Raw genomic sequence first — 72089 nt, forward strand, 5'->3', positions numbered from 1 at the left:
CTTGATTCCCTATAGCCCTAACTCTTGTGAGTGTGCTCCATTTGTGTGTCTTAAGCTTTGAAGAAGGATTTTTGGTGATAAAAGCTTGGGGAATCATCAACTAGAAGCAAGGAACGCATGGGAATTAGAGATCTACCTCAGTTGGCATCCTTTGGGAGGTATTAAGCTATTTGCTTGGCCTCATTTCATTCTAGATCTCTTTTGGGTGGATTTTAAGAAGCTTTTCTTGTGTTTGAGCTAAGATTTGAAGTTGCAACTTTAGATCTGAACTCTCTTGGGTCTCTAAGTCCATAAAATTGTCAACTTTGGCAAGTATGAACCTCCCCTCAAGTGTAAGACTTCTTTGCAAGCTTAGTTTTGTCATTTTAAGACATTAGAGCTTTGCATGTATGTAAAGTTTGCAACTTTACATGATAAGCATGCCTTGAATTTGACCAAGGGTTGGGTACTCGATGAGTTGAGGTCAACATGGATTGTTGACCTTGACAGTTGACTTGGACTTTGACCAAGTGTTGATTAGTTGACTTATGGGGACATTTTGGGAGATTGGAAATTGACAACATGGTTCTATGGTGATTATAGGTGGTGGAGTTGTCGGTGATCCGAGAGTTTGAGTTTATCCTTCGAGTCGGCAATTGCGAGGTGAGTTATTCTCACTGTACTCAAGGGTCTAAGGCACCATGGCCGACCCTTTTCAGATTGTTATCCTGATATGGTATGTGCTTATGATCTGTTAGATTGGTATCCTAGTAGATAGGATATTATATTCTGTTATGATATGTTAGATCGGTATCCTGGTAGATAGGATGATATATGCTGTTATGATCTGTTAGATTAGTATCCTGGTAGATAAGATGATATATGGTGTTATGACACGTTAGATTAGTATCCTGGTAGATGGGATGTTATATGCTGTTATAATCCAGTAGATCAATATCCTGGTAGATAGGATCTTTTTATGTTGTGATGATATGTTAGATCGGTTTGTCTGTCTATAAACTGATATGTAACTACCTGTTATATGAGTACATTATTGATTGGTAATTGAGGGTATTCCATCCCAAGGATGATAGTACCCTAGTTTGTTGTCTTGTTAGACTGTTATATGATTATCTGATATAGGTGCACATGTTTGATTGGTTATGTTGGCATTCCAACCCGATGGTTGAGGGCCTGGGGTATTCCAACCCGATGGTTGATTGGACCCATAGTATGTTGGCATTCCAACCCGATGGTTGAGGGCTGGGTGTATTCCATCCCAATGGATGATTGGACCCATAGTGTCTGTTATATATGTATTGTGTGTGGGCATTCCAACCCGATGGTTGTGGGCCGAGAGTATTCCATCCCGAGGATGATCAGACTTGTAGTATGTTGGCATTACAACCCAATGGTTAAGGGCCTGGGGTATTCCATCCCGATAGATGATTGGAACCATAGTATGTTGTTTATCATTATATGTGTATCGTTGTGTGTATGGGTGTTTTGGGGGTAACTCGCTAAGCTTTCGGGCTTACAATTCTGGTTCAACAGATAGTCGCGGAAAGGCGATGGCGTGACCATACACTTCCTCGATTGATGATTATGATTTCTGGGAACTCTGATGTTTTAACTATTTTGAAAACAAATTGTAACGACTGAATGGTTTTAAATGATTTAAAAAGTTTTAAATTGGATCGAGTTTTATGGATGTTACACATGAAGTTACCAAGGACAACTCTTCCCCCCTGCCCCCAATTTTTTTCCATATGGGTTATTGTGGACAGATTGACTCCGATCTCCGAGAGCATCTAAGAAATTAGCAGATATTTATGTGCGAGAGGTGGTGACTAGACACGGGGTGCCAATGTCAGTGATCTCTGACAGAGATGTTCGATTTACATATTGATTTTGGAAGAAGTTCCACGAGGAACTGGGCACTCAGTTACATTTCATCACGATGTACCACCTGCAGACCGATGGTCAGAGTGAGAGGATGATCCAGACACTTGAGGATATGCTACGGGCATGCATGTTGGATTTTGGAGGGAGTTGGGATACATACCTCCCACTAGCATAGTTTTCGTATAACAATAGTTATCATGCTAGTATCGACCGACCACCATTCGAGATGTTGTATGGACGGAGGTGTAGGACCCTTGTTTGTTGGGGTGAGGTAGGGAACCGAGTCATAGGGAGCACTGAAGTGGTGCTCAGGACTACCAAATTAATTCAGAAGGTACGTCACAGGCTGCAAGTTGCTCAAAGCCGTTAGAAAAGCTATGCTAACCAACACCGATCGTATCTCGAGTTCCAGGTGGGGGACTTCGTCTTACTAAAAGTATCACCATGGAAGGGTGTTATTCGGTTCTAAAGACGGGAAATTTAGAGCCCCGATATATTGGCCTGTTTAGGATTTCAGCCCGGGTAGGCAAGGTGGCTTACCGTTTGGATCTGTCGGGCGATCTTAGCCAGATACACAACACCTTCCAATGTCCCATCTTCGGTAGTGTGTCAGTGATAAGTCTGCAATTGTTTCTCTAGACGATGTTCAGGTGGATGAGAGCCTGAACTACATTGAGAGGACCATTGCGATTATGGATAGGAAGACCAAGGTTCTTCAGAACAAGGAGGTGGAGTTAGTGAAGGTGCAATGGCAGCACCGAAGAGGCTCAGAATGGACGTGGGAGCCGGAAGAGGAGATGCGAGATCACTACCCGGACTTATTTGCGTCAACAGACTTCAAGGACGAAGTCTAGTTCAAGTGGGGGAGATTTGTAATGCCTATTCCAGGTATCATTTGATTTTCTAAGTAATTTAGTGTTTTAGACTGGAACTCGACAAGTTGGGGAGCTCCGAATCATCGAGTGGAAATCGTTTTTATAGACGCGGGACTTTGGATCTTCTCGACGAGTTGGAAGGACAAACTCGATGAATAGACTTTGTAAAGAGAAACCCTAATTTTCAGGGATTTGTACCCTATTTAAAGAACTTATGGTTCATTTGTAGCCTCTTTCATTGTTCTTACAGCCCAGAGAAACCATAGTTCGAGCCTTATACCTTCTTGAGTGAGAGAGAGAGAGATTTTGAGAGTGATTTTGGTGTGGTGGTGAATGATTTTGAAGCTTGAATAAGAATTAGTAAAGAGAGAAGCAGTAGATCCGACGTCTACTCTGTATTGGCGACCATCTTGAGGTATAAAGTCGCTATCTTGACCTTTAGTTGCTTGGATCTCATTTTATTGAAGTAAATGGTCACTTTTGGTGCATAATGGTGTCATTTTTGGATTGAATCTTATTATGAGGATATGGTATTAGATCTAGACATCCCTAGACCTCTAAGGACATAAAGTTGCTCCCTTTATCTAGCCTTAGCCTTTCTTCATGCCCTAAACTTTGCGTAAACGTTAGTTTTGAGTGTTTTAGCCTCTTAAGGCCTTGCATGCACGTAAAGTTGGCAACTTTACGGGGAAACTACACCCTAGAGGGATGGATCTGTAGTTTGGAGTTTTGAATTCCACTGGAAAGGACTGAACATGAAAATGACTGAAGGGACTCGACGAGTTGCTTAGCCAACTTGACGAGTCGGGCGAGGTTCACCCGTTTACGGGATCCGGAGTGATCTCGGTGAGCTGATTAGGAATTTCGGACTAGAGATTTCGGCTTAGAGTTTTCGGCCAATGGACACTGAAGAACTCAACAAATTACTTGGGTAACTCGACAAGTTGACTCGGATTTCAGTTTTATGGACCGTGAAGGAACATGAAGAGTTGCTAGATGCACTCGATGAGTTGGGTCAACATGGACTGTTGACCTTGACTTTGACCAAGGGTTGACCAAGTTCAACTATGAGGGAATTTATGGTATTCTAGGATTTAACAAGTTAATCGCATGATGGTTATAGGTAGTTGAGTTGGAGTTGCGCGTTGGGACTTATCCGATCTTAGCAGTTCATCATTCATGAGAAGCGAGTCTCCTCACCATACCAATGGGTCAGGCACCAAGGCCGTCCCATTTTGTGATATGTGGTACACTTGTTGTTGTAGTGATACGTGGTATGATAGTTAGTTATGCTAAGTGTCATGCTAGTTATATATGTGATACTTTCAGGGAAGACCATGATGGGGAGCCCATGGTACTTGGATGTAAGACCATGTGGGGGAGCCCATGGATTTTCAAGTAAAGACCACAGGGGGGGCTGGCACCTGGATGTAAGACCATGTGAGGGAGCCCATGACTTTCCAGCTAAAGACCATGGGGGGAGCCCATAGCACTTAGATGTAAGACCATGTGGAGGAGCCTGTGGCATCCTGGAGTAAGACCTTGGGAGGAGCCCACGACATCCTTATATGTTTGTATGCATGACTTATATGGTTAATGTAAATTTTATAACTAATATGGATTATATGATTATGTGGATTGTGTGGGGTATGCTCTGGGGATCTTACTAAGCATTAACTTACAATTTTGGTTATTTTGTTTCAGGTACTTCTGAGCCTAAGAGCAAGGGCAAGGCTTGATGGCGCGGCATGCACTCTCCGACATTTGATTTGATGGGACCCTATGATAATTGAAATAAAAAATGTTGATGTTATGAATTTGAAAACTACTGTTCATGAGATTTGAGGTTTATTGGAAATGTTTTGACTATTTAAAAATGATTTTTCTTTTGAAAATTGGGTCATTACAAGTTGGTATCAGATCCTTTGTTTGAAGGATTCAGACACACTCTCGGGTGTGTCAGGACTCAAACTAAGGAAATGGTTTATTGGAAATGTTTTGGTTGAAGCATGGCTAAAATCTCATGTGTCTTGGATGCTTTCTAGCGAGTTTTTCCATGGGGATTTCAGTTAGCATAAAGGGATAAGAAGCTGACTTTATGATTAGAAACTTCACCCTTTTCCCATTTAATATTATACCTACCAATATCCTAATTATTATCCAGAAGTTAACCAAGCAAGCATCACATTATTTTCCTTCCTTATCTTTGGATGAAACCACTTCTCGAACCCTCACCCATTTCATTTATCTAAGTATTACTTCATTCACTCTCTAGAAAAATAAACTCCAAGCTTCTAAGATCAAAAATCTCCAAGCTCATCCGTAGAGTTTTGGTAAGATTTTCTTGTTGGTCTAGTGTTTTATTACACTTTCATGTTAGTTTCATATTATTTAAACATATTATTATTTGTTAAAACTCATAGGGCAATATCACCTTCAAAGAGTTCATCAACCCCCATTCAAGAGTTTAGGTTTGGAAATTTTCACACCATCTCCTCAAACAACCCACAAATCCACTCAAGGTGAGTTCATGCCCCCACATTTTCAAGTTTTTCATATTTATAGGGGGGGGGGGGGGGGAATACAAGTAAAGTTATTTTTTACACAAAAATTTGCATATTTCATCTCTATGATAAATAATATATTATTTGCATGAGTTATGATTATTACTAGTTTTTATACAAATATTTGTGATATATTAGTTTTCTAATGCAAACTAGTAAAAACAAAATGTCAACCATGTCACAAAATCACAAGAAAATTTTGATTTGTAAACAATAAGGTTTTTGGAAACTTCTTACCAAAAAAATAGCTTTTCTATAAAAGGAGTACATTCTAGTGCTTTCACTATTTTGTGGGTTACCACCCAAAAATATGATTTTTAACCTTACATATTGAAACTAGGCAACAAAATTACTACATATATTTATATAAACGATTATATAAATGTTCTTGACAAACAAACATGATAAACTATAATTGTTATAGTTTGGGAATCACAAAACTACACTATCATTTCAGAAGAAATATATAATTATTTATAGGTATAATTGATAGGTCATAATTTAGTGGTTTGGGCTAGGCATTCATTTTGTATAGGTCTTGGTAGGGTCTTGAGGTTTGTCATGGTGGTTGTAATCTTTGTGTGGCTGTGTACGGATGGACATGTGTGTACGGCCGTACACCCTATGTACGGCTGTACACGCGTGTGCGGCTGTACACTCGTGTACTGCTAGGGTGCTATAAATAGTAGGTGTCAGTGTCAGTCAGAGAGTGACGCAAGTGTGTGTTTTCCAAGGTGTATTTAACGTTTGTGTGATATAAATGTGTGCATGCTTGGCTTAATTATTCTTCTACTCTTTCTACACTCTGAATTGATTACAATATCATTTGATCACTGATTCGGATCTTAGAGATTGGGACCTTAGAATTGGTATCAGAGCAAAATCAGTGTCAATTTGGATCCTTGTGAGTGTACGGCCAGAGTAACTTCACCATTTTTGAAGGTAATTCGAAATTACTCATAGAAGTATTTGTTCTGAAACATCATTTAAAGGCTTTGGATTGAAAATCAAGTATTTTTGAAGGTGTACGGTTGTAAGTGTGCAGTTGAGTGTACGACTGGAGTGTACGGTTGGGAGTGTACGGCCGTAAACTCCTTAGTTGTTTGAACTTTTTATTTTTTAAGCTAAAAACAAAAAAAAATGGACTCTTAAATCCAAGCAATTCATCATGAATTGGATTCAATCATGGGAACAACTACTCGCATTCCACGTCTGTTATCTGTAGAAGGGTTCCCGAAATGGAAATACGGAATCGAGAAATACATCAAAATTAAAGATTTTAAGGTTTGGCGAAGCATTCTCAAAGGACCAGTCAGAATCACTACTAATCTTCCGAATGGACAAATAATTGAAAATTTTTACGCTGATTACACTGATGAAGATTTCAAAAAGGTTGAAGAACAGGAAAAGGCACTGGCTACTTTGACTATGACTTTATCTCCCGATATTGCTCAAGGCTTCAGAGAATACACTTCAACCAAAGCACTGTGGGAAGCTTTAATTTAAGTCTACAAGGGAAATGGAGATATGAAAGAGAGCCGTAATGATATGTTAGGACAAAATTTCAATATGTTCAATTATATCCTTGAAGAAATCCTGGAAGGTCAGTTGCAGCGATTTACTACACTCACTACTAAGATGAGTACAAATGGGATTTATTTGACTAAGTCTGAGATAAACAAAAAGTTGCTGAATTCACTTCCAAAGTCGTGGGATATGAATGTGGCTGTCATCAAGAAGACAAATGATCTCAATCGTCTCAGTCTTGCTGAAACAATGGCAATCATCAAATCCTGTGATCTTGATGATAAACAACGAGAGATTAATCATGTGAATTCCTACTCGACTGCAAATCTTGGGATTTCTTCAAATAATGCCTTTTCATATTTTACCACCTCTCTAAGTCAAACTTTTGTTGTTCAACAACCTTAGAATCAAACCTTTAATACTCCATTAGTTGCACCATTTGTTGCTTCATCATCTATGTCTCATCCACAAAGTCAGTCTTTCATTGTTCCACAAGCTGTTTCCTCCTCCAATGCACCAGTTATGGTTCTTGCTCCCAATTCCAGAGAAAACGATGAAAACTTAGCTCTTGCCACTGGACTTGTCAATTGCTACAATGCTTTTGTAGCTGGAGAGCTTCCACCTCAACTCTTATTTGCTGATCTGGATCAAATTCATCCATAGGATGTGGAAGAAATGGATATTCCTTGGCAGATAGCAATGGCAGTGTTCAGGGCAAAGCAATTTGCTAAGAAGACAGGAAAGAATAATTGGGGAATGAATGCAGATAAGAAGGTAGGGTTTAACAAAGGAAAGTTGCGTTGCTACAACTGTCACGAGCCGGTTCATTTTTCTCGTGAGTGTCCTAAACCAGACAGAAGGGTAAGTAGTGATCGAACAATGGTTCTAGTGGGAAATAGTCGAGGAAGTGGTGCTGTCAACAGTGAGACTGCTAATCTGGCAGTGGTTGGTCAGTCCTTTGACTGGGAGGACCAGATTCAGGCACTAAATATTTCAAGACCTGAAAATGCTCACTTGGCTCAAATCAATGATACTCCTGTGGAAGAAGCTGAAGTTGATCCCGAAGAAGAGATGATGGAGTTGCAATTTGCCTTTATGGTATCTTCTACTTCAGAACCTGAAAGAAAGAGGTAAGTCAGTCTTCTTGTTCTCAAACATGCATTAATAATGTTAAAAATCTTCTCGAGCATATAAAATTATTACGTAGAGAGAACGAGGACTTGAAATATGAAAGGTATCATCATAGGAAAGGACAAAAACCCCTGAAGGCTGAATTAGAAGCAAAAAGCAAATACTTTAGAAAACTTTAGGAAGAGTATAGCAATAAGAGTGCGAATTATAGATATGTGACTGAACAACTTGCTGAGGTAACTGCTGAGCTTGACACATTGAAAAACAAATTAGAAAATGCAGATTTTAATTTTATAAAATTTGATGTGTCAAGTGAAGTAGTTGCATCCATGATAGAACATAATTTGCAATTCAAATAGAATCAGCAAAATCGTTAGGATATGACAAAGTGGCTCCTCCTTATAATCATAATTATCAGTTTAAGCCATTGACTGAAGAGGAGATGGATAGAGAGCCATTTCTTAAATATGGATTTGTGTCAAGAGGTAGTATTAATGTTGAAAATACTAATGTTTCTACTTCCCATGCAGATCAATTCTTAAGTCAATCAAAGCAAGAAGCTGAAGGATGTGTTTCTAAAAATAAAAAAGTTTCTGAATTCGTTGTTTCTGTTTCAAATGATAACTCTTTTGTTTCTGATGTTAAAATTAATGATACATCTTGTGATACTTCTACATCGGATCATGTTGATATAATTTTTTTTGACATATTTGATGATTTGTTTGATAATCCGGATGTTCCTGTTTCAAGCACATCCACTCCACCAATCACACAACCGGATTCACCCTCACCTTTCACACAATCTGATTCTTGCACATGTTCTTGTGGAAAAAGTATGGGTGTCAGTAAAGAAAGTAAATCAGACAAAGGCAGTACCAGTTACAATAATAATAAGCATATTTGTTTTAACTGTGGTACTGCCGGTCACATCACTAGGAATTGTCCTAATAGGTCATTTATGCATTTTTTGTCTCAAAGAGGAGAGAACGAGTCTCGAGGAAGGTCTTTAACTAGAAAGTCCTCGAGATCTCGTCCTCGATATGATGATTGGAAGGCTAATCAAATCAAGAAAAGGGAAGTTTTTCAAAAGAACAAACAAGTTTTCAATAACAAAGTCGCAAACAGTTTGCCAAAATCGAGCAAGGCTAATCCAAGGTCGGTTTCGTCAAAGACTGGATCTGGATCTTCAACCACTTTTGGTAGAAAATCCAAATGCTCAAAGCAAACTGAAAAGAAAAATGCTTTAAAATCACCCATGATTTTAAGAAACCTAAATACAAGTGGGTGCCCAATTTAACTTCCAATCAATCATCGTCATCCTATGAAAGTGTTTTACATGATGATTTAAAATCCAAAAGTTCAAAGGATAAATCTAAGATCGTAAAGGGTCAACCCAGGAAAGTAATGACCTAGGTCCCTAAATCTAAATGATCCCGCTCATCTCACAGGGACAAATGCGGAGGAATGTCGTCAGACCTTGGTATGTCGACAATGGCTGCTCCTGGCATATGACATGAGACATCTCCCAATTGAACGACATTCAAACTTTTAATGGGGGATACGTTCCCTTTGCGGGCGGAGAAGGTGGAAAGATCACTCAGAAAGGAACTGTGTCAAATGGAGTGCTGAGTTTCGAGAACGTAAACTATGCTCCCGAGTTAAAGCATAGCCTGTTGAGCATCTCCCAGATTTGTGACAAAGGTTATTCAACGCATTTTACTGATAAATAGTGTTTAATCCTGAAGCCAGGTATTGTCATCCCAGATTAATGGATTCTTGTTAAATCAAAGCAATATGGAAATGCATATATCATCGACATGAATAGCAACATTCCTGAACAAGTCACCTGCCTCTTTTCAAAAGTCTCAGAACAAAATGTTATGATGTGACATCGACGACTCGGTCATGCGAACGTTAAGAATCTGAATCGTCTTGCTAAAAATGAGATGGTATGTGGACTACCTGTCAGAGACTTCGTAACATTTGAAAAGTGTGTGTCATGTGCCCAAGGAAAACATCATAGAAAACCACACCTGCCAAAGCAGGTCAATTCAATCAGCTAGGTGCTCCAATTGTTGCACATGGACTTATTTGGTTCGGTCAATGTCCTAAGCATCAACATAAATTCATATAGTCTGGTTGTGATTGATGAGATCTCGCGTTTCACGTGGGTCTTTTTCTTATCCAAAAAAGCTTGGGTATCTGATCAGATTAAGAAGTTCATTGTGATGATTGAGAACCAAACGAATCACCGGGTGAAGGCGTTTCGAACTGATAATGGAACAAAATTCAAGAATGCGATTCTTGATCACTTTTGCACAAAAAAGGGAATTTTGCGTCAATATATTTCCATTCGCATGCCTCAACAAAACAATGTTACTGAACGGAGGAATCGAACATTGTAAGACGCTGCAAGGACGATGTTATGTGATTCAAAGCTGCTAATTTTCTTTTGGGCTGAGGTGATCAACACAACATGTTATGTTCAGAATCGTGTCTTGATTAACAAATCCCAGATGAAAACTCCATATGAAATTCTATATGGTCACAAGCCATCTGCCAGTCACTTCCGAGTATTTTGCTGCCCTTGTACCCTTCTTCACCTGGAGTCCAACCCGAAGTTTAATGCCAAAGCTGATGACTTCTATTTTGTGGGGTATGCTGCTCGCACTGCCTACAGGGTCTACAACCAAAGAACAAAGTAAATTGTAGAATCCTTCGATGTACGCTGGTTGGAGGAGAATGAAATAGATGCAAGAGTGGGCCCTGATTGGCTGTTTGATTACACATCTTTGTTCAAATCGTTCAATGTGTGTTCAAATAGTTTATCTGGTTCTACTTCTGGTTCGAAGACTGTACCTAACGATGAAGACGAAGAAGTTGTTTACAGACCGCCGATAGCGTCTTCTACAATTCCTGCGGTGGAGTCATTTGTTCCAACTACTTGTTCAGAATCTCCTAGTCATCAAAACACTCCAAATGCTGATGCTACACCTCTTACTCCTATTGAAAGAGATTTCATGTCTAGAGATTCTTTCGCTTGTACTCAAACTTTTATGGAACTTCTCTTTCCTGAGCAAATTGCTGATGAGTTTGTGGCTAATCCTTCTTACGAGACAGGTTCGTCTGAAGTGAATCATTCCATAAATGACGAAGTTATCAACATTCACAATCTTCCCGTTTCACTCAATGACAGCAGCCAGGAGATACCTTCACGCATTCAATGCGATAAATCGATCGAAAATGTCATTGGCCAGCTGGGTGATGGTGTCAAAACAAGAATCCAGAGTGGAGATGTTAATACATGTCTCTATTCTTGCTTTTTCTCTCAAATAGAGCGAAAGAACGTTGAAATTGCTTTGAATGAGCCCAGCTGGGTAGATGATATGCACGAAGAGTTAAATCAATTTGTAAAACTCGGGGTTTGGACGCTGGTTGAACTTCCAAAGGGAAAAAAGTCTCTTGACACACGCTAGGTGTACCGCAATAAGCAGGATGATTATGGAGTCATGTTGCACAATAAGGCGAGATAGGTGGTTCGTGGGTTTAGACAGGTCGAGGGTCTTGACTACGTTGAGGTTTATGCTCCGGTGGCTCGCTTGGAGGCTATCCGTATCTTCCTTGCATACGCTTCCTACATGAACTTCACGGTTTACTAGATGGATGTCAAGACATCCTTCTTGTATGGCGCGGTAAAGGAGGAAATTTATGTTAATCAACCCCCTGGGTTTGTTAAATTGATGTTTCCCAATCATGTCTACAAGTTGGACAAGGCGTTGTATAGGTTACATCAAGCTCCTCGAGCGTGCTGTCCAACTCCCACAAAGAACTTGCTCGAACATGGATATTCTTGCGACACTATCGATCAAACCTTGTTCATCAAACATGTGGGTAATGATAAGATTCTAGTCCAGATCTATGTTGACGACATTATCTTCGGGTCTACGAGTCCATAGCTATGCAAAGAGTTCGAAGGAGTGATGAAAAAGAGGTTCGAGATGAGTTCGTTGGGCGAAATGACCATGTTTTTGGGGCTTCAGGTCCAACAAAGATCAACCGGAATCCTGCTCTATCAAGCAAAGTACGTGGAGGATATACTTGAGAAGTTCGGGTTTCAAGACGCAAAACCTGCTTTGACGCCAATGGCCGAGAGACCCCTGCTGTCTCCAGATACTGATGGCAAATCCGTAGATCAAACTCACTACAGATCAATGATCGGTTCGTTGATGTATCCAACTGCAAGCCAACCAGACATCATGTTTGCAGTTTGTCAATGTGCACGCTATCAGGCTAATCCTAAACTTTCATATCTTATTGTTGTCAAAAGAATCTTTCGGTATCTCAAAGGCAACCCAAATTTGGGTCTTTGGTATCTGAAAAATTCTGAATTTGATTTATATGCTTTTGCTGACAGTAATTATGGAGGCTGTGATCTTGAAAGGAAGTCTACATCAGGAGGATGTTAGTTTCTTGGTGACCAGCTGGTGTCTTGGCAGTGCAAGAAACAGCACACCGTCTCAACCTCAACAGCAGAAGCGGAATATGTTGCTGCCTCTACTTGTTGCTCTCAAGTTATATGGATCCAACATCAGATGTTGGATTACGGTTTGAACTATTTAGAAACCCCTATATTTTGTGATAATGAGGCTGCAATTCAGATTGCTAAAAATCCAGTCCCGCACTCGAAAACCAAGCACATTGACATCAAAATTCATTTCATCAGAGATTGTTATGAGCGTTCACTTATTCGGCTGGATCGGGTTCCCACTGCTAATAATGTGGCGGATATGTTCACGAAGCCGTTTAACAAAGCTCGATTTGATGTGCTTGTGAGCTTTTTGAAAATGATACGTTTTGAGGACTAGTTTGTGTTTTAGGTTAGTTTAAATTTGCGCATTTTAGTTTCATTCTCACCTATGCACAAATTTAGGGGGAGAAATAAACAAAAACCAAACAAAAATTAGAAAATTAAAAAATCAAAAAACATTATAAAATCAGAAAATTAAAAATATGTTGCTAATAGGTTCTGTTTGTAGGTGAGGTGTTGGGATGTGATATAATCATGTGATAACAAGCAATCTGAATCTGTGTAAGGTGCCAAAGTTCAATTGTCTAAGCTCTGTGTTCGATGCGCCGGTAGGCACGAAAGTTTTTAAAAATGGACTTGACTAGGATCAGATGAACTTAACGAATCTAGAGACCTAAAAAATCTTGACCTAGATAGTTCCATTTAGCTTGACAATACGACGCTTGGGTAGGTTGAGCAGAGAGATATACATGGGAATCTGCGGATACATTAAATGATCTATATCTAGAATTGTGGATTAATTTTTCCTTGATGCGCGGACTTCGTCCTTAATTCCGGTATTGATGGGGAAACTGGGGAATTCCGATAAATTAGGTCTGTAGAATTTTTTTTCTTTCTTTCTATTAGTCATATGTTTGCCTCCTCTGCTGATTGGAAGAGAGCCGACCTGGAATGCAACATATGCAACTTTGTCCATCTGCATCTTCTTCTATGCTATTCTTCCTACCTGTTAGCCATATGCTATCTCCTTTGCGTGATTAACAATCCGACCTGGAACACAACACATGCAACCTTCTACTTCTCAACCCCTCTAAACTCTAGTTACTCATATGTATCACTCTCTGCGTGATTGGAAGAGATCCGACCTGAGTATATAGCATATGCATTCGAAATCTATATTCTCTCCTAATAATTGTCTGCTCATATGATGTAAGGAGTATTCTGGAAGACCTTGATTATTGGGGTATATTAGGAAGAGGGAAACACATTATAGTACATCTAAAATTGAATATTTATTAGTTGTCTGTAGATCTCGCTGCTAAATTTAGGTGGACAACAATACCCTTGGTCGTCGTTAGCTGAATGGTCTTTTAGGAATATTATCTAAGGTCATAGGATCTAATGTCTTGTCACTTGTAGCATGTCCAAATTCATCAAAATCTTTCGTGTTTAATTGGACCACAATACCAACGATTGACCAGATCTATTCATGAAGGAGAGGTACTGACAAATGGACGAAGGCTATCTAATAACTTTGATCCCAATCTCAAACTTTTTTTATCTGTATTGGAGAAAAGTAGAAATTAGTGATAATTAATTTCAAAATTTTATTTTATTTTATATTTATGTCCTTGAAATGTATTATTTTTAATGTCTATTGGGTTGTTGGGCTTGAGTTCAAGGCTTATTGAGTTGCAGCCTATTTTAGTTGGACCGGGTTTAAGGGGGAGTATATAAGGTGGGTGTGTGGCCGGACTCCTTTTTCTTTCTATTCTTCTGAGTATGGCCGCACACCCGATAGCATTATCTCTCTCTCTCTCTCTCTCTCTCTCTCTCTCTCTCTCTTCTAAAGCTTAAAAATCTAGGTTTTCTTTGAAATTGAACATTCATACGTGTAAGTATCATCTAGTCGACCCTGGTAATGATCTTGTGCTAAATCGACTGAGAATCAATAGTCTATTGAAGGAAAAACAGGTTTTCGGCAAAATTGGAGAGTGTACGGCCGCACACCCGTGTATGGATGCACACCCCGTATACGGCCGCACACCCGTGTACGGCTGCATACCCCGTGTACGGCTGGACTTATGTGTATGGCTGTACACCCCAAGTTGTCCTTAAAATTTGAAATTTAACCAAGTGAAAACCTAACTCAACTGATTATTGGGAAAACACTTGATGTTTATTGATGAATTTTTGTGTTTTCCTCAGATCAATATGGCAGGACTTGAATTCGCTAAAGTTCATAACTTGGGCATTTACCTTGCTGATCCTCCAAAGGTCCACTCCGAATTTCAATTCATTATCAATGGCCTAAGAAGATGCTGTTTGTCCTCTGCTCTCACCACCAGTCCTGTCATTTATCAACAAATGATTAAGGAATTCTGGAGCAATGCAGTTGTGTTGAAAGATAAAAGGGATACAAAATTTCTTGAGGCTTTTGTGCGTGGAAAGAAAGTCTTGATTACCGAGCGGATTATTCGAGAAACTTTGCAGATTGGTGATAAGCCTAAATTCCCGAGGGAGATTGATCTGGACCGGACTCAAGAGATTCTAGACCAAATGGGTTATGAAGGAACTTTCCTCCCACTCTCAAGAAGCTATTGCCTCCGTGCTGGAAATACTTAGCTCATGTATTTATGAGCTGTATGTCTGGTCGGAAATTAGGAGCTAATGAGATATCTCTGGTCAAAACCGGCGCAAATATCTGCCTTAGCTTCTAGAATTAAGTTCAATTTCTCACAGTTTATTTTTCATGAGATGATTGTGAACATTGAAGGAAACAAAAGGGATAAGTTCCTCATATACCCAAGATTCCTTTAACTTATCTTTAATGTCAAGCACCTTGAAATCAAAAGAGGAGGAGAGACCCTGGATCTCAAATCTATTGGCTCAAGTGCCTTTGGCTTGATGAAGCAAAAGTGACCAAGAAAGTTTAACTTTGAAGGGAAATATCCACTGATCAAGTTTGGTATTTTTTCTAAAGAAAGTGATCAATCTGAATCCGAGAATCTCTCTAGCCCCACGGAAACCGAGGATGTCGTTATCTCGATTTCAGAACATGAAAACGAAGAAGGTCGTGTTTCCCCTGTTGCAATCGTGGCAGAAGAACATGACCAACTGTGAAATGTGGAGGTTCAGTGTAATTTTGATGAAGAGGGTGATGATGAAGGGAATGATGAAGAAGATGAGTTTCTGAGTGACATGGACTTTACTGGTTTTAATAATGAGGAAATCCCACTCAATCTTGATATCGAGCATGATGACCTTGTTCCAAGTTAAGAGTTCTTCGACAGGTTCTTTATCAATGTCAATGAAGTTGCTAAATCCACAACAGAGACTAGGGTTGTTGATGACGTTCTTGAAATAACGCCTCTCATGTCAAAACTAATGGATGATATCTCAAGTAAAATAGATGTATCTTTAGGGATTCCTCCCCCTGTTGGTGCTACTCCTACATCTGTGCCATCTTCTAGTGATCCAACACAGACAAAAACCTCTCTGCCTCCTGTGAAAAGAAGGCGTCTAGATCCGAGGCAGGGAATGCTCAGTCAAGATCAAGCACCACCAACTTCTTCCACAATCACCACCACAACAGTTCTCGCACCATCTATACTTATCGAAGAAGGCCCAAGCACCATGTTTGAAACAAGCGGGTCATCTGTTGTCCTAGAATACTCCCCCACAAGGCCTTCGCTAAATGAAGCCTCCATCAGGCTAGCAAGGCACTTGGCTCAACAAATTTCAGAACCTTCCTCACGTGGAAAAGGAATATATATCGAGGAAGATCGTTCAGGGGATGATGATTCTGATGTGTTCTCTCTCAAAGAAGAAATTGGGATTCTAAAATAGCAAACTATTGATAAGGACATTTTAATCGGAAAGCATGATGTTAGGATTGCTGAGCTTGAGGAAGATAATGCATTGAAGTCGAAACAAATCACTGAGCTACAAACTAATCTTGGATCTTTGATTGCTTTCTATTTTAGCTTGAAAAACAAATTGTTTGAAGTATTTGGAGATAAATTCCAGCCCTTGTTTCAACAGCTAGGTGGTATTGAAGATCCCCCCACTGCTCTGATCCAGCCTTCCGAAGGCAAATTTCCTGTCGACCTACCACCTCCAAGAACAACAACAGTTGTCGATCGATTTGAGAAAGAGCCTGTGACTGCCAATTCCCAGATCAAAATTAAACATGGAAAAAGAACAGTCACAGCAGAGAAGAAAGAAGGTTTGCTCTTCATGAGAAGCTCAAATGTGAATCGTAAAGCAGATAAACCTCAACTCACTGTGATAGATCTTAAACAAAGAAAATTTGGTGATCAATATGGTGGTCGTACAGGGATCAGAATGTGGGGCTATGACCATGAACTTAAATTATGGGTAGTCAAGAGAAATTATGGAAATCCAAAATACTACAAAAGCATTCATGTGACAACCGTCAATTTTCGGTCAAGTCAAAGTCAACTAAAGTCAACAAGTCAAACCGGTCAACTCAATTTGCCATGAGTACTAGAGTTTACGTTATGTAATTCCTAAACAACTCTCTATTCTAATGAGAGATCGTAAATCGAAAAGTGCGTACATCTAGATCTCCTTAACCTAAAACGGTGGTACGTGGCGAGCCAAACCGATAAAACAATGTTACATACTCATCGGGAGTATGCAAGATCCTTAAACAAGGCTTAACGGGGCTTACGGACCCTGCATTGCGAAGCCGAACACTCAAAAAGGTCACCAATGAAACCTCTCTCAATCGTTTTCACTTTATCTCTCTCTACGAGAAATCTCTCCCAAATCTCTCTCTGAATGAGAAATCTCTCCAAGAATGTCAAATCTCTCCCAAATCTCTCTAAGTATGTGAAATCTCTCCCACATATCTCTTTATATGAGAAACCTCTCCAAGAATGTCAAATCTCTCCCAAATCTCTCTCTGAATGAGAAATCTCTCCAAGAATGTCAAATCTCTCCCAAAACTCTCTGAGTATGTGGAATCTCTCTCAAAATCTCTCCGAACTTTCTATAATCACTCGGGGCATCCCGACCCTCGAATTTGGCGAAAATAGCCCAAAAACGGAAGTCTACGCGAAAAACGGACCTTAGGAACCGAAACCCCTCTTAGGAACCGAACCCTCCTGATGAAGAAGGCTGCTGATCCGAACCGAAGGTACTGTTCATTACTGTTCACTACAGTTCGTTCGGTTTTGACATTCTAGCCTCTTATCTCCAGACCGAGGACCGAAGCTTCCCTTCTGACTTCGGACCGAGCCTTCGGACCTAGCCTTCGGACCGAACCCTCGTCCCTTCGCTTCTCGCCTCTGGCTCGCGCCTCTCGCCTCCGAATCAGCATTCTCCTGACCGAACCTCGGCCTAGGACCGAGAGGCCTCGCTGGGAAGCCTTTTTCTCCCGGTTTTCAACCAAATTTGCGTTTTAAGCCCGTTTTTAATTATTTTAACGCGGGGTTTTCACCCAAAATCATATTTTAACATAATAAACCCTAAATATTCACAATTTAATCATAAATTCATAAAAATCTCTATTTAAATAATAAAAGCAAGTGGGTAAAAGTACAAATAGGTGGAGTGATGACTTTGCTTTACTTTATGACACAAGCAACCACTCCCACACCCACTCTATGACCAGCCATACCTCCCCACCTTACCTAGGTCACATCAATGTCCTTTCCACTCAATCATCACTCCTTCCCACGTTTTTGAAGAGCTGGATATTCATCCTCTCTCGTCATTTTCTCTCATTTGCTCTCATTTCACAAGAAGATCAAACTCTTTTCTCTCTCACTTTCTCTCTCTAGAAATTCGAGATTCAAGGGCTGATCTTGAGTTTTTCCTCCACATTTGGTAAGCATAATCCATTTCCTTTATGATTATCTCAATTATTTCCACTCAAATCATGGATATCTTACACAAACTCCATGATATTTGTGTTAGAGCTTCGAATCTTCAAGTGATTCTTCAAGTGTTCTTGGGTGGAACACTTATCTTCTTCAACACTTACCTACTGAAATCACTTAAGCTGAGTTCATACCCCTACTTTTTCATGTTTTCTTAAGTTTTTAGGGGGGGAATACAAGTTAAAACACCAAGAACATAACTAAAATTTTCTAACAGCTTTCATCAGAAAAGTTGGACTCCATTCACGGACTGTTTTGGACATCTTAAACATTCTTGTTTTCAGAACTGTTTTAGGTGCATATAGTTCCACTTCTTAGCTTTAAAATGACTACTTGCACATCTCCATACGATTTTTCTACAATTTATGGTGATTTTTACAAAACTGCCTATCATTTCAAGCACCAATCCGGACCAGTCTGTGATTATGGACTTTTTCACCCAAGTTGGAGGTCATTAAAAATCATGATAAAAATTATGAGTAAACTAGACACATTTTGGGAACTCTCAGAATTTACGGATTTAGTTTTCGACTTCGTATGATTTTTCTATGGCTTTTCTAAAACAGTGCAGGAAGGTCTAATTTAGCTAACATCATATAATTTTCATAACACCTTGTAACATGTTGAGCAAGGTGTATATTATTACGTGTTCATGTATATTTGCAATATATGACATTCTTGTGTTAGTATCTAGACATAAACCTGTTAACAAATGGATTTTTACTAGATAAAGCATAGATTACACAAAGCGTTATTATTGAAGTATACCCATTACACACAAACGTTAAATAAACTATGTTAAGTAAAAATTACGTACTTTACTGTTACTATCTTCGTTTTGATAAGCTATAATAGGTATAGTTTACGATGGATTTCAAAATATATACATTACAAAAAGGAAACTTTCATTATGATTAAGTGTAAATTCGTTAATAACTTTGTGAGACATCCTCTTCACATAAATCATAAGTCCTGTATTGTAACCAGAGTCTCCTGGAAGGAGAGCGTGATAGTTGTATATAGATCTATATTGGGCTTGACACCCCACACCAGAGCTGCTCGCAACAGCTAGACCGGCAGGTCTGTGGTGACAAGTGTCATTTCAGTTCTACGACGCCCGAAGAACGTCGTTTTCAGGCCACCTAGGTCATAGTATGGTTATAATAAGACATCCTCTTCACATAAATCATAAGTCCTGTATTGTAACCAGAGTCTCCTGGAAGGAGAGCGTGATAGTTGTATGTAGATCTATATTGGGCCTGACAACCCACACCAGAGCTGCTTGCTACAGCTAGACCGGCAGGTCTGTGGTGACAAGTGTCATTTCAGTTCTACGACGCCCGAAGAACGTCGTTTTCAGGCCACCTAGGTCATAGTATGGTTATAATAGCTCACAGAAAGTATTAACAAACTTAAGAATTTACGAGAGTTTCACTAATATCGTACGCGTTTGTATTGAAATAAACACACATTATTTTCTGCAAATAAGGAAGATTACTCATACATTTCAGTCTTTGGATACAAGATTACATTATTCATTTTAAGGAAAATATCGGATTTTTCTGGAACAACTATACAATTACATGACGAGCTTTTTCATAATTATATACAAAGACTTATGAACTCACCAACCTTTGTGTTGACACTTTTCAAAACTACTTGTATTCTCAGGAATTCAGTGAAAACAGGAAATCAACAACGTTTTGAGGATGGGACGATAAATCGTCAAACAGTTCATTTTGATTCATAATGTAATTGATTCGAGTCATGTAAACATATACTTTGGTGTAACTTTTTTAATTATATTTATGATGGTTGTATTTACTTTGAGCACTATTATACTCGTTGTTGTGATACCCTACATGAAGTCCTCCACCCCCGGACGTTTCCGCCATCCTTGGTTTGGGGGTGTGACAATTCACAACTTCAACTCCTGGAAAAAGGTTGATCTCTCTGAACTCTCAAGGGCTCCCTTTCACAATCCTTCACAAGATCCTAGTGCTTTCAGCTTCAAACAGTTTTTGGATAGACAGGTCAAGGATAATTTTCCCTCGATGAAGACAGCAAAAGCTTTGGTTAGAAAAGACAAAGATATTCTTGATCCTGAAACTAACCGACCAATGAAGATAATGTTGTGGCCAGCTACTAACCAATTGAAGGAGATTCCAATTCCACAACATTTTCATGATAAATATCTTGATAATATGGAATTTTGGGCCTTTGATGATGAAACATCAACCGCTACCATAAAATTCAAAAATAGAGAAGATGTTCTTAGGCTCGTTAGCGCTAAGGATCTTCTGAGGTTCAAAGAGAGAGAGACATTAACACTTTAGCCCGTCATCAAATCGTATGTAGGAGGGAGGTCATGGAGGCTGCTGCAAAAGAATTCACAGGAATGGTTGCCACGATCATCAATGAAAGACTCTGGATAGGATCTATGGGAAAAATTTGATCTAAGGCTATTTGAGAAATCAAAAGATTGAAGACCAAGTCTATGCTAGCCTCAAACCAAGGGGGAGATTGATAGGTCATAATTTAGTGGTTTGGGCTAGGCATTCATTTTGTATAGGTCTTGGTAGGGTTTTGAGGTTTGTCATGGTGGTTGTAATCTTTGTGTGGTTGTGTACGGCTGGACATGTGTGTACGGCCGTACACGCATGTGCGGCTGTACACTCGTGTACTGCTAGGGTGCTATAAATAGTAGGTGTCAATGTTAGTCATAGAGTGACGTAAGTGTGTGTTTTCCAAGGTGTATTTGACGTTTATGTGATATAAATATGTGCATGCTTGGCTTAATTATTCTTCTACTCCTTCTACACTCTGAATTGATTACAATATCATTTGATCACTGATTCGGATCTTAGAGTTTGGGAACTTACAATAATTATTTCAATTACCGGAAAACGATTTTTCAGTATGATAGACGTAAACTGGTTGATACTGGTTATGAGACATTTGGCTTCATCGTACCCCACCAGAGTACACAACTAAGACTTGAATTATGACCAAAATCTCTCACAGGGAGAGCATAACACTTGTGTATATATCTATACGGGATTGACAACCCCACACCTTAGCTGTTAGCCACAGTTAGACCGACCGGTCTAGGGTGACAAATGTCGTAAACAGTTCCAACGCGTGAAGAACATCGCAACACGCCACTGGTCGCATTAGTATGGTTATAATAACTCACATAGGGTATTGACAAAACATTTGGTTTACGGGCTAGTGTGCATTCAAATTGTTTTATAAAGTGATAAATCTTACTAATACTACTTTCCAATACAACATTACTTACATTTCTAGTCTTGGGATATTAAGACTTACATAAGGATAACATATATTCAAGTAGTTTTATATAAAGCTAACACTTCATAATACTACTTTTCAATACAACATTACTTACAATTTTAATCTTTGGATTAAGACTTACAGTTCATTTTAAAGAAAATATTAGATTTTCTGGAAGTATACACTATTGTTTTCACGAAACAGTTACAAACCCTTTTCATACAAAATGCTTATGAATTCACCAACTTAATTGTTTACACTTTTCAAAATCACTTGTATTCTCAGGAAATCAGTAAACAGGTAACCACATAAGTTTTTGGTGGATGGGACGACGTCGCATCATGTTATTCTTTTTTGTCATATGAACTTGATATTATTGTTGGGTTTTGAGCACTATAACACTCCTATGGTGCACATGCAACCCTAGATGTTTTGGATCTATGTTTTCTCTAAATATACATGCATTTTTCAATTTGCCAAAGCCTACATCCTAACTAGCATACAATTGAAGGGTATATAACATAAAAACTAGTTTAGATGAATACCTTGAAGGGTTTTGAGCATTCTAATACTCCTATGGTGTATATACACCACTAGATGCTTTGGATATATGTTTTCTCTATTATACATGCATACATTCAATATTCCAAAGCATCATCCTAACTAGCATACAATATAGTATAAACAACATGAAATACAAGTTAGATGGCATACCTTTTAGTGTAGTTGAAGCCTTAGACCTTTAAGAACTTAGTGCCCCAAGTGTTGCACCTCAAATGGAATCACACAACACCACCATCAAATGGAGGAACTTGAGAGGATGTCACTTGCACTCATAAAATCAGCTTGCCCTCTTGTGTTTCCACTAGTCACTCCTTAGTGCCACTTTCATGAGCTAGATGGGTTCTTATATAGTGTGGCAAACTAAGGTTACCCCATGTAAACCCTAATGACTTTCCATATCCCTCATGGTTCATGGGTTAAGCCTCCATGGATCATCCATAGGTCACCACATGGGTTTAGTCCAACATAAGGAACTATGGATCATAAGCCCACATTATAAGAATGAATGATTTACCAAATCAACCCCTTATATTTAATTAGTCTCTTTTGATCACAAAATTAATTCTTGATCAATACTAATTAAATAATATGATTTCATATTAATATATTAGAACTTATAATATATTGAGAAACCATAAATAACCTCTTCTCAATTATCCGTCCTTCAGATTGTTCCGGTACCATGCAACCTAAATGGACCATGCTACTCTCGGGTCAAGTACATACCAATAATAGTTATGTGCTTAGACACCTAATCCAACAGTATCCCACTTGGATAAGTCTAATAACTATTATTGCAAGCATGACTCCAACCCGACTAGCAATCGTAGCTCTTAAACACTGTTGTCGAACTCTGACCTAGTCAATGACGTGTCCATTAGATAAGGGATCATATATTCCTGCATTCTAAATATCATATGGACTGAGACATGGATTATAATCATTCTCTTTGTCCATCTATTTTTTCCCGATTCCCGATTTATGACGACCGACTAACTGAACAAATCAAATCAGTCCAGGCTTGGCCAAACACTTAGGGGTGTCATCACTAAATCATCGAGGGGCCCACAAATATCGCTTTTATCCACATGTGGTAAAAGGAATAGATAAACTTTGACCCTAATGATTGCTTGTACTTACCCATCAAATTACACACAACGATATGTTTTATAGCACCAAGTTACCGATGCGTTTACATATGTCAATGTGCAACTGACTTGCAACTAAAACTCACACGTCCCCGTTTCAAGAATATAAGATATTATCGTCTCACAATCACTCGTGATAATATCCATGGGTTGGATCTAATACTCGATTCTTATTCCAGGAGTACTCATGAACACTACAACCACTTTGTCCTAGACAAACTACAGACCCATTCATGACAATCTTGCCTCAATACCAACTTCCAACATACGATCGACTGTGGATGGTTTGAATAACCTAGTTATTTGGGAAGTCAAAAAATGCAAAGTGAAACACAAGAATAATACTAATCCTATATGGCCCAAAAACTTTTGAGTCATATTGATTACTCTTTATTCATTGTATAATGTTTCGAATAATCAACTTAATACTTGAATTAAAACAATAGTTATGCCATGCTCCAAGCATGCACACTATCTTTGTCTAAACAATAGTTATGCCATGCTCCAAGCATGCACAATATGTTTGTCTATGTTCCTTACTTTTTTTGAAATAGATCAATTGAAAAACATTTCAATGATGCTCACTTCACAATTCTAAATCCTTATTGCAAGTGTAAGAATTCCAAATTCTTGTCACTGCTAGAAAGTGTTAGATTCTAAACTATCATGCAATGATTCTTTTGTAATGTCTAGGTACCAAAAGTCACATAGACTTGACCAATGATATTACAAAATACTCCTTTGGAGATTGTTACAGGACAATTCCATGGAAATGAAGTCTCAAATTCAAAGTACATTCCTTTGAACATCCTTCTTGCATAAAAGTTTCTAACTTTCACATCTATTCTTCAACTCCCAATATGGAAACATTCCATATTTGCCATACGACAATTCATTATTAATAGACTCCTGTCTATTCATAATAATGTCAATATGGTCCATCCATTACTATACTTCAACCTGTCCTTAAGCGACCAATCCTTGGCGAACCTTAGATTGTCCTTAACAGTTGTTTAACCACTTTAGTCATATCTAGTTCTATTCCTTTTTTCCCTCTAAATGCCCTAGGCATTTGGAAAATTAGAACACGAGAATATTATAGCATATGAATCGATCATATATCTGAAGCATATGAGACACGATTCATAACGTCTAACATAAACACATGATACTTGATCAGTCTTTTGCTATAATATTTCTATTTGCCATGTTCTTATAATTTCGATTATAAAGAGGGATGTTGTAATCATAATCAAATTTTGAGAACACAATTAACATTTCCATATATAGAATTTCCTTATGTTGAACCATTCCTATATATATATATATATATATATATATATATATATATATATATATATATATATATATATATATATATATATATATATATATATATATATATATATATATATATATATATAGGGAGAAGATCAAATGAGAACACCTAAAAGGTTGAGAACGCTAGAACAGTTCTGGACCAATCATTTTATAAGCATATATTAGTATATAAATATTAATTAATGATTTCCTAAAATCTAGGGATAATGATTTTAATTACCTAACAAAATTAATATTTCATTTTACTTAATGAAATATATATATAAATATTTTTTTATGATTTTTCCCAAAAATTATTTATGACCTTTTCAAAAAAATCACCTAAAAAAATTAATATTTCATTTTATTTTAAATCTGAAAAGAAAATCTTAAAAAAATATTATTTTCTACTATTTCACGTTTTTGTTTTTCAAAAAAAAAATAGAAATCCAATCCCAAATCGATACACTTCCAATCATAAATGAAAACACATCAAATTACAAATAATTCAATGCAATTTTCATAAATTGAAAATAAAATAAGTGTAAAAACTATCATTTTTTCATAAAATGAATACCTCTAATCATAAATAAATACACCCATTCACATGAATACACTGATATTCATAAATAAATACAATCATTCACACATGAATACATTGCAATTCACAAATGAATACACTGTTATTTATAAATTAATACATATTCTATCATAAATGAATACACGTGTAATTCATAAATGAATTCAACTATTCACACATAACTACAATGTTATTCATAAATGAATACATGTGCTATTCATAAATAAATACAACCATTCACGCACCCCCTTCAAGAAATTATTACCAAAAAATTCGAAAATTAGGATTGTGTTTCTTTCTTTGCCTTTGTTCTTCAGAAAATTTTCCAGTTGGTCCTTCCATTGCAACCATTCTACCTCCTGAACACTCAAGCAAATATTAACACTCAAACAAAATCAACACTCCACGGTAAAATCAATATGTATAATTATAAAATCTTTTTGCGAGATATGGATGACCAAGAAACAAAAACCCACTGATTCACTGTAAAATATCAACACCCAAATATCCATACCTTCATCAGTTTCTATCAAAACAAACAAAGAAAAAGGAATTTTCGTTGTTCTTCTTTTCATCTATATCAATTTCTGTCAAACAACCAAACCCAAACACCCATCTAAAACTATTGATTAAACTTCATTGATTTACAATCAAAATAAAAAGAAAGAAAGACAAAATAGCAGAAACCTTGTGGTTTTGACTAGACGTTTTCACGATAAGATCTTGTGGTTTAGCATTGGATACAAAGATCAAAAGAATTTAGACTAAGAAAACTAGTGTAATCTTTAAAGAAAAAGTTAAGGCCGGAGAAACTGTCATTTTTTTAGAGGGATTCAAGGAGAGTAGATTCACGTATGAATAGAAAGAAAGACGAGTAAAGAAATCTTTCCCATAAGGTGAAAACTAGTGTAATCCATTGGTACACCTCCCTATCGATTTTTGGTTTGCAAAATCTTTCCCATAAGGTGGGAAATTGCCCTTGAAAGGGGTCAGAATGTAGTTGTTTTTTTCCTAGATTAGAAGTGGAGTCTCCGAACACCAAAATAGTAGAAACCTTGTAGTTTTGAGTAGACGTTTTCACGATAAGATCTTGCGGTTCGTAAAACTTAATTCCATAGCTAGATTCACGTATGAATAGAAAGAAAGACGAGTAAAGAAATGTAGTTGATTAAACTTCATTGATTTACAGTCAAAATAAAAAGAAAAGAGAAGAGAATCATTACCGATCGAAGCAACTGCCCCATCAAGACTCCTTCCATCATTCCAGTCAAAAATGCTCTTCTCACATACATTTTATCGAGCACCTTATGTGCACATTTCATCACCTTTTAAAAAAAAAACACATATGTTAGATCCATCTCTCCTGCGCTCAATCATCCAATTCAGTGAATAGTGAATAGAGAAGAAAAATTTTGAGATGGAGAAATGGAAATAAAGAAACAAAGACGAAATTGAAATTACATGTTTTTGAAGTATGTCATTGAACACCATCTGTGCACAGCCCATCGTGCCCCTAGATCTCCTCCAGACCTAACTTTTTCAGTTCTGATATGGTGTATGGTGGTGACGGCTCAATTAGGGTTTAAAGGTTTGAAATTTGTATTTAGATAGGGAGAGGAAGAAGGATATGTGTGAGACAGAGAGAGAGAGGGACAGAGATATATTCCAGCAACTTACAAAAATAGGTTAACATATAATGACCATATTACTCTTTAGACTATTATAAATTTACAATCTCATACCATGACTTTTAGAAATTTACAATTTCATCTCATGACTTTTATAAATTATTTTAGCCTTAGATTGTAATATTTGAAGAGCTCATATCTGTTCTCGCGTTCTCAACCTTTTTGGTGTTCTCATTTGATCCTACTCCTATATATATATATATATATATATATATATATATATATATATATATATATATATATATATATATATATATATATATATATATATATGACTAAATTTGATTAAATCTCAATCTAAGATTTTAGATTTGAAATGAAGTATAAATTCATCTCCCTTAATTATAGCAAAACAACTTTTCAAATCCACAATTTTGCGAATTGAAACTTTTATTTTCTATAATTAACATTGCTAACTTGCAACATTTTTCCATAATAATTATGCTCCTACTAGCATAATAATTATTATTTTTATTAGCATGACACTTATGCTCCCACTAGCTTTGACATATACCCAGAAATCAGCTGGACTTCTAGAAATCAATACTTATTGTCTTTCATTACCAAAGTTCAGATTTTTTATGCGAGATGCTTCGATAAGACTTCATCTAGGCTTCAAAAACTCATACACCTCTCCTTAGATAGCTCATATGTGTGTCTAAACAATTTTAGAACTTATAATAATAAGTCTCAAATGTTTAGACCTTTTGCCATTTCTCACAATTCAAATTATGAAAAGGGATGTTGTAATCATAATTGAATTGGAGAATGCAAACATCACAATTCTATCCCCTTAAAATCTACTTAGTGAAAGCGTTTCCTCACAATCATTTTCATGAAGCGGAGAGAAACCTTATGACACTTAGATTATTGTGTATGTGTTCCTATCCATGTCAATTTTTCATAACCATAATCACAAGACAAGGTTAGTGACAAATCCAAACTCATATGGATTGAACTTGTTCAATCTTAATTTCTTGCCACCTGGCAGCACATGGGCCTACCATGTCTTCCAAGTTGTTATGCAAACAATTGAGAACTCACAGAACTCACATACATAGTCAACTTAACTGGAATGGGCATAGAAACAATAATATGTCAACACGATAGGTTACAAACCTCAAGTCGTGTGCTAGTGATAAACAGTAGGTTTTATTCTTGATTAGTTCTTGAAAATTTTCCAAGATCTTTAAAACTCCCACTGACCTCTTGACATATAAGATTCACTTTATCAAGGTACACTACTTGACAAAAAAAAATTCAAGAGTTAGTGCGGATTCTAATCAAGACAAACACTTCACACAATTGGTCTTAGTTGGTCTTTGTTTTGTCCACAACATCACAACTTACCAATTTCAAATGTACAATAGTAAAAAACATTTTACTCTACATTTAACAAGAGTTATAAACCTCTCTTAATATTATGTCACCCAAATTACAAACTTGGAACATGAATCTAAGACTTGTTTTTGGAACAAAGTATGACTCATCTTATTGATTTAACCATTTCAACAATTCATGAATCCTCTTCTTAGCCATAAGAATGCACTAAGATGTCCTTAGAGGATCAATTGTGATATGGCTTTTCATAATCATTAAGATGATCATAAAATACGATACTAAAGTACTCTTCCATATTTTCAGATTGGAGAAACTTTTATCTTTCTGCCTAATTTTATTCTTCTCATTCGTTTTGCCATACATTGAAACTTTTCCAATGTTTCAGAATTATACTTAATCCTGTAAGTATAATCATATTTACTAAACTTTATCAAATCATGACGAATAGTCTTATCGATCGTTGTGGTGGACCTAACCAGTGCACAACCAAGTGTACCCGATCCCGTAGTCCTTCACTTGACTCACATATACATGTGAACAAGGAATTAGTCTTAATTTCCAAAAGATAAAGGTTCTCATTCATCACACAATCCGAGTTGCATGATTCCAAGTTTCTATCCAACTGAAACTTGGGTGATGAGAATCTTTCCTTATTTGGAAAATTCTCGACACTACCACAAATGAAAGAACCAAATTCATATTGCTAACATAGAAACATAAAAGCATCAATTTTTCATAAATGTCATTGTAAGGAGATATAATAAAATAAAAAACAAAATTTTATTTATTTATAAAATGCGGAAAACTTTTCCTTACAATGCAATTACAAATGAAACTATGTTATTACATATTTCCTAGCAATCTATCATAACTCCTAAGCAGCAACTCAAAAATCTGATGTGCGAACCATGCGATTGAAATCCATCTTCACGATTAGATTCGAGATGCTCTTACTTTAATCTCCTTTCCTTTTGCATGATCCTACAAATATCAAAACGCAAGCTTGTCACATCATGTATTAATAATCGTCAATTAGGAACTTAAAAGAGTTAGATAGTGGATTTACCTGAAGCAGAGTCAAACTTTTTTATTCTACCTTCTCTCAAATATTTTAGGTAGTCAGGGCAGCTTCGCAACCAATGCCCCTTCTCTTGGAAATAGAAACATATAGACTCTTTGGGAATGGTACACGGGACCATCTAAGACTTAGCCTTTCTCTTTACCTTTTGGTCATCTAGGTTAACCATGGTCGATCCCTTTCCATTGGGAAGAGAAATCTTTTCTGGACTTCCAATGTCTTCATTGTCAATGCCCATGGAAGTTTGAGAAGTAGATCTTCCAATCAAATTTGCTTTTCCAGTGAGCCAAATCATTGCTGATTCTGTAGCAAGAAGCAAATAGGTAAGATCAATAAGGGTCATGTCGTGGTCTGTCACATAGTAGTCCTTAATGAACTCACTATATGACTCAGGAAGCGATTGAAGAACCCAGTCAACAGGAAACTTCCTCGAGACGATGACACCCAATACTCTTAGCCTGTCGATATGTGACTTCATCTCTAAGACGTGAGTAAACACAAACCTTCCATCTTGATGTTTCATTGGAAGTAGGGATTGAGTGACCTTGAATTTTTCAAGTCTTTGAACTTGTGGGTTAAGGAGAATTATTGGAGGAGGTGGAGAAAGTAAAATATGACTTCCACGATCCAACCGCAGGACATCATCTTCAAGAGGAAAGCTTGTTCCAAAGGATTTGGGAAGACCACAGTTGTTTGAACTAGACATCTAGAATGGGAGAAATTCAAGTTAGTTGATTTAGTCCTTAATATAACACCCAAATGAAATATTAAGGCTAGGACGCAACACAATATTATACAATTTGGAAGAGGGATAACGCAATCCAAACTGCAAAATATTTGAAGGTAGGTAAATGACAATTTACCAATTTCCACCACGAAAAACGAAAAAGAATTTTAGGTTTTATGTGAATTGAAACTCCTAGATCCTTTGAGATTCATTGAACAATTCAATGGCATGTTTAAACTCGATTATGCCCTTCAAGTTTGTGACTGGGATGCCGAGGATCATAAACATGGTGTGAATAACAATGAAAATTAGCTTGGTACACCCAATGTTACAACCACCTAATCAATGTTCTGGTTAACCACACATGCTCCATTGATCTATGATTAACATCAAGCTACCATTTGCCACAAACTATCAGTCCATATCAGTGTGCCAGTTAACCACACACACTCCACTAACGACTTAACAAGGTGCAAAGTGCAATTTCATGGGTTAGCACGATATTCACATTTTCCTAAGTAACTAAGATTTAGGAATTTATAAGAGTTTGGTTACTTTATATTTATCATTATAAGTTTAATGAAGGGATAATAGGAGTCCTATCCTACCCGTTCGGCTAAAGACCCTCCACCAGTCAAGGAAGCGGTGGGTGAGAGTGGACACCCATTAAACTACCATTTTATAGACAGTAACCTTATACTCCCTTATAGACCGACTTCGTGAATAAGGCCTACTAACGGTAAGACTGAATTTACTCTTATATATATATATATATATATATATATATTAACCCTATAATATTATAATTGTATAAGGGTTGAATTTTAAACTTTTAAAATTCTAGGGTTTGGAACTAAATGTTTCAAAAGTTAGACTTTTACATTTACAAATTCCAAAACTTAAGGGCAAGTTTTGAACTATTCAAAAACCTTTGGAATCCATAATATATGAGTTTAATATAGGCTTTAATGAAAAGACTCTCGAAAATCCATAACTTGAGGACAAGTTATGGAGTTCATAAAAATATTTATGGAAAAAAACTCTTCAACACCATAAACTATGAGTTTAATGAATTCTTTAAAAAAAATACTTTTCATTTTCCATAAATCGAGGACAAGTTATGAAGTACATTAAAGGCCATAAAGATCATCAAATAGGCTAACAAGTATGTTAAATAATGTCCATGATCTAGATTAAACTCATATGAACAAGGTAATTCATATCAAACAAATTTCATGTAATTAGCATAATCATATAAACTAATACAAAACATGAAACTTTTATAATTATATTATAAATTGGATAAGCATGATCTTTACCACATCAAAATAGGCTTATAAGTTCAAAAACAGCTTAGGGTAATGATCCTAGTCTAGTTCTAGCCAAAAACCTCGAAAATCTACATTCTGGAGCACAAACTCGTCGAGTGTATGAACAAACTCGACGAGTTGGTCAGTTTTGTGCTTGGACTCGGCGATTCCCCCAGTGGAATCGGTGAGTCCACTGTCTAGAACAACAGAAAATTGATTTTTCAAGCTTAAACAACAAGTAGCATCAAGTATAATTGAAAACAACCCTAGTCTGTGATACCACTGAAGGGTTATGAGCATTATAACACTCCTATGGTGTACATACAACCCTAGATGCTTTGGATCTATGTTTTCTCTATTATAGATGCATACATTCAATATTCCAAAGCATCATCCTAACTAGCATACAATGGAGTATACACAACATTAAATACAAGTTAGATGACATACCTTTTAGTGTAGTTGAAGCCTTGGAACTTTAGGAAATTAGTTCTCCAAGTGTTGCACCTCAAATGGAATCACACAACACCACCAACAAACGGAGGAACTTGACAACATGTCACTTGCACTCATAAAATCGGCTTGCCCTCTTGTGTTTCCACTAGTCACTCCTTAGTGCCACTTTCATGAGCTAGAGGGGTTCTTGTATAGTGTGGCAAACGAGGGTTACACCATGTCAACCCTAATGAATTTCCATATCCCTCATGCTCCATGGGTTCTGATTCCATGCAACCCACATGGACCATGCTACTCTCGGGTCAAGTACATACCAATAATAGTTATGGGCTTACATATCTAATCCAACATACCTCTTGATGTAGGGTATAGGTCTTGGCCTTTGAAAGCTTGAGCACCTCATGTGTGATGCCTCTAATGTGTCACAAACATCAAATGCAAGAGGAGGCTTGAGAGAATAAGTTACTTAGCACAAAATCAATATCAAACTCTTAGAATCAATGGTGCAACCGATTTTGGCCATGAGGGGTTCCTTTTATAGTGTTGAAAATGCTAGGGTTGCATCCATGCAAACCATGATGCACCATGACCTTTCATATTACTTAGGCTCCATGCGTTAAACTCCATGGACTATCTATGTACTATCTCATTGGTTAAGCCTATCCTAAATAACCATGGATCATTGGTCCACACTATAAGAATCATCGATTTACATAATCAATCCCCATATATTTAATTAGTCTCTTTTGATCACAAAATTAATTCCAAATTAATTCTTGATCAATACTAATTAAATAATATGATTTCTTAATTAATATATTATACTTATAATATATTAATAATTCATAAATAACCTTATTCTCAAAAGTCCATCCTATCAAATTGCACTGATGAAGGAAACCCAAAAGGACCATGCTACAATCAGGTCAAGTACATCCCAGTTATAGTTATGGGCTTAGATACTAAATCCAACAGTCTCCCACTTGGATAAGTCTAATAACTATAGCTGCCAATGCTACTTCAGGATCTGACTTAGCAATCATAGCTTTCAATAGCCGTTGTCTACTATGACCCAGTCAATGACACGTCCTTTAGATAAGGGATCTTATATTCCTCTGTTCTCAAGATATCTATGCGAACAAATACATGGAACATAGTCATACTTATTGTCTAGCAATCTATTTCTCGATTTCCGATTCGCCTGACATAGAACATAATTGAACACATCAATTTAGTTCTGACCAGGCCCGACACATAGTTAAACAAGAATCATCGAGGGGCCCAAAATATCACTTTCACTCCTCTTAGGATAAAAGGAACAAATAAACTTTGACATTATATGCTTGTACTAACTCCTCATTAAGTCATGCATAACGATACGTTTTATAACATCAAGTTACTGATGCGTTTTCGTATCATCAATGCACAACCAACTCGTAGTCAACAACTCATATATCTTAGTTTAAAGATTATATGATATTACAGTCTCACAATTACTCGTGATAAATTTCATGAAGTAATTTAGGTGAACGCGGGTTGAATCTAATACTCAAATCTTATCTCAGGAGCACTCATGAATGGTGTAGCAAAACTTTTGCTATGCCTAACACCTTAGATAATCTACAAGCCAACTCATGATAGTTTAGCTTCATACCTACTTCCAAAGTATCATCGACTGTGGATGGATTGAATAATCTTATTATTCGGGAAGTCAAAACATGCAAAGTAAAACACATGAATAATACTAATCCTATATGGCCCCAAAACTTTTGAGTATAAATAAAACACCTTTCAATTAATCACCATATTGATTACACATTATTCATTGTATATTGTTTCAATTTATCAACTAATACTTGAAATAAAACAATAGCTATCCCATGCTCCAAGCATGCACGCTATGTTTATCTACGGTCCTTACTTTGTGAAATAGATCAATTGTAAATATTTCCAACGATACTCATTTTACAATTTCAAATCCTTATGGTAAGTGTAAGAATACCAAGTTCTTGCAACTTACTATAATTTGTTAGATTCTAAACTTATATGCAGTGATCCTTTTGTAATGACTATGTAAACAAGCCACAGAGACTTTGTCAATTGCATAACTTTCCTTTGGAGATTGTTACAAGACAATTCCATAGATCCGAAGTCTCATATTCAAAACACATTCCATTTAAACATCCTTCTTGCATAAAAGTTTCTAACTTTCTCATAGATTCTTGATATCTAACTCCCATTATGGAAACATTTCCTATTTGCCTTATGACAACTCATTGTTAATAGAATCATGTCTATTTATAATAATGTCAATATGGTCCATCCATTACTATACTTCCAACTATCCATAAGCAACCAATCTTTGGCGAACCTTGGGTTGTTCTTAACAGTTGTTTAATAACTTTAGTCATATCCAGTTCTAGCCCTTTTTCCCTCTTAATGCCCTAGACATTTGGAAATTTAGAACACATTAATATTATAAAATATGCAATCGATCCTATACCCAAAGCATATGGGATATGATTCATAATGTCTTACATAAAGATATGATACTTGACCAGTCTTTTGCTATAATATTTCCATATATAGAATTTCCAATGTTGAAGCATTTTAACATGGTATTCATATAAATCATTGACTAAATTTGATTAAAATCTCAATCTAAACTTTTAGAATTGAAATGAAATATAAATTCGTCTCCCTTAATTATAGCAAAACAACTCTTCAACCCTACAGCTTTACGAATTATAAACTTTGTTTTCTTTAATTAACATTTCTAACTTGCAACACTTACAATAATAATTATGCTCCGACTAGCATAACAATTATTTTAATACTTGCATAACATTTATGCTCCCACTAGTTGTGACATAAATCCATAAATCAGTTGGACTTCTAGAAATCAATACTTTATTGAATTTCTTACCAAAGTTCAGATTTCTGTCACGAGATGCTTCGATAAGCGTTTATCTAAGCTCACACACCTTTTATTAGAAAGCTCATATGTGTGTCTAAATATTTTTAGAACTTACAACAATAAGTCTCAAATATTTAGACCTTTTTCATTTCTCACAATTTGAACTATGAAGAGGGATGTCATAGTCATAATCGAATTAGAGAATGCAAATGTGTGACAACCCGAAATTTTTTGCTTTAAAAGCCATTTAATTCAATCAAATTCAGACTCACTCCAGCTATCTTTTAGCACTGCTTAGAGTGTGTTTGAGTGTTCTGAGCTCAATACACTTAAGGAATGAGTTTTAGGAAGTACCTGCTAAAGCCACGAAAAGACAAAATCAAGCTTAGCCTCACCAAAAGGGAGTTCACGGCCTAAACACAAGAGTTTACGGCTGTAAACTCAAGGCATGGCCGTAAACTCCCATATATAGGCTCATATTCTTCAACTTTCTTCATTAGTTAATTTCCACCTCAAGAACACTTCCATTCTCTCTCAAGTACCATCCTGATTTTCATCCTAGGTTCATCAAAAACGTAAGTGTTCTTTCTCTAGATTGTTGTTAATCCTTCTTAACCAGCTTCATCCTCATGATTCATCCATGGAAATCATGTTTTCTTAGATCTTCAAGAAACACCAAGAACACAAACTAGTGTTCTTGGCCAAAATCACCCCTTTCAAGCCTCCATATCATAAGTATCCCTTCATTATACTTCATATCTACTAAGAGGCATTGAATCACACCCTTGAACCATGCATTTCCCAAGAACATCTTGAGTTTACGGCCCAAGATCTTCCTTGGCCGTAAACTCCATGTTAATCCATGTTTGGACCTGAAACTCTTCCAACAAGCAAGCCTTAGACCTTGAACCCTTAATGGATGTTAATAGGACCTTAAATCACTCACTTATGCATAATTTTCATGATTTTACGGCCGTAAACTCCTTGCTTAGCCGTAAACTCATGTGTGTTGGCCGTAAACACACTTATGTATGGCCACACACTTTCCTTTGATGAATCACATGTGATTCAACACTTCATGTCCAAGTTCCTTAGTCCCTTAGGTTGTTTCCTTCGTGATTAGGTGTATTATACACTAATTATACACATATATGTACCAATATATGTCATTAGGACTCATTTGTGTTTCAGAACTTCGTTCGTGGAACTTCTCAACCTTACTAGAATCAGTTGGATCACCAATCATAAGGTGGGTTCATACCCCTACATTTTCACTGTTATATAAGTAGTGTTTAAAGGACTTAGGACTGACTACCAGCTCTATTCCCTTTTCCTTGTTTGTATGTGGACTTAGAGTAAGGTTGTTTGTCCGAATGTCGTTTAAATATTAATTATATATTATGTATATGTATGTAGATATAAAATTTCTAGAAGTTAGTTTAATACCTTGGGTAGCAATGGTATTCTTTCATGTTAAGTCAGTTCAGTTCAGTCAGTCAATTACAGAGAACTTACTAGTAAACTATAAGGAGTATAGTTAGAGAGTCAATGCTCAGTACTTGGTAGTTCATTGAAGTCATAGCAATACAAAGAGATCTAATATTTGTTAGTCTTATCTATTCAGAAAGTAAGAACAATAATACGAACTAAATATAAAGAACTCAAAAAGGTACGTCTTTCAATGTACCATACATATAAAAGGGGTACCCGGGCACGATACTGTACCTTAAGTTAACATGGGTATGCAAGCATAATACTGCAACACCAATCATAGGTGGGTACGCGTGCATAGTACCAAAACCCAAACATAAAAAGAACATAGGTAATAGTTTTTGTGATTGCTTAGTATATACACGAAAGTTATGTACAATGAAAAACTGATAGACGGTTGAATGTGTGAACTCTATTTTGCTTTCTTTTTCCTTGTTTGGATGTGGAGGTACGGCAGGATCGCACAATCAACTGTCCGCCCGTTTCTAATTATGTATAACAAGTATGTACTAAGTGAATCACAAGATAGTCTTTTCTAAGAGCATTCAGAGTACTATTTAGAGGAACATAACAATCGCACTATAGTCTTTTCATAGTATATTTATTATACTATGAATTGTGACTGAACTTGCTATTTTAATAGCATAATATCCAACACAAGAATGGTTTTATGAGATATAAAAATAAGTAAGCTATTCCATAGTATATTTATACATTCGTTAAGTCGTACTTTTGGGGAGTTACAAGCTAACTATTCCATAACACAGTACGCCAACCTTCAGTGTAACGGTTTTCGGAGATAAAACCACAATTCGATAACAGTTAGGGAATATGGGTTTTCCTAGGTTCAACGGTAACATTTCCTAGGTATTCTAGTAACATTAACTAGGCATTCTAGTTCATTATAAACGATTCGTAAGAAGGTTATTATTATGATTTCATCGCTTATACATTCCCGAGTTATATATAACGAAGATCTGGTAGACAATAGAATGTGAGATTTCTAACTTAGTTTCTTTTCCTTGTTTGGATGTGAAACTAGGGTAGAACCCCACAATTTATTGTCCGCCAAATCTTGATTATATCATAATGTGTATAAGCTAAGTTTTCATGGATATTAACTCACTTCTTAGTCAGAATCATTATAACATAAATTACTTTTAATTATAACTATAATCCTTCAGTTTATACGAAAGGTTATATATAATGAAGACTAGATAGATTGGAGATTGTGTGAACCCAGTTTTACTCTCCTTTTCCATGTTTGGATGTGGGAGTACGACCGAATCACACAACCGACTATCCATCTCGTATTGATTATATGCAATTAGTATAAATTAATTGATTATAGAGGAAATTGTTTCAGTATTACTTTACTTTAAGGAAACATATGGTTTTCTTGTCAATCTTTCAAACTTGTTTAATTGTCAAAGAGGTTTCTTACTTTAAACTAAATCTTATGCACTCACTAGCTTTATAGCTGATACTCGCTTTCAAAATACTTGTATTCTCAGGATTATATTAAGACAGGTAGCCAACCGGAGTTCGTGAAGACGGAGTAGTAGTTTCTCGTCTTATCTTTTGATACTATTATACAGTAACAACATGTAATGTTTTGAACTCGATGTAAACACTTTTACATTTATATTAAAGAATATTGTTGCTTGATTACTTTTATTCAATTGTTGTGATACTACATATGACGTCCTCCACCCCCGAACGTTTCCGCGGTTCCGGTTTTGGGGTGTGACAGATTGGTATCAAAGCATTGTTTATAGTGAACTAAGTATATCAACCTATAAAAGATATACAACTATAAATACAATGGGGCCGAAGTGCTCTGTCTAAAAGTATACTTATAAATATATCAATATTATCCAGAAGTATACATGCTCACATATATACATACTAGAACAAGTATCACAAGTAGAACAGAACAAAATTATTTAATTGTTGGACACAACAGTCAAACCTGTGCAGTTATGTAATCATATCTGGGATGAATATAGCCTAATCAACTATATTTATTTTAGATATGGTGCATGTGTGTTTGGGAATGATAGTGGCATTGCATCAAACCTAAAACTTACCAATTTCTAGGTCCAAAGAATTCTTTAGAACAAAACATAAAGTAAAATACTATATGAGTATTTTAAGATACTATACAATAACAATACTAAAAGGATACAATAACAAGAAACTTAAGAATCAAACCCAAAATAGAGATACTATATGAGTATCTTTAGAACAAAACATAAAGTAAAATACTATATGAGTATTTTAAGATACTATACAATAACAATACTAAAAGGATACAATAACATCATAGAGTTATATATAATAAAGATCTCATAGACTTAGAATGTGTGGTTTCGCTTCACTTCCTTTTCCTTGTTTGGATGTGGATTTAGAGTAGTATCACATATTTGAATGTCTATTAGATCTGAGTTATATATAATTTGTACACCCTATGTGATTATAGAAAGACTCACTAAGGATCTCAAGTTAAAATTTAGTACTAGAAATAGATTAAGTATTCTCATAGATTCTTTAGACATTCCCATTCTCGCATCGACAACTTAGCTAGAGACACCACCTCACTAGGACAGTTAACAGAGGAGTCAAGGAGGAAACCACTCGCAAGTCATGCGAGGTGGCAGAAAACCTTATGCGTCGCCCTAATAGCTAATAGACCGATACAACCTAGTGAGTTAGTGAATACACTACTCACACTATATGGTAGGCTTAAAGTATTTATAAATACTACTCGTAGGTTTCAATAACTCAGTTCATATGATTTCAGTTAGGGATAACCACAACCATAAATTCATAAGTCTATCGACCTCTGTTATGAATTGTTTATAGAACCACTTTGAAAACATGAAGCACTCAGTTCAGAGACCATTTTACTTCACTTCATTCTTGGAAACTTATACCTATTTTATCTTTTCATCTATTTAGATAAAAGATGCCTCCCAGAAGAAATCCTAGACGCTTTAACACCCTTACTGCACCAACTCCACCGCCACCACCACTATAATTCGATGCTGCAATATTACAGGTAGCAATCACTGCTGCAGTATCCGCAGCCATGGAACGCTACAACATGACAATTATCAACGAGTCGGGTGACGGTGTTATCACCCATAACCATGTGCATCAGAAGGAGTGTTCCTATAAGGAATTCTGGAATTGCAAACCTAAAGATTTCGATGGGACGAAAGGAGTCCTTACTATGATGCAGTGGTTTGAGAAGACTGAATCAATATTCGAAATCTGCGAATGCCTAGAAAGGAGCATAGTGAAGTTGGCCGCTTTCACTTTCACGGAAAGAGCCCTCACATGGTGGGTCAGCCATGTGAAGTCACTAGGTCTTACAGTGGAAAATTCAATGGGTTGGGAGAACATGAAAGAACTGATGAGGGAAGAGTACTGCCCCAGAGGCGAGATACAAAAGCTAGAGGAAGAGCTTTGGAATCTCTCAATGGATGGGTTTGAAATAGTGACCTACACTAATAGATTTAGTGAGCTAGTGGCACTATGCCTAGAGATGGTTACTCCCGAGAGCAAGAAAATAGAGAGATATATCTGGGGATTATCTCCTCTGATGATAGGAGATGTTTTATCATCCAATCCCATCACTTTTGATAGTGCCAAATGCTTGGCACATAGGCTTGTTGACCATGAAGCCGGTCAAAACATGATTACCCCGATTTCTGAATCATTAAAGGGGAATGCCTGCAAGCGAAAGTCTGGGAATGATGAGAAAAGGGAATCAACTCAGAAGGCAAAGATTTATGTTGCTACAACTCCTGTCATCCCGAAAACTGCCAAAAATTATGCTGGAACACTTCTGAAGTGTGACAGGTGCACATTTCATCACACTAGAGCATGCCGTGAGATGCATTGTAAAAATTGCAACAGAAAGGGGCACACTGTTCGTTTCTGTAGAGCACCGGCACAACCTATCTCCCAAGTCCCTAGCACTGGATTCAGCCATGCTTTCTATGGGTGTGGCAAAACGGGGCACATGAAGAGGGATTTCCTAATAACAAGGAACTCTGGCGCAGACGGAAGGATACTAATGATCACCTCCACAGGAGAGACTACTCCGGATCCACGTTGAAATTCTGGTGTGTTCTGTAGCATTAATGTTAGAATTTTAAACTTTTAAAAACTAGTGCAACTAGATTAATATCTTTTGCGAGATCCCCAGTGGTAGGGACTCTCATGCTGCTTGTACTTGCTTTTTGCAGTATACTTTGTTTGCAGCTATAGTATCATATATGAAGCTAATGTACTAAAACACTTTCATGGGTTGCACCATTGTGTTTTTGGTAATACCTTTCTGAAATAGTCTAACGTGAGTTATTCCGAGTAGTCCGACATTGACATTTGACTTGAGTCGATTCGATCCTCACAGTCCCAGTTTTGTGTGAAAATTCTTTTCCCCGTAATCGACTTTCTAGCGAAGCCGTCATTCCAAAACTCCGAGGTACTCATTCGTAGAGTGCCTTATGTTTCGTAACTTTCCCAAAGTAACCTCAACAAACCTCCCCAGAATAACACTCATACAGTACGTCAAGTTCAATACCAAGGAATCATACAACTAATCTATCGTTGAAGAATGTATACACAAGGGTGGTACATAATCAAGGTTCTATATGCTTAGAATTGATGATTCCGCTTTAACTTCTTTTCCTTTTTTGGATGCGATCTTAGAGAAGAATCATTTATTCGAATGACTTTTCAATCTTAGTTATATACGACCTATATACACGAGGATGTGATTGATGAACCTAGTATGAGTTCCATTAGGAACCTCAGGACGGAGATTGCTCAAGACTACGAGTGATCGTGTTGTCATGCGAATAAACTTAGAAGCCAATCTAAGACCTTCCCACCAATCACGACAAGAGATGCAGATGGAACAGAACAACCTATCCTTTTCATGATTCATGAGTATTCACTTTCAAATCTGAATTTCGGGACGAAATTCCCTCTAACAGGGGGATGATGTGACAACCCGAATATTTTTTCTTTAAAAGCCATTCAATTCAATCAAAGTCAGACTCACTCATGCTATCTTTTAGCACTGTTTAGAGTCTGTTTGAGTGTTCTGAGCTGAATACACTTAAGGAATGAGTGTTACAAAGTACCTGCTAAATCCACGGAACAACAAATCAAGCTTAGCCTCACCAAAAGGGAGTTCACTGTGACAACCCGAATATTTCATATATATAATTTCAACAGTTTATCATTTCCTTTGGAAGTCTAATTCATTTCCGCCATCTTTAGGCATAATTTAAAATCCGTTTTAGTGTTCCGAGCTTTTCACACTTAAGGATCAAGTCTTAAAAAGTAACCACTAAAACCCTAACACTAAAAATCATGCCATAAAATCCATAAGATGGAGTTTACGGCCGTAAACATGGAGTTTACGGCGGTAAACTCTGGGGCAGTAAACTCACCCTATATAAGGGTTGAGTGGACCTCATTTGCACTCTTTCCACACTCTAGATACTCTCTCTACCCTCTCTCTTCAAAACCCGATTTCTTCCAAGAATCTTCAAGTTTTCGTCCCCAAACTGTAAGTTCTCCTACCCTATAACGTGTTAAAGTTATTTCATGTCCATATAGCATTTAAATCACCCAAAAATATCATGAACAAGGTGTTTACGACCCAAGAACTTCTTAGGCCGTAAACCCTTAAAAAGGGTGCCAAAATGCCCCTAACTCCTTCCTTGTGCTTAGAGACTAGCTTAGATCATACCCTTAAAGTGTTATGGACCTTAAACATCAAGTTTTGGAGGGTTGAATGAGGGTTTACGACCCAAGATATTCTTAGGCCGTAAACTCCCTCGAATGGTACAAAATGTGCCCTAATCACCTCACCTAGCCTTGGACATTAACCTAGAATTGTACCTCAATAAGTTAGGGACTTGAATCAACGACTTGGCACTTAATGCCATGAGTTTACGGCCATAAACTCATGGGGAAGTGGTCCCCAGGCCGTAAACTCCACACAAGACCATTTTTGGACCTTAAACTCACCCAATCTCTTGTTTAGACCTTGGAACACTTAACCCCTTGAGTTATAAGAGTTTTAAGACCCATTTGGTGACCCAATTGAGAGTTTATGGCCAGGAGTAAACTCCCCTGGGCCACAAACTCCAAAAAACATGGTCATTTGACCATACACTTCTGTATAAAGCCATACACTCCTTTATTGCAACCCAATAGCCTCCAAGCACTTGACCAAAGTGTTTTCCACGCATTAGGATGTTTATACGTGTTCAATTAGTGTTATAATCACTAATTATATGTAAACATATGTCTTCATATGATACTAGGGTCATTAAGTGTGTACAAGTCTTCACTTGACACCAAGCACTCAACCGACACTTCCATCCGATCCACTCGCCACAGGTGAGTTCATACCCCTAAATTAACCTTTAAAATGTTTTTAAATGCTTTTATGGGGGGGATACAATTTGAATCCAATAAATTACAGTATCAATCACATGTGATTTATGACTTTCAACCAAAAAGGATTTCTATATTTATAACTGCTTTGTCAACAAAACTGCTTTAAATGTTTATCAAACTCATTTCCGTGTTAAATTATTATAAAAACTGGTTCCAAACTCTTTTAAATTTCTTTATTTCTAAATCATACCTTCACCAATATATATTTATATAAATAAGACTTGAAGGACTTAGAACTGATAGCTCACCTTACCTCCTGTTCTTGTTTGATTGTGGACTTAGGGTTATAGCTATCTGTCCGACTGTCGTTGAATTCTTAATTATATATTGTATATATATATATATATATATATATATATATATATATATATATATATATATATATATATATATATATATTTGTGTTGGATATAAAGTCTTCATCTCAGTTCAATACCTTTGTATATCAAAGTCATGCAACTAGCTTTCTATTTAACTATAATAGGTATAGTTAAGGATTACCACTCAATACTATTATTACTATGGCACTTACTATAGTTGGTACTGTTATGAGTCTATACATGTTAAATACTATACAAGGAGAATACCATATACTATATAAGAGAACACTCAATACATTATATCAAGAAGTACATTATACTATAATACAAGAGAATATACTAAAACAGAATGTGACATACTATTCCCTGATACGACACTTCACTGTGCCATCACCGTGTAACCAGAGTCTCCTGGAGGGAGAGAAAGAATTATGTGTATAGATCTATACGGGACAGACACTCCCACATCCCGACTGCTAGCTACAGTCCGAGCCGTCTAGGCCCAGGGGTGACAAAATGTCACCATACTACGTGTGACCTGGAGGGTCACTAGTTATTCGATCGTCGATCAGCATGGTTACATAGGAGTTGACATTCAAACCTTTAATTAACACATATAGAAATAAAGGCAAAATAAACTCCCTGAGGGGTATTGTACATTCTATACAACCTGGAGTCTACATTTTAATACATTCAGCCGGCAGTGACACTGCTGGGGTAAAACGTTATTTTTCCCATATACTTTATATAAATGAAGTCTAAAACTATATTTTTCATAACTGATAGTTCATTGGGAAAACTTTTACACTATCAAAGGATCAAACTTTCAAATAACCTAGTCTTGGTAGAAGACTATTTTTACTGGAAAATATAGGATTTTCTAGGGATTATACTATTTTCAAACATTGATAACAACTATTATATTACATGATTGTAAACACTTTTATACAAGCAATGACACTAAATACTTATGAACTCACCAACTTTATGCTAATACTCGTTTTCAAAATAACTTGTATTCCTAGGTCAACAATAGACAGGTTCTGATGCAGCTTTTGAGAAGATGGAGCACATACAAGACCTATCTTTTATTTTTGTTTATGCTTTTGGTGTCTATCAAACTGTACAGAACACGCTTGTATTACAATCATTATATTAATGCAATGGATGTTGTTGCTTGTTTTTACTATTATGAATTGTTATGATATTGTACATGACGTCCTCCACCCCAGAACGTATTCCGCCGTTCTCGGTTTTGGGGTGTGACATTCACGGCCTAAACACAAGAGTTTACGGCCGTAAGCTCCCTAATATAGGCTCATATTCTTCAAGTATTAGCCTAACTCATGACGATCATCTTACAAGTATCTTAGATTAGAACGTCTATTAACCATTCTTTCCCCATTTCTTGCGTAGATAGCATGGCTGGCTTCCACCTTCCCGACGATCCGTATTATCCAAACCAAGGCAATGGAGGATGGCTTCATGAGGAGCCAGATGATGATCACCCGATCCCTTTGGATGATCACCGTGCAGAGGGTTTCTCGGATAGCTCCGACTCTGAACCAGAAGTCAACAACCTGCCCCGAGTAGCTCCAAACCCTAACCCCCATCCAGCATTTCAGGGTCCCACTCCCATGTAGGTAACAACCTTGAACCGATGGAACAATGAGCAGGGACAACCTTTACCTTTCAACGAAGACCGAAGCTTCTACAACATAAGCGAGGGAAGTTTAGCGGATCGAGTCTTGCCCATCATGGTCCGTAGGATTGCCAGGAACGTCGAACAAGGTCAAGCAGTCGTTGGCAGAGTTGTGGAAGTTGATGCCAACTCTAACCTTAACACTGTTCGTATCCGCCAACTGGAAGAAGCCATGGATAGGACGAGGAGGACCAATGAGGTTCTGCAGCAATAGCTAGCTGCATCCCGAGCCGAAGTTAGGGAACTCCGAGTACGTCAAAGGGCTCATGAACGGCATCTTCAGGAAGTTGTACGCCAACTGGCCGATCTTAGGGTTCGACCAATGGGTACCCGTCGCCAATAGAAGATGTCAACTCATCTCTCTCTCTTTTGTTTAAAGGGCTAGACTTTCCTTTTCTATGCTCAATAGAGCACTTGTCTATAAACATTCCTAACTCTGAAAGTACTCTAACTAGGCTCCTAGGCTGCCAACATTTTCCCTTATGGTTTGATGTAAGACCTACTATTAGGTCATTTTCCCGAACTCATTTTACATCATTAATACCAGTAATATTGGCGGTTATCTACGTCGTGGGGAAAGTCTATAATCTTTGTGCTTTCCCATTTTGTTACTATGACTCTATTTAATATTTGGACTATGATAGTTTAGTCCGTAAAACTCTCTCATCCTATTTACTATAGATTCTTATCATTGTTATCATTTTTATGAACTCCAGCAAAAGATGCCTCCTGTAAGCGCCCGAACAGAGGCAGACCTGTGACTCAAACTCCACCTCCACCATCACCTCCTCCGTAGTTCGATGCAGTGATGTTTCAAACAGCCGTAACTGTAGCTGTAACAGCAGCTATGGCTCAAATGAATTCCGGTGACGCTAGTGGAACTGGAATGGGCGACAACTCTAGGCATGGCGAAGTTCACCAACGGACACAGGGGTGTACCAATAAGGACTTCATGAATTGCAAACCAACCTTCTTCAATGGGACTGGAGAAATCCTTGCATTGTCCCAGTGGTTCGAAAGAACGGAGGCAGTCTTTGAAATGTGCTCATGCCCCGAGGAGAGTAAGATAAAGTTTGCTGCGGCCACCTTCACTGAAAGGGCCCTGCCATGGTGGAACGGCCATGTCAATTCACTCTCTTTAGTAACAGCCAACGCCATGGGCTGGGACACACTGAAGGACCTTCTAAGAAGGGAGTACTTCCCTAGAGGTGAAATTCAAAAACTCGAGGAGGAACTCTGGAACCTCAAGATGAAAGGGACCGACATAACAGCTTATACAGCCAGGTTCTGTGACTTGGCAGCTATATGTCCTAATATGATCCCTACTGTTAAGGTTTGTGGGTCAAGAGGAGGCTGCTTTGCGTCAAAGCTATTGTTGTGCCAAAAGGATGTTGCACCAAAGGCTTGTTGCGCCAAAGACTTGCAAAGGCTGATGGCTCAAGAAGTAAAAAAATGTGTGGCTCAAGAAGGTATCGAAATTAATTGATGAGCAAGAGAGGGTTGTTGTGGGTCAACAAAATCCTTGTTGATCACGAATGGCTCAAGAGGGCACACAAAATCCTTGTTGATCATGAATGGCTCAAGAGGGCACAAAAACCTTGTTGATCATGAATGGATCAAGAGGGCACACAAAATCCTTGTTGATCACCAATGGATCAAGAGGGCACAAAAACCTTGTTGATCATGAATGGCTCAAGAGGGCATACAAAATCTTGTTGATCATGAATGGCTCAAGAGGGCACAAAAACCTTGTTGATCATGAATGGCTCAAGAGGGCATACAAAATCTTGTTGATCATGAATGGCTCAAAAGGGCACACAAAATCCTTGTTGATAACAAATGGCTCAAGAGGGGACACGAAATTACTTGATGAGCAAGAGGACATCCAAAATCCTTGTTGATCACATTTAGGATTTGTTGAGCCAAACTAGGATTGTTGAGCCAAACTAGGGTTTCGAGAAAAACTTGTGGCTCAAGAGAGGATTTTTGAAAATAGGTAGGTTGTTGAGCCAAATTAGGGTTTTGCAACAACTAATGACTTGTGGATCAAGAGGTGATTTTCTAAAATTGGGTTGTTGTTGAGCCAAGCTTGTTGTTGTGCCAAGGCTACTTGTTGCTCACCAACTGAAGTTGCATGTTGTATACGCGTCTGTTAAGCACAAAGCCTTGTTATCCAAGTGAGTATGAGAGTAAGAGAAAGTGAAAAACAAGAATGAGAAGTAGAAGTGAGGTATTTATAGTTGAAGGGTTCTAGGGTTTCTCAATGGGCCGAAATAGGGCTTGTATGGGCAAACTTGTGGGCCCATAAGGCTTGGATGGTACTCAAGTATAAATAGGAGAGTTTCAACTTGAGTCGCGTGCGCGAGAATGATGCCTTGAGAATCAAGAAAGAAAAGGTGGTGCATGCATGGATGATACCTTTGAGACATGAATGGCACTAAGGAAATATCTACTCGAAACGTGCATGACATACGTGACACGTGCATGGCCTACTTGAAATATGCATGGCTCATCTACTATGCTCTATGTGGACTTAATGAGCCACATGGGTGTGATGTATCAACTGGCTGAAGTTGCTTCTAGCTGTTGATCATGAGCCAATGTTCTTGATCATGCTCCAATGCTGTTGAGCATGGTCCAACGTTTTTGAGCATGCTCCAAAAGACCGACGACGCTCCAAGCCGAACCAAGTGATCAAGATCTTTCAAGTTGGTGAAATTTCTCCGAGGTACTTCTAGTTGATCGAGATGATGAAGATATTCCAAGATGCCTCAAGATGGTCAAGATGATCAAGATGATCAAGTTGATGAAGATGGTCCAACATGCCTCAAGATGATCAAAATGATCAAGATGATCAATTTGATGAAGATGGTTCTTTAAAGCTTTTGATCATGACCTTCTTCAAAATTTACAAGAATGCTCCATAAACCAAGACAAACACATATGGTTTTCTTGAAGAGGACGATCCATTGTCATAAGATGCTCCACTTGGCTAAGGATGTTCCATGATCAAGTAAGTGATATTCTCTATCTAACTTAGCTTCTTTACATATTTACCAAGCAACTAAATTCTGTGTTTGATTCTTCACTTCGCGTTGTAAAGAATTCTCTTGTGGATTATTATGTTTTGAATTCCTTAACATCACACAGGTTGTACTCACCAATTATGTCTCACCATAATGCGTATATTTGTGTCTAAGGCCTAGTTACTTCCCAAGCCTTAAATACTGACAATCCTCATAAACGTTCCCCACTTATTTTGAACAACATTCGTTTTTGGCATTCCTACCACCTATACCTTTTCATTTACTCCTTTTGTTGCAAAAGGTATCGCCAAATTCCAAGTGACACAACTTTAAAAGAAAAAAATAGTATATATAATAGTTTACCTAAGAATATAACTAGATTTTTTTTGATTTTTTGATTATTTATTTATTTTTTTTTTTGAATCTTTTCTTATAACTCTAACATTGACAAAGTACACAAGCAAATAATTCTTAGCTTTACTTCTATTTGTACTTTAGTTTGTGACTTTCTAAGAAATTCATTGGAGTGCTCAGAATCTCTTAGGTCACTAATGGATTCCATGACTTTCTATGAAAACCCATGTAGCGGACTTCTTCCCGGTCTGATCCGCGTTATTGTACTGTAGGTGGACAGAGTTTCAATATCCCGTGGGGTTTACTGGCCGAGTTCTCATAGGTCACAGCTTGACTCCACTCCTGAACGATAACCTATTGAATATATAACTAGACTCAAAGTGCAGAAATTAAACAGATATACTTGGAACTTGACTCGCTTTGTTTTAACTAAGAAGCTTTTTATTAGGTATAGATATTCACAAAGCAAAACTTTTTATGTCCCTCAAACTACACAAGTTCTCGTTTTTGTCTCATGAGTTCACTAGGACAGGGAAGCCACAAATATACTATAACACATTAGCTTAACTAAACCTTAGATTTCACCTCAAATTATCCCACATACCATTAGTACTTGATGTATGTTATAACTCTAAGCAGAGTATAACCATGAAGCTTGTTAACGGTCACTGAAGTACCAATATTAGTTGTGTACTGAAGTAAACTGAAGAACCACAAAATTTAGTATTTTGAAAAATCAATAAAGTGTGGAGCAACTAAGCTTCTTTATTTGCATAGTTGTTATGACAACTTGCATTTTCCTAACAAAAATAAAGTTAAAATCTTTTTGGTATCTTCTTTTGTTTAAAGTAAAGACACAATATATAAAATAAAATCTTTTTGTAGTTTTCTCTTATGTAATGTATAACTATAAAATCTTTTTGAGGTTTTTTTTTGTGAAAAAGTAAAGAAAAAAAAACAATGAATTAGAAATAAAATATTTTTGGAGTTTTCTTAAAAAAGTGAGAAAGAAATTTTTTTCAAATGCCTTCAGAATCTGGATTAAGCATGCCAAGTCGTCCTAGAAAGTGTAAGAACTTGGATTCCTCTAGAGCTTTGGTGAACACATCTTCAGTGTCTTCTTCTGTAGGAACATATGACCTTTTTGAATATTACTTTACCTGATATCAATGTGCTTGGTCATTAAGTGGTTGACTGGATTGTGAGAGATTGCAATTGCACTCTTAGAGTCACACTAGATTGGGATCTATTGCATTTTGAATACATAATCTCTCAGTTGTGTTTTCATCCAGAGCACTTGAGAATAATAGTTGGCGGCAACAACATACTCAGCTTCAGCAGTAAAGGTTGAAACACATGTTTGCTTCTTTGAAGTCCAACTGACCAATCTGCCTCCTAAGAATTGACAGCTACCAGAAGTGCTCCTTCTGTCGACCTTTCATCCTCTATAATTTGAGTCAATAAAGGCTTGGAGATAGAAGTTGCCTTTAGCATGATAGAATAGACCCAGAGAAGCAGTTCCTTTCAGATATTTGAAAATTCTTTTGACTGCAATGAGATGTGATTCCTTGGGATTGGCTTGAAAGCGTGCACACAAACATGTTGAAAACATGATGTCTAGTCGACTAGCTGTAAGATACAGTAATGAGCCAATCATTCCTCTGTAGTGTTTCTGATCTACAGATTTCCCATTAAGGTCTAAATCAAGCTTGTAAGATGTTGACATTGGTGTCTTTGCTGATGATGCATTCTCCATGGAGTATCGCTTCAACAGGTTTTTGATGTACTTCTCTTGACCAATGAAGATTCCTTTAGGAGATTGACGTACTTGTAGACCTAGGAAGTAGATGAGCTCACCCATCATACTCATTCTAAATTTACTTTTCATCAACTCAGCAAACTCATCACTAAGATCCTCGCTAGTTGAACCGAATATGATGTTGTCGACGTAGATTTACACGACGATCAAATGGTTATTGTGGATTTTCCTAAAAAGAGTGGGATCGATAGAACCTCTTTGAAATTTTGATTCATCCAAGAATTTGGACAGTGTTCCATACCATGCTCTTGGAGCTTTCTTCAATCCATATACAGCCTTTTGAAGCTTATAGAAATGGTTGGGAAACTTTGGATCTTCGAATCCAGGAGGTTGTTGAACATAGATATCCCTATCGATTTTGCCGTTAAAGAATGCGCACTGCACATCCAATTTGTAGACCTTAAAATTCTTGTGTGCAACAAATGCCAATAAAATCCTAATGGCTTCTATCCTTGCAACAGGTGCAAAGGTTTCATCATAGTCTATGCCTTCTTTTTGCGAGTAGCCTTTGACAACCACTATGGCTTTATTCCTGATGATGACTCCATCTTCATCACTTTTGTTCCTGTAGACCCATCGTGAACCAACAACTGATATTCCTTCTGGTGTTGGCACTAAGTCCCATACGTTGTTGCGTTCAAATTCAGCTAACTCTTCTTGCATTGCTTTTACCCAATCTGCATCTTGTAGAGCCTCTTTGATTTGTTTAGGCTTTATCATGGATAAAAAGCTTGCATATAGACATTCATTCTTGGTTGCTGAACAAGTCACTACTCCAGAATCTAGATCGCCTATGATTTGATCGACACGATGATCCTTTATCCATTTTGTGAGGCGAGCTTCCTTACGGATTTGAGGAGTGCAAACTACCTCATATTTTTCTCTTGGATGAGGAGCGTAGTCAGAAGTGAATGTTCCTTCAAAAAGATCGTCTTGGAAGAGTCCAGAATTACCTAAAACAGGTGGTTCCCCCTCAACTGTTGCATGCTTGAATTTAACAGATGGAGTAGACGTGAAGGAACTTGAGGGACTGGAACCAGTCGAGTGGGGTTCCCCCTGAAACCGTGGACTGGATGGTTGGGAGGATTATAAAGTACCTTTAAGAAAGGAACCGTTCAAAGGTGGTCCCCCCCCCCCCCCCCGAAAGATTGAGTGACTGGTGTTATGACTAGTCTAGATTGATGATGGGAGGTTGGGGTAGAAGGTTCAGAAGATGGTTCCCCCTCAACTGGAGCTCTGATGGAACTTGAGATTTTTGATGATTGATGACGTTGAGAGACATTAGGAGAAGCTATTTTCATGAGCTTTTCTAATTCTAGGGCAGAAGGTTGAGTTGGAAAGACGAAATCAAAATCTACTTCAATAGCATGGACTAGAGCAGAAGCATTAGCAGGTGATGGTTGGTTCATTTTATCAAATGGTACTACCATTTGAGGACCAAAGTGGTTTGGATCCAGAACCTTTACATAACATTCATCAAAAGTGACATCACTGCTTTCCTCTATCACCCTAGTTCTTTTGTTTAGAACTCTATAGGCTGCAGCATGAAGGCAATATCCAAGAAAGATACCTTCATCAGCCTTGGGTTCAAATTTCCCTAGTTGTTCCCTATTGTTCTTGATGTAGCAACGACAGCCAAAGATGTGAAAGAATTTGACGTTGGGCTTCCTCTTGTTCATTTCTTCATAGGGAGTGACTTCAAGCCTGTTGTTGATTAGGGATTTGTTTTGAGTGAAACAGGCAGCTGCGGTAGCTTCAGCCCAAAAGTATAGCGGTAGGTTTGCGAAGATCAACATGGATCGAGCAGCTTCACAAAGTTTCATGTTCTTCCATTCAACTACATCATTCTGTTGTGGAGTGTAGGGTGCAGAAAAATTGTGCTCGATGCCTTTGGATACAAGAAAGCTATCTAAGGAGTTGTTCTTGAATTCGCCACCGTTGTCACTTCTCAATCTTCTAAGTGGCTTGCCTACCCTAACTTCTATGTAGCAAATGAAGTTAATTAGCTCATTGGTGGTTTCAGATTTGTTTCGTAGAAAGTACACCTAAGTGAATTTGGTGTGGTCATCCACAATCACAAGAATATATCTCTTACCACTTAAGCTAGGAACTTTAGTGGGACCACACAGATCAATATGTATAAGCTGGAGAGGTTTAGATACACTATGTTCTGTTATACTTTTATGCGGAGAATTGGAAATTTTGCCTTGTTCACAGGCAGAACAAAGTATATCATTGTCAAGTTTTAACAATGGTTGTCCTCTCACAAGATCCTTTCCAATGATTTTGTTGATATAACCAAAGTTAAGGTGAGAGAGTCTTCTATGCCACAACCAACTTATGTCAAAGGTAGCCTTGGAAAGAAGACAAATATAGGGAGTTCCCTGAATTAGTTCAATATCAAGTGGATACATGTTCCTATTTCGTGGGGAATCAACAAGGATGCGCTTGTTGGTATCCATAATTAAACTCTTGGTTTTGGTGAACAAAACCTCATGATCATTATCACACAGTTATGTAACACTGATAAGGTTATGTTTAAGACCGTCTACATACGCTACACGCTTAACGGTAAAGTTCTTGTTTGATATGTTTCCGTGTCCCATAACTTCTCCCTTCATGTTGTTTCCAAAAGTAACATACTGACCTGGCGTTGTGATCTTGAAATCTCTAAGATATCCTTTGTGCTCGGTCATGTGCCTGGAGCATCCACTGTCAATGTACCATGTATCATCATGTGGTACCCTGACACAAAAGCCTGCAATTAGAGAGAAGGTTTAGGTACCCATGTTTGTTTGGGTCCTTGAGTGTTAGCTTCCTTCAGACTTGTGGGAATTGGGACAGTCTTTTCATGTTTTGCATCAACCACTTTGGGTTGGTTTTTAGAGACCTTGGTTTTGACCTTTTTAGTGGTCTTCTTTTGAGGTTTGGTTTGTGGGAAGAATGGAGAGTTGGTGAACTGAGTAGGAATTCCTAGAGAAGGAAATCCATAGTTCACAGGCATTCCAAATTGATCAAACATGGGAAACTGGGTATTTCCCTCGAATTGATTGATCACTGGAAACCCATAGTTTCCCCCAAACATGTGATCCCCTCCTACGGACGGAGAAAAACCACAATATGGACCAAGAACATAGGGTAATTACTATTCTAATACATGAAAGGGTTGGTTTGAACAGGTCTTGGTCTCATCATTTCAGACAAATCAGGAAGGTTGTTTGGTTTGAAATTATTCTGATAGTGAGTTCCAGTTTGGTTTGGAAATCCATAATTTGAAAAACCATGATTGGAAGGAGAGGTTCTCTGAGTCCTTGAAGTTTTAGGAGGACTGGTATGTATGGTCTTACCTTGGCTTTGCTTAGCCTTAGGTACTCTCTTGGTCTTCCTATGCTTGTCATTATTTGTAGTCTTAACCACTTTGGGTTTTGAAGGATGGACTACAGTTGGACCTTGTTCTTTAGAGACATTAATTTTCTCTTTTCCCTTCTCTTTAGAGACATTTGTGGGATTTACAATTGTATCTTGTGGTTTAGGACTGGGTAAAGAGATCTTGATTGGAACAAAGGGTCTCTTGAGTATTTCAACAACAACTTTATCATTGCTCATAATCTTCAAGGTGTCATCCTTGTTGACTGGAGTTGGAGATTTTCCAGTTTGTTGTTTCTTAGAATATTTACATCCTAAGTCCTTTGTTCCAGAGACGGAAGCAGTAAGAGATGGAAATGATTCTTGACTGAGGAATTCAATGGGTTCAGTCTTGGAATATCCTATTGACTCAAATGATTTGGGCTGTTTATCACTAGATTTAGAGTTAGGGATATTTAGTTTTTCAGAAGTGGTATCTTCTGAATTGAAACTTTCCATGGTAGGACACTCAAGAGAAAATTCTACTTGAGAGTCAGAACCAGTGTCCGAGTCTGGAAGATCATGGGATGATATAACTTCCAATTGGATGCTTGAGGATGAAGTGGCAATTACATCGGGACTGCAAGTTACCACCTCTTCATGATCCTCATTGTCTCCAGTGAAGAGACTTGGATCACATGCTAACAACTCTGATTAAGTTTTAAGACTTATGATTTCCTTGTTTATTTCATCATAATCATGACCATATTTGATCCATGAAGGTTGTGGTCCCTTAAGAATGGCATGTGAGTTCTGTTCAAGAAGGGTTTTGGATGCCTTATGGCTATTGACTTTTGTATTGATTTGGGCATACATCTCACGATTGTCTTTTGCAATAATATCACGTTGATTCAATACAATTTCGTATTATTCAACTGACGTAAGATGTGCCTCAGTTTTGATTACAAGGTCATTTTCTAACTTAGCCATACGACATCTCAATTCTTCAAGTTTGAAATGAGTGTCGGTCAGTTCATCTTTGTAATAACTGACACGATATTCAACATTTGTGACATATTCTTTGATTATTTCAGTAATATGGTCAATGTCATCATGAAAAGGCTCAATAGTTAAATGATTATCACGAAGCATAAAGTGTACCTTTTCAACAACTTGTTGGTGGACAAGAGAAGGCTCTTTGTTATCATAAGCCATGAAGTAGAAGTAGTTCTTGTAGGCTTCAGTTTCTTCTGGTTGATCCACTTCATCATCTGTTTCCCATACTTCCATGTTTGGAGTTTCCATGACCATGAAAGCTTTGTCTTTTGACTGCTTCTTGATCTGCTCCGCTTTTTGAAGGTAGTATGCTTCGTCTTTGACCTTCTTGGTTTTCATTTTGCAAGCCTTGGCAAAATGATTTTGACCTTGACAGTTGTGGCACCTGATTACTTCATTATCTTCATGGGACTTCAACTTGTTATCTTGAACCCTTCAGTTCATCCTCTGAGAATTGTAACTTTCAAAATTTGAATTCTGAGAGTTGAAGCTTTGTTAACTGTTGCTTCATCCTTGGAAGTTTCCAGAGTTTTGATGATAGTGCTGGGTTGTTGATAACTTTGTGCTCTAAAGTTCCCAGTTGGTTTGTTGACAAACTTCTTGAAGTTTGGATTAAACTTGGTTAGGAGTGCCAAGCATTCTTCATACTCCTTTTCCTCATTGATTTGAGGAGATTCCATTATAGTTCCAATGAAAGCTTGATGATTAGCCATGTACCCATTTGCGATATGAAGAGGTTGTTGAGTTGACATGTACGAATTCTAGTTGTACTGTTGAGCCATACTCGAAATTTGATAAAGATATGCTCCAAATCCTTGGTTGGCAAACTGATCAGCAAAGTGGTTTGGGATTGGATTGTGATGTGCAATCAAGTTTTGAGAATGATTTGCCATGGGTGTTGAATTTCCCAGGTCAAGTCCTTGATTATCAAAAGGAGTTGCTTGAGCTAGCTTGTTGACCTTTGGCTCATGTTGTTGCAGTTCAGCATACAAATCAAACAGAGACATGGTGTCTAGATTGATTGTAGTTTGCAGTATGATCATATGCACTGTATCCCATTTTGGAGATAAATTGTTCAAGAATTTCAGATTGAAATCCTTTTGCGATCTTTCTCCTTTGAGTTTCTTCACCCTGTTGACAACAATGTTGTACCTAGATTATGCATCAAATAGAGTTTCATGAGGTAACAACTTGAAGTTGTCCATGTCTGTCAATGCAGCTTTCTTCCTATTTGCAAGAATCTTATCAGTTCCCTCAAATTGTTTCTTGAGTGCATTCTAGAAATTGAAGGGTGAACTCTTGTCTTCATCAGGAAGTTTCTCATAGATGTCATGAGGAATTCCAGATAACAGCTCTTGCATTGCCTTAGCCTCAAACTTCTTGATTTTCCTGTCACGAAGTTGAGCAGTAGAGGAAACAGATCCAGAGATAACTTTGGAGGTTTCAGGAGAGACATCAGCTTCAGGAACTCTAATGTCCTTCAAAAATTCTAGAGTATGTTTCCCAGTGGATATGAAAGTATAAATGTCAGAGTCATGACCCTCCAGGTAGTACTTGATGCGATCTGCCCAAGAAGTGTATTCACTAGGCACAAGGATAGGTGCATGATTTACTGCTTCAAGACTGTTTGCAACTGAAACTGAATATAGAACATTTTGGTTTTGATTCACACTTGCCATTGAGAATAAGTGATACTAGTTTGAAATTTAAAAAAAAAATTGTGAAAAGTTTTATAAGTCTCAAAGTCGATCACTCGAGCTCTGATACCAATTGAAGAAATGAGGAAAATTTAGTAAACCTAGACTAGAATAGTCCAAGTGTTGAAAATACTGAAACAGAGTTTCAGAATCGTCAAGTAGCAAGTAATGCGGAAAACAAAGAGTTGTGAATCACAAAGTTAATGATAAAAATGTTTTTTATATGTTCAAGATCAATGATTCAAAAGTGTCTCATATTCATCAAGATTTAGTTACAAGTGTTTGAATGATAGACAAGATAAAACTCTCAAATGACTCTCTGAAGACTAATCTAAACAGCAATTGTGCAGAATGATCTTAAATGAGCAAGGAAGAGCAACTTTATAATGGATCCCAAGGGGCCTATTTATAGGCTTTGGAAAATCCCATGACATGGCTTGACCAATCAGGTGTTGACACGTCATCAAGACTTAGTCATCAGTTGACACCTTTGCCCTACTTAACGGAGAATGGATGGAATATTCCAATTCCGTTAGTATTCCGTTAGGGTTCCATCCAAGTTATGAGTCTTCATAATTCTTGAACCTTCTTGATCAACATTGAAAATGTGATGAACGACATGAGCATCATGTTGCTCAATTGTCTTCTTAGATGTCATAAACTTCTAGAAGTGTTGTTGACCAAGTTGAGTTGTTACTTGAGTGTTGGACTGTGACTTGATCTTGAAGATGTACCACCACATGTTCATGATGGATAATGGACGAAATTCATGTTCCTTTGAGCATTTGGACATGCCTCCATTATACATGATGAGTCATGTGCAGTCTTGTTGAACCATCAATGTGATCATGTTGATCCATTGACTTGAGTTGAGCTACCAAGTATTCCTGTTGAGCCATCAACTCTTCTTGAGCCATAGAGTTGTGGATGAGTCAACAATGCTTCTGATGAGCCATCAATACTCCATATGATCCACCAATGTCTTGATGCTCCACATATGATCTAGATGTGTCATCTGAGATCATGATGATCCAACTAGCTTTCAGCAAGTGATCCATGTCAACTGCAAGTGCTCCATGTGTACAGCAGGTGCTCCATGTTCAAATTCAAGTGCTCCAACATCTTATTCTTCAAACACTTGTTGTATCTTCAGTATCTTTCCAACCTGAAAATTTCTGATAATGTTTGTTAGAAAATGTAAATCAATACTCAACTTATTTCAAGTGACAATCACATCAAAATATTTTCCAACAGGTAGAGGGTAACGATTCTTAATCGTTAGCTTGTTGAGATCCCTATAGTTGTTGCACGTACGAAACGATCCGTCTTTCTTCTTGATGAACAAGACCAGTGCCACCCAGGGTGAGAAGCTTGGTCTTATAAAGCCCTTGATGAGCAGTTCATTAAGTTGATCGGACTGTTCTTGCATCTCAGCTGGTGCTAGACGATAAGGCGATTTGGCTACTGGGGTAGCCCCTGGAACTAAGTCGATTCGGAACTCAACTTGACGTTGCGGACGTAATCCTTGTAGTTCTTCTGTAAAGATGTTGGGAAAATCGTGTACTACTGGAATGTTCTTAACGTCCTTCATCTCCTGGCTCAAATCGACAACATGAGAAAGGAATGTGCGACATTCCTTTCGCAAGTATTTCTGGGCTTGAGTACTTGAGATGATACGAAGGTTCGTGTCGGGTTTGTCACCATAGACTACTAGAGTTTCACCAGACGACAGATTAAGGCGAACAACCTTTTCATAACACATGATGTTGGCACGATGTAGACTCAACCAATCCATGCCGATAATAACGTCGAAACTTTAAATTGAGACCGGCATGAGGTCGATTGCAAATGAATGGATATCTAGAGTTAGAGTACATCCTATGTATATACTGCAAGTGCTCTCAGTCTTCCCATTAGCCATTTCTACAATGAACGGTTCTTTAAGCATTCGTGATTTTTGTTTAAGTAAGTGAGCAAACTTTTGGTTCACGAAACTCCTCTCCGCTCAACTATCAAACATAATGCATGCATAAGGGTTATCAAGGAGAAACGTACCAGTGACCACTGTGGGGTCAGCAATGGCTTCCTCATGGCCTATAGCTAAAACTCTTCCTACGCCACCGACATTCCCTACCTTCGAGTTGTTCCTTTTGTAGTGGCCCACCTCGCCACAACCGTAGCAAGCCTGGCAACGCCGTGGATTTGGTTGATTGGCCTCGCCGGAGATTTGCAGAAACGGGAAGTGTGCCTCTTCCTGTTGCAGTTTGAACACTGCATTTCCTGGCATGCTCCTATGTGGTGGAAGTTACATTTGTTGCACTTGGGGAAACTTCCAGCATACTGTTTTACCGGACCAGCAGCGGCAGGTGTTATCGCAGCATGAACCGCCATGACATGCTGCTTTTTGGCAGCTTTCTTCTTCTTCTTGTCATCCCAGAATTTCTGCTTGTTGGCAGCGGCTTTGGAGGGTTCTAAAATGGCTAGGGTTTTTGTTGACGATTGCGTACGGACCCCATGGTCAATGAGCCGTTGTGCCATTCGCTAGGCACTATCGAAGGTAGCGGGGTTTGAAGCTAATACATTCCCCTAGAATGGAGGCACCAGCCCCCAGATATGCCTCTCCACCTTCTTAGCTTCAGAAGGGACCATTCCCGGACATAGTGCTACCAGATCGCTGAATCTGGCAGTGTAAGGGACTATGTTGGAGCCTTCCATGGTTAGGCTCCAAATCTCTTGCTCTAGCTTTTGAACTTCGACCCTCGGGCAGTATTCTTCGATCATGAGCTCCTTCAGAGCTTCCCAACCTATAACATTTTCCACTCTAAGAAATAGTGACTTGACATGGCTATTCCACCACGTCAAAGCTCGGTCCACAAAGGTGTAGGAGGAAAACTTGACCTTGCTCCCTTCCGGACAGGAACAGATCTCAAAGATCGATTCCGTCTTCTCGAACCATTACGAGAGGGCAATGATTCTGCCAGTTCCATTGAAGGACATGGGTTTACAACTGGTGAAATCCTTGTACAAGCATTCCCTAGTGCGTACTGGAGCGGCGACAACAATGGGAGGCACATAAGTCCCACTCCCAATAGAATCGGTATTGGTGAATCGTGCTAAGGCTGCAGTAACAGCTGCATTCACAGCAGCTTGAATAGTTGCGGGGTTGTATTGAGGAGGAGGAGGAGTTTGATTCGGAGTTATCGGAGTAGTGGGTCTCGCTGATCGACGCGGAGGCATCTTGTAGCTATAAGATCACAACGTTGAAGACATTGATAAGAATTTAATAGAGAGAGTGATGAGAGTGACTCATGGACTAACTCTCCATAGCCCAGCAACACAATTGAATAGTATGATTGAATGTAGATCTAACACTAGAAAGATGGAAGCATTTGAAGAATAATTTCCATGGGATTAGATATTTGTCAATAATACTAGTATTACAGATGTAACAAGTTCGGGAAAAATGACCTAGAAGTAGGTCTTACATCAAACCAAGATGGGAAAATTTTGAAAGAACTACGACCTAATCAAGACTTAACTGGTCCAAAGTCTTCACAAATATAGGAAATTAAACTAGAGTTTTTACATAAACTAAGTTACATCCAAAAGAGAAATTTGAGTAGGCTCTATCTACGATGAGAACCACTAGAATAAGTCCTTGATTCTGACATATGGCGCTCCATGTCTCGCATGCGCCTTTCATATGCTGCCTGCCGAGCTCGAAGTTCCCTGACTTCAGCTTGGGTCGCAACAAGATCTCTTTGTAGAGCCTCATTGGCTCTCCTAGTCCCATCCAGAGCCTCTTCTATATGGCGAATGTGGACCGTGTTAACGCCTGAATTGGCGTCAATTTCCATGACTCGGTCGATGGCTGCTCGACCTTGCTCAACATTCCGAGCATTCCTATGGACCATAATGGGCAGGACTCTATCAATTGAGCCACCCTCGCTCAAATTATAGAAGCTTCGATCTCCATTGTAAGGTAAACGTTGAATTGTTCGTGGCTCCATATGTTCAAGTTTGTCGCCCACAAGGGTGCGGGGCCTTGAAATGTTGGTCGGGGGTTAAGGTTTGGGATTGGAGCCTCTTGTCATAGGTTGTTGACTTCTGGTTCGGAATCAGAATCATCCGAAAAGCATTCTGCGAGGCGATCATCCAATGGGATTGGATGATCATCTTTTGGCTCTACTTCAAGCCATCCAGCATTGCCTTAGTTTGGGAAGTATGGGTTGTCGTGGGATGGAATCCATCCATGTTATCTACGCGAGAAAAAGGGGTAAAGAAATAATTAATAGACGTACTAATTAGATAATTATAAGATGATCTTTATCTGTTACTTCAATACTTGCGTAGTGCATACTAGTTACATGTAATCAAAACATGATAGACCTTCGAATAAATGACCCTAACTCCAAATCCACAACCAAACAAGGAACAGGAAGTAAAGCAAAGATCACAGATTCTAAGTCTATGACATCCTAGTCACATATAACCTTAACTTATCCACTTAGCAATTATTGACCTACTAATAAAGACCTTTAGTTCTCAGATAAGGGTTTTAGTAACACAATATACTCCTATAGTATTTTAGGTTTATGTTTTGTTCTTATGTTCTCATTGTAGTAGTGTTTGTAAGTTTTTAGACTTGTTGCCACATCACAACCATTCTTAGGCATATGCTAATCACTTCTCGAACCAACATAGTTGATCAAGCTATGTCGTTCCCAGAACTAACCATACATCCCCAAGCTTACTTGTGATGTTCAACAGTCATAATACTTTTGTTCCGTCCTAGTGAAACTGATTTTAGTATGAATGCAGGTATGTGTGCTTTGTTAAATATTTTAGTACTTAAAAGTATAAACTCTTGATCGGAGTATTTTAATCCTGCTGTGTTTATAGTTCGTATATCTTTTATGGGTTGATATACTCAATTCACTATAAACCATGCTCTGATACCAATCTGTCACACCCCAAAACCGGAATGGCAGAAACTTTCGGGGGCAGAGGACATCATGTACAGTATCACAACAAAACATAGTAGTAAACAAGCAACAACATCATCCATTGCTTTAATAATATAATTTAATACAAGTGTGTTCTGTGAAGTTTATAAGACACCAAAAATGTAAATCAAAGCAAGAGATAAGTCTTGAACGGGCTCCATCTTCTAAAAACCTGGCATCGGTACCTGTCTACTGATGACCTGAGAATACAAGTTATTCTGAAGGAGTTGATCAGCTTTAAAGCTGGTGACTTCATAAGCATTTTAGTGTCATTGTTTGTATAAAAGTGTTTGTAAGTGTTTGATGTATAAGTTTGTAGGTGTTTGTAGTAAATGTTTGTATCTCCTAGAAAATTCTATATTTTCTACTAAACGTAGCCTTCTACCAAGGCATCAAATGTTGTATATGTTTGTTTCTTGTAATAGTGTGTATTTTCCCAAGTGTGACTATCATTAACCAAAAATATAGTTTTACATTACCGTTTATGTGAGAAGATCACAATGTGAATGCAATGGGGAAATAATAAAGTATTGTAGTGTTGTATTATAGTAACTACTGATGTACTAACTACCTTAAACCAATTGTTATTTAAGGTATAATGTGATATGATTGCACCATATTATCGACTAAAAACATGACGATGAAAGACGTCAGAAGAAATAACATTTGGCACCCATACACTTGCAAGTCCCACTGTAGCGAACAGTAAGGTGTAGGATAGTCAATCCAGTATAGATCTATACACAAATTCAAGCTATCCCTCCACGAGACTCTGGATACAAAACGAGCCATGGCAGTGATGTCATGCCTCGAAATAATGTTTCACATTTATGTTATAGTATTCTTGTATGCATATTGTATATACTAGTGTAATGTATGTTCTCTCTGTCTAGTATGTTGTATGTTATCTTTATTTCTCATCATAGTATGTTCTCTTGTATAGTGTAGTGTATTGTATGTATTGTTTCTCGTTATCGTATTCTCTATTTGTTTCTCGCTATCGTATTCTCTATCTATTTCTCGTTATAGTATTCTCTATCTGTTTCTCGTTATAGTATGTATTGACTCATGTATGAACTGACTCTTTGTATGTTTCATTGTACTAGTAATAGTGAATAGTGACTTCCTAAACTATATGTATTATCGTTTACTAGTAAGGTTGTTTGTATAACTGAGTGTGTTGAACTGAGATAAAAGTCTTTATGTCTATATATATATATATATATATATATATATATATATATATATATATATATATATATGTATATAATATAACTAAGGATCAAACGACACTCGGACAAACAACAGGGTACTCTAAGTCCACAACCAAACAATGAACAAGAAATAAAGTGTGTTATCAGTCCTACGTCCTTCAAACCTTACTTATATAACTATATATGCATTAGACATGGTTTTGACAATATATAAGTTTAAAAGAGTTAAAGGAAAAGGTTTGTCATGTAAGAAAAAGTTTGATAAAGAGTTTAACATCTAAAAGAGTTTGATAAACATTTTGAAGTAGTTTGATTGATAAAACAGCTAAAAGTATAGCAAATCCATTGTTTGATAGTTATTAATCACATGTGATTGACATAATAACTGTAATGTTTCAACTTGTATTCCCCCTCATAAAAGCATTTAAAATTATTTAAAAGGTAGATTAAGGGGTATGAACTCACCTGTAGTGAGTGATATAGAAGTATGCTTGGAAATAGGATGTAGAGTGTCAGGTGAAACCTTGAGCACACAAAGATCCTAATAAACATATAATGACATGTATGTGTATTTGATTAGTGTATACACAACTAACTATAAGGGATAGCACCCTAATAGACTAGGAAACTCTTAGATTCATGCGATACAATCACATATGATTGCATAACGAGGGTATATGGCCACCCAATAGAGTTTACGGTCAAAGAGGCATGACCAAAGGGAGTTCACGGTCCAAGTGTTCACGGTCGTTGGAGTTTATGGTTCTTGGGTTCACGGTCTAATGACCTTACGGTCATGGAGTTCACGGTCTAATGACCTTACAGTCATGGAGTTCACGGTCTAAGGAGATCCAACCGCAAACTCATCAAATGTTGCACAAATGATGGTTTTCAAGGGCTTCGTTCAAAGGCATTAGATTCTAGGGACCATGCTTAGCCTTAGGAAGGGTAAAGGCTATAAGAACACCCTTTATAAGGGTTTACGGTCTATAAATATGCACTAGACCATAAACACCTTTTGTTCTTAAGTTTCTTAATGTTTTCTAGGTATTTAACAAGTTATTCAAGTATATAACAAGCTAAGGGTAGTGTACTTACTTATTAGAAGCTTGTAAGGGTGATTAGGATCCTAGAACACTAGTGTTTGTTCTTGGTGTTCTTGGTGAAATGAAGAACACTTGAAGATCTATCAAAATGAAGAGATTTCATGGATGAAATCATGTATAATCACTAGATATAGAAGGATATCCACCAATCAAGGGAAGAAATACTTACAATCTTGAAGATCTAAGAGAAAAGTTGGATGATACTTGAGAGAGAATCGGTTCTAAGGCTTGAAATGGTAAAGGTGATTGAAAAATGACTAAGTGTCATATATTTAGCATGGAGTTTACGGTCACCATGACCGTAAGCTCTAAAATCCTGACCGTAAACTCCTTTTGAGGAGGTTTACGGTTTGCTAGATACTTTAGAACTTAAACTGACACTTCCAAATACTGATTCCTTTGATGTACTAAGCTCAGAATGCTCAAACAGACTCTAAACAGTGCTATAAGTTAGCAGAAACGAGTTTGACTTTGATTGAAGTGAATGGTTTGTACAAGATAGAAATTTTGGGTTGTCACACAAAATGAACGAAATCCGCCAACAATATATATATTTTTGGGAGGCGCGCCACGCCTTATGCGTTCGTTGTTGGGTGAAGCCACATCTCTTAAAAGTCTTTGTTTCCCTTTGTTCCACATGTTGAAATCTAGTGGTGCGACGTCATCATGTTGGTTAGGAGAAGAGGTTGCCACATCGCCACATGGCATGCTCTCGAGCCTCCACGTCATCATATAAAAGTAAATTCTTAGATTTTCAAAAAAATCATATTCACTGCATATGATCTCTGTTTTCAACATTCTTTATATACAAACATTCACATCGATGAGTACTACAACTTTCTTGTAGATCTCAACAAATAATTCTCACTCTATTTTTATGGATTTTATACAAATAAACATCCTATGTGCTCATGCAAACCCTAAAGCTTGGATCTAGGTTTCTCTATTGTATATGCAATCCATCCAAGACTTATGAACCCTAGATCTAGCATACATATTTCGAAAATATCATATAAAATTAGATCTAGATTATTACCTCTTAAATAATGGATTGAATTTTATTCTCTTAGAGCTTAAAGTCACAAATGTCACTCCTCTAATTTCTTACAAACACCACAAACAAGAGGATGATATTGGAGAGAGGGGAGAGGCACAATTTTCGGCTATAAACACTTTTTGGGTTTCAAGTGGCTGAAATCTGATGCATTAGAGGTCTATTTATACTTGAGCTGCTCGGGTTTCAGTCAAGACCTTAATGGACAGCTTAGGCCTTCAGCAGTCTAAGGAACCTTCTGGAATAAGGCCTCCTTGGACGAATTCAAGATGGAATCCATCTAAATTTCGTCTAAGCCTTAATCCATAAGGATTCTCAGCCCAAAACTCAATTATCTTATAATTGCAGTTCAGTCCCCTATATTTAATTAATCTCTTTTAGCCACCAAATTAATTCTTAATTAACTCATGACTAATATTAATTAAATAATATGATTTCTCTTTTAATATATTATTCTCATAATATATTAGTAAACCATAGTAACCTCTCTCTTCATAAATCATCCTATCTAGTTGCTTTGGTGAAGGCAACCCAAAAGGACCATGCACAACCGGGTCAAATACTTACCAAATATAGTTACGGGCTTAGACACTAAACCAACAATCTCCCACTAGGATAAGTCTAGTAACTATAAATGCAAGTACTATCCGATTAGCAATCGTAGCTCTCAAAGACACTGTCGAACTCTGATCTTATTAGTAACCTGTCCTTTAGATAAGGGATCGTATAGTCCTCTATTCTAGATATCGTGCGGACAATTACATGGAACATAGTCATACTTATTGTCCAACAGTTTGTTTCTCATTCTTTGATTCGTCTAACATAGAACTTAATTGAACACATCAATTTAGTCCTGATTGGGCCCGTCACATAAGTCAAACCAAATCATCGAGGGACCCATATATCGCTTTTACCCTCTTATGATAAAAGGAACAGATAAACTTCAACTTATATGCATTTACCATTCACTCATTGAATCATACACAAAAATGTGTTTTATAACATCAAGTTACTAATGCGTTTACGCATTATCAATGCACAACCAATTTGCAAACAATAAAACATATATCTTGGTTTTAAGACCATATGCTATTATCGTCTTGCGATCACTCGTGATAAATTCCATGAAGTGATACCAGCAAGCACGGGTCTAATCCAACGCTCAAATCAAATTCATAAGCACTCATGAACGTTGTAGCAAACTTTTGCTATGTCTAATACACTTTAGACAATCTACACACCAATTCATGACAGTCTTCTTTCATACCTACTTCCAACATATGAACGACTGTGGAACGTTCGAATAATCTTATTCTTTAGGAAATCAAAACACGCAAAATGAAACAATAGGTAAATAATTAACATAAGACACTAACTTTACTTATAAATAATACCCATTTATTTAATCATCAAATGTTAATTACAATTTATCTATTACACGTTTCTAAACTATCTAATCAAAACTAATATCGTCCTTTAGCCCAATGCTCCTAGCGTGCTGCAAGTGCTTCACCCTACTCAGTCCCTTCGTAAGGGGATCTGTTGGGTGCTCCTCTGATGATACCCTCTTCTCTACGAGGAGTCCTTCTTCTACTCGATGTCTAATGAAATGGTATTTCTTGTCGATATGCTTGGATCTACCATGATCCCTCGGTTCCTTGATTAAGGCAATTGCACCTTCGTTATCACAGAAAATTTCCATAGGCTCTTGTATGGCTGGCACAACTCCAAGGTCTCCAATAAAGTTCTTCATCCATATTGCCTCCTTTGACGCTTTGCTCGCTGCAATGTACTCTTATTCGCATGTTAAATTAGCTACGGTCTCCTGCTTGGAACTTTTCCATGTCAATGCTCCTCCATTCAGAGTAAAGACCCGGCCTGACTGAAAATGATAGTTGTCTCAGTTGGTCTAAAAATTGCATCACAGTACCCTCGCACCTTTAAGTCATCACTCCCACCGAGGACTAGAAGCCATTCCTTGGTCCTCCGATGGTACTTAAGAATATTCTTTACTGTAGTCCAATGGGCTCTACTAGGGTTCCCTTGATATCTACTGACCATGCTCAAAGAGAAGGCCGCATCAAGGTGAGTACAAGTCATAGCATACATGATCGAGCCAACTGCGGAAGCATAAGGTACTCGATCTCATTTCTGCTATCTCAGCCTCTATACTCGGGCACTGAGTCTTACTTAGCTTGGTATTGCATTGGATCAGTAACTCCCCTTTCTTGGAATTCTCCATACTAAAACACTTTAGTACCTTGTCCAAGTAAGTATCCAGTTTCTCACTATCCTTATTCCCAAAATATAGGCAGCCACTCCGCGGTCCTTCATAGCGAAACACTTCCCAAGCCAAGACTTGACTTCCTGCAGGGTTGGGACGTCGTTTCCTATGAGTTGTATGTTATCGACATACAATACGAGGAAGCTCACTATACTCCCACTGGCTTTGACATATACACATGATTCATCCTCGATTCGCAGAAAACCAAACTCTTTGACCTTCTCATCGAAACAAAGATTCCATCTACGAGAGGCTTGTTTTACTCAATAAATGGACTTATCAAGCTTACACACTCTTTTGGGTGCTTCACATCGACAAAACCCTCTGGCTGATTCATGTAAACATCCTCAGCCAACTTTCGGTTAAGGAAAGCGCTTTCGACATCCATCTGCCATATTTCATAATCATGAAATGCAATGATATGGGCATATTTAGTCATATAATTCATGCATTATCTTAATACTTTATGTTGTTTTTATCTCATTTAATGAACAAAAGGTGCTTAATTAGTTTATAATTTCATTTTTCAGCAAAAATTACATGCTCGGGTGGAAAATGAAGCGGAACCAGCAATTGGAGGCTTGGATCTTGGATTTTGAAGAAAGAAGGATGTTGTTGGACAGCTTGACCCCTCGTCAGTATTTTGGCCATATCTCATGAACCGTAACTCCGATTGACGAGATTCAAAATGTTCTGAAAAGTAGACACAATTTCGGACGACTTTCGTGTTTTGAGAAAATGCTGATTCGAAACGTACTCGGCGAGTAGGGTCGATTACTCGCCGAGTTGGTCAGAAGTTTCGCGATTCTGGACGCGCTGACTTGCCGTACACGGGTTTTAAGTGACGGACTCGCCGAGTAGGTCACTGGACTCGCCGAGTAGCCTCTGTTTTGTGGAAATCTATATAAAGGGACTTTCAGATCGATATCAGAGCATGGAGAGAAACCCTAGGAGGCTGAGAAACGATTAGAAGTGCTGCTAGGTCGTGAGGAACTAAAGAATCAACCCTACATTCAATTGTGAAGAGAATCAAGACAATTTTGGTTTATTCTTAGTAACTTTTTGATTTGAATCATGTTTATATACTTTGATTTCGTTTTTGAGTTTATGTTTACTGCCATCATGAGCTAAAAACTTATTCTTCTGTTAGGGTAGACAATTTTGTGAACATGGATTGATTATTTGAGTAGGATTAATTTTAATTGGTAATTATGTTTAGTTAAGCTTGTTAAAGAACCTTATGTGTTGACAATAACTATTCTTCTGTTAATAAATCAGTAATTAAGTTGTATGAACATCTCTTAGTTATTAATTTCATATGATTTATTGTGACCACATAGTTGTATGTCTAGGAATAACGAATGTGAAACTAGAATTAACTAGAAGACAGGTAAGTTAATGTGTGAGATTGTTTGATGAACATCAGCAAGAGGTTAATTGAAGGGCCAATTTAGTTAACCATTACAAGTCTTACTTAACCCGAATCAATAATCTAGGAAACCCGTTAATTTAGACAACTGGCCATTGCTTGAGTTAATTTGTTTTCTAAGAATTAGGAATAGCGAACGTGAACCTAATTATCTTAATCGGTAGCCAATGAAGAATTAATCTGATACATTAAAATCATCCATGGGAACAAATGAGTCGTACCTAAACAGAAGTCCACTTTACTATTGAATTTAGTTGGTAATTAATTGTTTTAGTTGCTAGTTAGTTAATTTGTGTGTTGGTTATTCTAATTAAGTTCCTAGTCTTGTAAAACTAGAGAAAACCCCCTTTTTGTTATTTGTTTTATTTAGATAATATTAGCATTTATTTTAATTGTTTACCGTTCCCTGTGTTCGATACCCTACTTGCTTGAACTATATTACTAATCGATAGGTACACTGCCTTTCGTGTGTTTATTTTGTGTCTGAGTTAGTAGGATTAAAACTAGTTGGTTTTACACACATCAAGTTTTTGGCGCCGTTGCCGGGGAACGGTTCAAATAGTTAATTTTATTTGCTAATTGTTATCGGTTTTATTTTATTGATTATTTTTTTATTTAGTTTAATTTTTATCTTTATTTTTTATTATGTATTTTCCAAATCTCGATGCTTTTGATGCTTTTGTTGAGGAAGTAGTGCAGGAAGATGAGGATTATGACTCGGATGAAGATTTGAAGAAATTTGATAGATGGTTAGATATCATCTTGTCTAACGATCAAGAACAATCTGAGTCACAAGAGCTAGATTTACAAGATGATGAATTTAATCCAGAAAGAGACTTGGAGGAGCTGCAAAGGTTGCTAGCAGAGAGGTCAGACGAAGAACAAGAACAAGCTGAATTGCAGGAACCAAGTTGTGGTTTGACCATTACCATGACATGGTCCCCTGTTCTTCCGGTTTGTGTTTCGAAGCATGGGGTGACGATTCCAACTTTGGAGAAAGTTCTGAAGCGCGATCCATTTCTAATTAGTACCCGACCGGTCCCAACCCTTGTCAGAATTCTTGGGTTTTATGTATTAAAGCTCGTTTGGCCAATTTTAGAAGCAAAGAGTCAAATTTTACAAATTGGTCCACCAAAGAAAATATTTAATGTAACGGATGGATTGGCCTTGAGTTTATTGGAAGTTTATTAAGTTGAGAGTCCAGCTAAAGACTCTCACAAAAAGAAGCGCTTGCGGGAGGCAACCCGTCATTAGAGTTTTCTTTTCTTTTTCTTTCTAAACTTCTAGTGTTTAAGGATAATTTAGGATAATTTAGGAATTTATTTTTGATGTTTGTTTTCCTTTTTCTATTACTTGTGTGTTGTTTTGATCTTTTCAGTTGAGTGTAAGGATTGCATGCGAGAGGCTAGAGTCAAGGCTAACGAAGCGAGAAATCGAGTCTAAGCGAGAGAGGAAACGAAGTTTTGAGTCAAGCTATGAGTCCAATTGATAGAAGGGTTATAGAGTGTTTATTCCCTGAAGAAAAATGAGGGAATAATTATTAGTTTATATAACCCCCATACATCAGAAACGGGCTTGGGCAGAATAACATTTATGTCACACAGCGGTCTACTCGCCGAGTACATCTTATGGACTCTCCGAGTCCATGTGAAAATTCACGATTCTTCTGCCATTTACGCTTCAACTCGCCGAGTCTACATACTTACTCGACGAGTCGCTCATTCTTCTTACTTTTGAGCTGAAGATTTGATGACATTTGATATGGGCATTGGTTCTATTCTTTGAAGATCATTTTCCGAGCATTTCCAAGAGTTTTTCCCATATATTTTGGAGCTGTCAACCACACAAGACGAATGACACCCAAGGCATGGATGAGCTGTTCCCATGTCTAAAGTCAGCTGAAGATGGAGCTTTAAATGAAGAAGTTCAACCTTGCAATTGCTATCCCAGGGGAGTTTGTTCCAATTCCCTCTTTATTTTATTGTTATCATGCATAATATGCAATGGGGACATTGCATAAATTAAGTGTGGGGTAGCGGGTTGGTTAAATTAGTTAAAATTTTAGTTAAATTTCGAAAATCTTGAAATTTTAGTTAATTTTGAAATTTTTGCATTAAAATTGCTAGGATTAATTTAGAAAATTTTGGTAAAGCAATTAGGGATCATGCTAGTATTATATTTGATGATTCTATGAAGACCCAAATGTTTAGTTGAGCCTATATACGTTCTAGTGCATTTGTGGCTTCCTTATTCCAGTGAAATCATGGGACAAAAACACGACCTCGCTCAGCCTGAGGGATGCAATATGTTTAGCAGCCTAAATCTGAAATGTATCCAGGAAAATTGTTATCATTAGCCAATAAAGGTTGAATTTGAGCGCCCCTGCTTAAGCATGTAGGATTTGAGTGAAAAAAAAGTGAGGTACATGTAAAAAAAAAAGAGAATTGCAAGAAAAGTTGTAAGAATTTTGGAGCAATTAAAGTGAAGATCAAAAGATCGAAAATTCCGAAGAAATTCAAAAAGTTGAAGATACCAAAAATCAAACAACAAGGTGGTGAATTCAAAGAAATTAAAGATCTAATGTCAAAGAAGTGAAGAATTCCAAAGAGCTCCAATGTGGTATCATAAATTGTAATTGTCTAGATTATGTATTCTTGGGTTGCTCAACCAAAAATACCTTGAGGTTAAGAGGTTTTCTGAGGATGGATTCGGAGGGATGCATAAAATGAGCATTGTTCGGAAAAAGTGGGCGAATGTTTATGAGGATTGTGAGTATTTGGAGTATGGGGGGTTATTAGGAAAATTTTAGACACAAATGCATGCGTTGCGGTCTTGGCATAATGGATGGGTTCGATTGGAGTTTTCTTATGTAATATTAGTGTACTAAAATTCAGTTTTGCTTGGGGGCAAGCAAAAGTCAAGTGTGGGGTATTTTGATATGGGCATATTTAGTCATATAATTCATGCATTATCTTAATACTTTATGTTGTTTTTATCTCATTTAATGAACAAAAGGTGCTTAATTAGTTTATAATTTCATTTTTCAGCAAAAATTACATGCTCGGGTGGAAAATGAAGCGGAACTAGCAATTGGAGGCTTGGATCTTGGATTTTGAAGAAAGAAGGATGTTGTTGGACAGCTTGACCCCTCGTCAGTATTTTGGCCATATCTCATGAACCGTAACTCCGATTGACGAGATTCAAAATGTTCTGAAAAGTAGACACAATTTCGGACGACTTTCGTGTTTTGAGAAAATGCTGATTCGAAACGTACTCGGCGAGTAGGGTCGATTACTCGCCGAGTTGGTCAGAAGTTTCGCGATTCTGGACGCGCTGACTTGCCGTACACGGGTTTTAAGTGACGGACTCGCCGAGTAGGTCACTGGACTCGCCGAGTAGCCTCTGTTTTGTGGAAATCTATATAAAGGGACTTTCAGATCGATATCAGAGCATGGAGAGAAACCCTAGGAGGCTGAGAAACGATTAGAAGTGCTGCTAGGTCGTGAGGAACTAAAGAATCAACCCTACATTCAATTGTGAAGAGAATCAAGACAATTTTGGTTTATTCTTAGTAACTTTTTGATTTGAATCATGTTTATATACTTTGATTTCGTTTTTGAGTTTATGTTTACTGCCATCATGAGCTAAAAACTTATTCTTCTGTTAGGGTAGACAATTTTGTGAACATGGATTGATTATTTGAGTAGGATTAATTTTAATTGGTAATTATGTTTAGTTAAGCTTGTTAAAGAACCTTATGTGTTGACAATAACTATTCTTCTGTTAATAAATCAGTAATTAAGTTGTATGAACATCTCTTAGTTATTAATTTCATATGATTTATTGTGACCACATA

General features: G+C 37.5%; 1 protein-coding gene across 1 annotated transcript; it reads left to right on the plus strand.

Annotated features, from left to right (window-relative positions):
- The first annotated feature begins 39423 nt into the window (after positions 1–39423).
- LOC111882908 (uncharacterized) lies at positions 39424–40458 on the plus strand. The gene has a single exon (XM_023879278.1). The coding sequence runs from the start codon at positions 39424–39426 to the stop codon at positions 40456–40458; it is 1035 nt and encodes a 344-aa protein (XP_023735046.1).
- Positions 40459–72089: the final 31631 nt, after the last annotated feature.

Source organism: Lactuca sativa, chromosome 5, assembly GCF_002870075.4.
Source record: "Lactuca sativa cultivar Salinas chromosome 5, Lsat_Salinas_v11, whole genome shotgun sequence".
NCBI lineage: Eukaryota > Viridiplantae > Streptophyta > Magnoliopsida > Asterales > Asteraceae > Lactuca > Lactuca sativa.

Excerpts from the sequence above, each read along its gene's own strand:
- LOC111882908 (XM_023879278.1), top strand. The coding sequence starts at position 39,424 with ATGGAACGCTACAACATGACAATTATCAACGAGTCGGGTGACGGTGTT.